Genomic DNA, 63,460 nt, shown 5'->3' with positions numbered 1-63,460 from the left:
TGTTGTGTGAGTGCATAGATCCTTCCTTGAGTTTTCGGCCTTTGACCTCCGTCCTTTGCTTGTGTTGATCTATTTTCGTCCATCTGGGGGCAATTTGCAATCTTGTGTCTTTTCTGTCCACATCTAAAATACGAACCAGTATTCCATGGGCAATTAGAAGTCTCATGCTCTCTTCAGCCGCATCTCGAACATCTAGCTGCCTCATTCTCACGATTCTTATCAATTGCTGGCTTCTTTGCTAAAATCTTATTGTTCTGATTTCGTCCTTGAGTTCCATTAAACTTATTTATTTTTTTCTGATTCCGTTCTCGCTCCGCATGAGCTTCATTAGCTTCTCTCTCAATTATTAGAGCTTTATTTACAACTGAGGCATAGGTAGTTAGCTCATAGGGTACAACTTGTTTTCTGATTTCTATCTTCAATCCCATTTCAAATTTGTGTACTTTGTCTTGCTCAATCTCAACTAATCTTGGAACAAACTTGGCTAATTCCGTGAATTTAGCTTCATATTCTGCAACGGATCTGTTTTCCTGTTTCAGATGAATGAACTCCTGCTCTTTCTGTATTCTAACATTTCGGGAAAAATATTTGTCAAAGAATTCATCTCGAAATCTCTCCCAAGTGAGTGGTATCCTATCGTGCTCATATTTTTGTTCCAGTATACGCCACCAGTTGTATGCCTCGTCTTGTAACAGATATGCTGTATAGCGGATCTTCTCTTCATCGTGGCATTCTTGCATGGCGAAGGCCTTCTCCATTTTCATAATCCAGTTATCTGCTTCCAGTGGTTCGATGGTCCCTTTAAAGGCTGGAGGAGCTAGCTTCTTAAATTCGACGATATTGTTTCTCTACATCGGATGTTCTCCATGTCCAGGTATCGGTGAAAAATGCTGACGTGGCTGTGCATGTTGTTGTTGAAGTAACTGTTGCTGTGTTTGAACTACTCCGATCAGAGTTTGCATTAGTTGAGTCATGTTCGGCTCCTCCTGTACTGTCGGAGTATTTCTGGTAGGATCATGGATTCCCTCCTGCTGAGTTGTGCCACTGCTTAATTGGGGAGTATTATCGCCAAGTAGATTTGATGTCCCTCCTATCGCTCCTTGAGTATTCTTCGCTCGTCGTGGAGGCATATTGACCTATGATAGATTTGAGATAATAACTTATCCTTAATAAGGTTATAAACTTTACTTGAGACAGGTCAGCTCATAATCATCATAACTAACCTTTCATTTTCCTAATGTCTACCCCTCACTCGCTCACTCTATTCTACATGTCTCTATCTATCTACTTATGCTCTGATACCATATTAATTGTCACGCCCCCGACTCGAGATTTGAATCGAGGGTCATGGCAACCGCCGCATACTTATAGAATACTTTTTTCATAAGCATGCAAGGCATCTCATCATGATATCTTCACAAACAGTTAATTAAATTTTTTAATATTTAATAATCAAACTTTAGTTCAAATAACAAATCAAAACTTAGTGTTCAAAAGAAAATAACTGTCTGACAAAGTCAATACTAAAAACAAAACTAAAAAGTCTTAAATAAATTCTGAGAAAATCTTAAATCAATGAGCTAACTCCATCTCTAATCGCTCTCCCAACCGAAATCCCGCATCATGCTAATTTTCTGGATCTGTAAGAAAAACATAAAGCTCATCATGAGCTAAATAGCCCAGTAAGCAGTATATACCTTTAATTGAATAAATCAGGCAATTATTTCTATACACATCGATTTACTGATATAACAAAATCAATATGTAATTTCATGAAATCATAATCATACTATCAATCATATATAAAAGTCAATTCATCGTAATTTTCAATTATGCTTTTCATCTTAAATTCATCAATTTCTTAAGTTCTTCTTACCAACCATGACTATGACCACATTATCCCTGTGGCAGGGTCATAATACCGCGTATCTACTTGCGGTGGGCTGCGAATCATCTGGCAGCCAAGTCCTTTGGAACCACTGGTCTCGCTGGCGGTTTTGTCGCTGGTCTATCTGGCGACATGTCGCTGGTCTCACTGACGACATAAATCCTTAGGACAGTCAATTGCCAACGTATATGCCCCCATTGGCGGGGTCCTCAACACAGTCAGGTTGTCAATTTCATATTGTCTTCCAATTCATATATTATTTTTAAAATAATATAAATAAATGATATTCGAGTCAAATCAACCATGTCATTCTTTGTGATCATACATCATCATAATAATTATTCAACAAATAACTTCAATCATAAATAATTTCTATAATTAACTTTAATCATAAATAATTTCAACAATTATTTCAATAAATAATTTCAATCACAAGCATGCATAAATTTATTTAATTCAAAACTTTATAATTTACCAGATAAATTCAATAAAAGTAAACACTACTTACCTCAAAAGAAAATCCAAACTAGAAATTCTAGGAATCTCGAAAATCTTTCTCTAAACCTGATACGTCAAATATCATATTTTTAATCAAAATTTAATCAAATTAAAACTAATTAAAATTATTAAAATCTAATATCCCCATAAGGATCAACTTGACGACAGCATCCAGGATTTTTTGAACTAATCCATGAATACCCTAATTATATTTATTTATTTATTATTTTTTTAATTATTTTCATAAATCTTAAAAATCTAAAAGAGAGAGAGAGAGCAGAGCAGAGAGTTTCTCTCTCCCCTTTTTTTTTCTTTTCTTTTTTTCTTCTTTTTCTTCTTTTTCTTTTTTTCTTCTTTTTCTTCTTTTTCTTTTCTTCTTTTTCTTCTTTTTCTTTTCCTTTTCTTCTTTTTCTTCTTTTTCTTTTCCTTTTCTTCTTTTTTTTCTTCTTTTTCTTCTTCTTCTCCTCGGCCCTCCCCACGTCGGAACAGGGGACCGACGTGGTCCTTCATTGGCCGGCCGTTCAGGCCGCGGCCGCCACGGCGGAAACCGGCGGCAGAGGGAGGCTACTCCCCCGGTTACGGAGGAGCATGGCCGGCGATCGATTACGATCGCCGGCGTCGGAAAAATTAAGGAAAAAGAGGCTAAAAAATAGGATCTCTTTCCCGACCGAAAATCGGCAACACTCGTCGCCGGCAGCCTCAAGCAACAGTACGGGAAGAAAGGGAAGGAAGAGAGGAAGGAGAGGGAGACTCACCCCGGCCTCCGGTGACCTCACCGGCGAGAAATCACGATAAGAAATCGAACGGTGTCCGCGGCTCCGATCGAGAAAAATGGAGAGAAAGAGAGAGAGAGGAGGCCGATGGTCGATTCTAAGGAGAGGAGGGATTTTCTTATAGAGGGTCCTAGGACTTCGAGAGGTCCTAGGACTCCCAAATCGCTTGGATTTCGTCAGAGAAGAAGACTCCTATCGGGAGTCTTCTTCCCAGTTTTTACTCTGTTTTTTTTTTTTTTTTTTTGTTGGGCTTGGATCCTGATGTCATGGGCTTGGGCTTGGGCTATAACACATATATCCTTACCTCTATTAATTTATTGCTCTGATAAGATTACCATTCACCAAACTTGATGTGGACCATGCTGATCAGGATAAGGACTGGACAGGATCCAAGACATGAGATATCTAAGACACAAGATCTAATAGTTGGGAAGCTAAATTATGTGCTAAATTTTTAGAGATTCTATCTTGCTAGTGTAATGCCTATAGATTGACATGCTTGACGTGTTCTTTTTTATTCTTCAAAATTAGATAATTTTTCATACTATATGACATGACAATTTTTTGAAAAGATATATTATATTTAGTGATCAAGGTTAAGATCTATATTCTATAGTTTTGACTTCAAATGGATTGACCATAGTAAAATTTTCTTTTCCAGAAAGATTTTCAACAAATATCTCCTAATCTAGACAGATTTAAGTAAAGCAGTTGAAGCCAAAGTTAATAAAAAAGTCAAAATATACTTCCTACAAGATTTTAGCTTTTTTATGATAATTTTAAGAGTATACAAAAATTTTAAGCTCATCCCATAGGATTTTCATATAAAAAGTTGGACCTCATTAATACTAGCTTGGTAAATTCATATTCAACCAGTATTCATACGTGTCATCAATTATTACAAGATATACCAACTTTTTATGCCATATGGCAGAGAAGTTCATTCTTTGTCAAGAAAAATATAAGTAGCATTACCCTAAATAAAATTGGAATTTAAATCTAACCATTATTAATAGAGCCCCTTTTAAGATAAGGGCTATTTGATGCCTAAGTTTTCCATATATCATGTATCAAGGTAATCCAAATAAGATAATATGAGTGTTATTCATATCCCTCCACTTACAAACAAAGAGTCTAGGTTTCAAGTCTTCAAGTGATGTTCTCTTATATTATGAAGAGAACTATTCTCTCATATAGTTATATATTGTTAGGACTTCCAGTTACGTATAGGAATATGTAGGTGGGACTCTTGGATGGGCCTCTCTCTTATTTTCAGAAAAAAGGACTCCCCCTTATTCCAAAAAAACAACGAGGCAAATAGGCTAGGCCACAGATCACCATTTCTATTTTTTCAGCCAAGTCATTGGTTTGCTTTATTAAGTATTTTGACTAACTCATTTCATATCTAGCCATTCGTAACCATAGTTATGCAATGTCTGAGATATTCCAGGATTAATATAAATGATTAGGTTGTGGAGGTATTCTCCCCGAGAAGGAAAAATAAAAAAAAAAATGTAATGACACGAAAAATTAATGCCATGGAATGTAAGATGGGCATAACACAAATAATCTAATCAAGATGATTAATATCCGGTCATAAATTTAAATATTATCATATATGCTATTGCTTATGCAAGGCCATAAAGTCTGGAGCCTATAGGCTCAACTTATATAAAAACCAAGTAATAGAAAAAGTATTATGTGGACATTATTAAAAGTATTTGGAATTACTACCCACTAAATTCTAGACGATGAAGTCGATGCAGTTTATTAGCAATCAAAACATGAGTTTTATTTGTGAGACTATATTTATAATTACAAATGAAATAGATTACTTTTTCTCAAAAAATAAAACTACCTTACCTGTGACCATCTAAGTTCTCTTTCCGGTGAGAAGAAGTTTCTAGATAATAAATATATAAGAGAGAGTAGATCTTCCCCAAGTAAACCTGATCTGGTGGATCTACTATTTCTTTATTATAACTATAAAAAAGTTTTTTTTTTTTTTGAGTACAAATGGGTGCTTATATTGATCTAGTATAAGTATATCCCAAAAGATCAAAAAATAAAATATTTTATAAAGTTCGGGGGCAGGTCTGATCCAATCACCAGTGTCTCAGTCACATAGGAGACGATCCAATCAGCGACGCTATTCACCTCCCAAAAAACGTGCTGAGTAGAAACAATAATGAAGTCATGAAGGTAGGTCTGAATGTCATGAAGGAGTTGATGGACTTCCAACCGCATCGTGTCATTTCGAATCCATCCTATTATGATGGTAAAATCTTTCTTAATGTTGATCCTTTCTGCCCATAGTTCATATCGGATATAAACAATGCCAGTTCAAGCAGTGCGAAGCTCAGCTCTTGGAATGAAAGGCTCAAAGAGATGTGATCCCACCACCATCAATAATCTAGCATCCGATTTTCGGATGATAAAGCACCACCCCTGCTATCTTTATGCTAATATCAAAATTTGTTTTGACATATCCTAAAAATGGAGATCCTCAAAAAATGAAAATAACTCTTCGGATCGCTGCAGGAACAACTTTTGATTAGTTGGTGCCTTTCTAAAATGCTTTTGTTCATCCAGTACCCATCAAACCATGTTGCATGGCTTTTAAATTATCAATTACATAAAGATTATTTTTCTTTTATCAGTTATAATTCACATAAATAGTGTTAATTGCAATGAGCTTGCAAGGCTGACGAGTAAACTTGTACTATAAGAAACAGTATTATAGAAGTCTCGTTAAGTTGATCCGCTAGACCACCGGATCCCAACTTGCCCTGTTGCTTGTTCCTCAAGTCCCAAGGTCCCAATCCTCCTCATTTTTTTTCTACAAATTTCTCCACAATATATATATATATATATATATATATATATTTATATATATATATATATATATATATTGTGTTTGTAAATGATAGGGTATAAGAAGTCTCGTTAAGTTGATCCGCTAGACCACCGGATCCCAACTTGCCCTGTTGCTTGTTCCTCAAGTCCCAAGGTCCCAATCCTCCTCATTTTTTCTCTACAAATTTCTCCACACGCACGGTTCGGCTCGGTGTTTTCTTCTTCTCTCTTTTTTCCTTCTGTTCTTCATTTCATTTCGAGAGAAATCCTCCGGCGACGGCGATGGAGTGCGTGTTCGGGCTTGTTGGCGACGGCTTTGCCTTGATCGCGGCGGACACATCCGCCGTCCACTCGATCCTGGTCCACAAATCCAACGAGGACAAGGTCATGATCCTTGACTCCCACAAGCTTCTCGGCGCCTCCGGCGAGGGTGGCGATCGGTTCGTTCTAGTTTCCTCCTTTCTTTCTTAAGTGAACACCCCTCCTTGATTCTCGACCTTGTTCGTTGATTCCTCATTTGATGGCTCTGATGGTGGATGACAGGGTGCAGTTCACGGAATACATCCAGAAGAACGTGCACCTGTACCAGTTCCGGAACGGCATCCCCCTCACCACGCCGCTGCCGCCAACTTTACCCGCGGCGAGCTCGCTGTCGCCCTCCGGAAGGTAGGCGAATATCTCTCCTGCTCCACCCTTTTTTTTCTAGGGTTTCTTTGTTAGTGGTCTGTCGAAAAGTTGGGGTTTTGGTACTTTCTTGTTATAGGAATCAGTTATATGTGGTTGATCTTAAATTATAGGGTTTGGTTTTGGTATTAGTACTGGTATTAGTTAATATTGCTATCGTTGTGGAGGGAGAGCTAACAAAGTTATGACTTTTAGCTTACTTCACTATTATGCAGTCAAATTGTTGAAAAATGAATATTTTGGGAAGGAATTATGTGGCTTATTTGAGATTAAAACGGTAAAAGCCCAATGATAATTGAACATTGGCATGCTTAATTTCATGTCTTTTATGATTGAAAAGAAGGTATCCATAATGTTAGATGATCAAATGGTTTTTCCCCTTTTCTTTTGCTGTAACGTGCATTTAGGATCTCTAGGTTTGAAATACATAATTGGTTTTTAAAAACTAATTGTATGCTAGCTGACTAAAAAGTATTAAAGATAAACTGTGCTGCCTTTTTAATGAGATGAAGCAGAGCCATGAAAATGGAAAGAACGCTTTTCTAGTTCTCCTGTTGATGGATACCAGTAATTGAAAAGAATTTGCTATGAACAAATTGTTTTATTGACTCTGAAACTTATTCTTTTCCTCCCATTTTCGGGCCATAAAGTGGAGATTATTGCCTTTGATTCATTAAGTGTTTCTTAGCTCGGGCGTGTTCTTATTTCTTTGTGACTATGCTCCATATAGAGGTGATCATATTCCTCAACTGAATGGTCTACCTCTTTTTGTCCCTTTCAATTTACATATTTTTTGGTCTGTGCAGCATGTGTACATTTATGTTTATCTACACATTTTCCTATGGTTTTAAATTTATTATAAGATTCCTCATGAACTTATATAATAGTTATTCAGCTTGAACTAGAATTGATTGCTGAGTGCTTTTATATCTTGGAGTCAAATGAAACATTTGCCCTCCCACTTATAATCATCCTTGTAGTGGTAGTTCTCTAGTCTCTTAAACTTTAAGTCGATAATTCCATTTCAATTTTATATCAGCAAAATAAGGGTAAGCACTAACAGTCGACCCAATTTATTTTTGGAGCTGAAACATCAGTATCTTGAATGGCCTTGTCGACTATTTGCGTTATTTTATATGTTTTCACAATATTTGTTAATTTTCAAGCTTGAATTGCCAATGAACTCTATTTTCCTTTTCCTCAGGTCTGCTATAAGATCTGAATGTTTTGATTAAAGGATCAAGCGTAACAAACACCATAGTTCATTTTTTGCTGCTTATCAATTGGATTAGGAAGTATTTTTTATGTTCAAGCCAACATTTTTATGGTTAAATAAAAAACTTCGATCATTTTTGATTCTATGGCATGACGTTATGGGATGTAACAAAGGGTAATCATTTTGATATATAATTATTAGGTCCAATATGTGACAAGTGATAAGATTTTGCAATAATCTATAGATTGAAGATTTTGGACTGCCTCACTACTCACGCCCTAAATTTCTTAGGTATCCTTTTTGATCCTTATGTGGTGTCATTGAATTGTTGAATAGATGGTTTGGATCAAGGTTTTAGATCCCATGGGATGAGGGTGTTCTGATTTCTCCATGGAACGGAATGCACCACTATCCCGTCTTGTTCCGACATTAGTCCTGATCATGCATCTGATATATATCCTCGGTCTATCTCTTTTTTTTTTCTTTCCTTTCTTTCTTTTTTTTCTTCTTTCCTTTATTTTTTCTTTTTCTTTCCTTTTTTTCTGTCTTATCTTCTTCTTTTCTTTCCTTTCACTTTTTTCTTTTCTTCACCTTTCCTTCCTTTTTTCTTTCCTCTTTCTTCTTCTCTCCCTGCAGGGATGGGTTTTGGAGTCCCGACCCTATCCTGATCCATTTTTTTATAGGAACGGGATGGGATGGCTGGGACGCTCTCGTTCCACTGGGACTTAAAACCTTGGTTTGGATTGGAGTTTAGGCTCCTTAGTTCTAGAGAGTTTTGATGTATGTGACAATAATTCTGTGCTTGTGATGACGAAGCTCTTTGGTCCTTGTTTTTCTTTTTGGGGATAGAATTTTAAAATCGTGTTGTAGTGAATTTTCAGAAGTAGTGGTATATGTAAGGGTGTGGACAAGCCAAATACAAGAAAGCTAAAGCTAGTTTGGGCTTAGATCTAAAATAAACATGTTCAGCTCAAGCTTGGCATGAGCTTGAGTAAAGAAGTCAAGGCTCTAGCTAGGCTCTTTTAATAATTAGCTGACTCTTGCTTTTCTTGCTTAGGCTCAATTATAAGCTTTGTTCAGAATGGTTTCATCATGAGATTCCAATGCCTTGGGGTTTTAGATAGGATGAAGGAGAATTGAATGGAGGAAAATAGATTGAGGGGGTTCTGGATGTGGTAAGTTCTGAGGAGAGGAAGATAAGGAGAGAGGGGAGAATGAAAAAGGGATCTCTACAATTTTCATCTTTGAGAGAGCCAAGCTGGTAACTGTAAACGCTTTTAAGGGAGGCTACTGAGCATGATTGTTGCTGGTTATCGAATATGAGAGACCATACACATAGAGGGGGATTGGGATGACTACTGGAGAGGCCATTCTTATATCTAATAAAAAGATAATGGGAAACATGAGAGTTGCAGGTATTGTGGCTACAGCTTTCTTACCTTTCTTCCATCCCATTCCACCTCCTCCTGTTGGTCCTGTCTTGAAGTGCATAATGTTAACTAGTGAATGAACCTTCAAACAATTGGATCACAGATCTAATGGGTGAGTTGCATTTATTTTAAGAGAGAACTTGCAAGTGTTCTTATGTTCTCCAAGTGCTTTGACAGTTTTGCGCCCAAACTATTTTCTTTAGGTCTGCCTTATGAAATTTACACGGCATCTAATTTTTTGATTGCTTTCCTGTTAGTGTTAACGTTATTGTACACTTGCTTATGGAAATGTTCAGACTTGTATGTTTGGGAACACTGTACTCTTATCACCTTTCTCTCCTTTGTGCTTGTCTTGTACCATACTAGAGACTGCTTCTTCTGCCATCACTACTACATGTTATGTCTCCAACACTTATAGTATATGCACATCTCTGATCTATGAATGTAATATGTGTGCCTATGGTTCAAGTATGTTGTAAGTATGTAAGTTGCTTGAACTTGTTTTCCATCAAACAGCTACCACACTAATTACATTCGCTCCAATACTTTTTCATCAAGTCTCAGTTGTACCATTAATGGAAAACAACTATTGCAATGCTCAGTAAAGAAGGTAATATCAATTGCTTGTCTATTGACTTTCTAAGCAAGAAAGCAAAGTCTGCGGAATCAGAATCGGGATCCGTGCCGGACAACTGACGGTATGAGTCGGTATGGATCCATATCAGACTGGACCGACATAAATCGACACAGAAGAGAAGAAGAGAACCGGGGAGGAGAAAAAGAGAGAAAGAGGGAAGGGGGAGGGAAAGGGTGGCCGAAGGAGATGTTGGCGGTGGCTAGAGGTGGGCCATGGATGCACTCGGAGGGCCGCCAAGGCCTTCACTTCATTCATCAGATCTTAGCCGAGAGAGAGAGAGAGAGAGAGAGAGAGAGAAAGCAGGGAGGGAAAGAAAAGGAGGAAGGGGAAGTTGGTGGAGAGGCCGTCGGGCCAATTATCGACTTCACTATTCATCATCATTTTTTACAAAAATACGATGAACTAAACAAGAACGGTCGCCCCTGTTCTGTGGCTGTGGTTGTGGCTTCGTCCATATATTTTCTACCATCCGGTGGCTACGACGGCCACCCAGTGTCCTCCGGCGGCCTCTTCGCTGGCTATCTTCCTCCGGTATCATCGCTCCCTTCTCTCTCTCTATCTCTCTCGATTAAACGTTCTATCGGACGACAGCGAGTCACGGAGGCTTGTGGCCCTCTAGCGGCCTCGGCGGGGCACCGCCGTTCATCCGGCATTGTCATCTTCTCTTTTCCTCCCCTCTCTCTCTCTCTTTCTCTCTTTTCCTCACTTTCCTTCTTCCTCGTCCGATATTTCGATTTGCTCGGTTGAACCATCCCGATTTGCCATCAGTACGGCTCGGAATTTTCTGAATCGTCTGGTTCAAAATGGTTTGACAAACGCTGCAAGGAAGTGTTTTAGGTTGCAATACATTGCAATTGCAATAACTGCTTCCTCCTCACATGAAGGGACACTTGTCCAGCTTTCTGATTGGGAAGAAAATTCGTTTCTAAAATGGATAGGTTTGGTCCATTCTAAATGGGATTCTATACCATCAAAGGACTTCTGAAACCCTTACTTCCTGGAGTTGTTCTTTTCATCTTCTCTTCATTATTCTCTGTTTTCCTCGACCTTTAAACTAAAAGAAGCAAAAAAAAACAAGTCATACAAAGTCTATACTTCACCTACTAGAAAGCTAAAGGGAGCTAAACACATGATCTATGAAGTTCCAAGCACACCTCAAACATAGACAAAGAACAGACCTATAAAAAAAATCCTTACAGCCCAAGTTTGTGGCTACGTTGGGAGATCATAACTAGAAAAGCAGTCTTTCTGAATTCAAAGATGTATTCCTTGTCTATTCAAGTGCCTTACATTAGTGAATTCAGATTCAAAATATCTGATTGGGGTTAACTTCAAAGATGAAGTCCTTGACAAATAGGTTAGGAGTTTAGACTTGAAGTTGATGCGACCACAAATCTCAGAAGGAACAACCACGTTGTGGTGCTGCTTCGCTTTTTCTTTCTCTCAAGCACCTCCTTTTCCCAGGAATAAGCTGAGGTGGTGCTGATATGGAATAAGAGGATGAAGCAAGTGGGTTCTAGGTGGGGGTAGGTAAAGAAAATATTGAAGGGGCAACATTGGAGATGCAAAGAGGGCGTGATAGAGTGGGTGGTGTCAAGGCGGTCATGCCAGTGGTGCTGAAGAGAGGCTGAGGAAGAGGAGGATTGGGAAGGGGAGATGGAAAGGACAAATAAACAGGGGAAGAAGAGTTTAGAATGGATCCTTCAGGTTGATTCAAAAAGACCATTCTTTGAAATAGGCAGAACCTGATTCCAGTTTGACTAGACCAATTGGTTTGAGACCCTCAACTTTTCTGTCCTCCTTGTGTGGAAGTAGGATGGCCAATAGGGGGAAGCAATTATTGTGATTGCAATAAGTTGTGACGGAAACTGCTTTGAGTGCTTTCCTTAGGCTAAGAGAGAGAATAAATATTTATTGGATGAAATGGAAATAAAATTCTGTTGACAAGAAAGTTGAGGAGTTATTGTGTGGTTTTGCTGGATGTTGGTGTTCAATGGCAGGCAATGGAATATGGCATTTAAGAAGATGATAATTCTAGAGTTTCTTGTTTACTACCAGATAATGCAGATTTCCCCATGTCTGTATCATTGGACTAAAACTGAGATCTTTTGCAAAAATTGCCAAAGGGAAATTAAATTTTGTCTCTGAACTTAAAATTAAGACTTATATGAAGGATGCTATTTTAGCTGGATGGCCTGGGGGAGTCCAATATGGAGGATATGAAGCAAATTCTTGTTGTGGTGGTTCTTTAGCTAATTAAACTTATTCTGAGAGCATATTTCAATCTTCAATGTTCATATCAAAAAAAAAAAAGAAGAATAAGCATGCATGATGCACTTACAGTTTAATTTGGAACACCAACATGTTGAATGGAGTATTGGGTTATTTTTATTTATTGTGTCAAACATATTCATAGTAAAATTGTGGCTTTTAAAGTTGGAATTGCTGATAAACTCTTTATGTTTTTTTCTCATAAGACCCACCATTGATGCAACAACAATCCGAAATGTTTGATCAAAGGATCACTTGTGGATACTGCTTGTTCAAATGTTGCAACTTAACAATTGAATTGAAAAGTAATTTCAAGTTCATCATGAAACCGTTGCACCTAAGGTGAAACTGGTTCGGCTTTAGTCTTGTGATAGTATTGTAACTTTGATACAGATACTAGGTTCGAAGTTAGTGGAACATGATAAGTTCTTGGAAGGCTCTATAGATTGAAGGTTTTGGGCTTTTAGTTTTCTTGTCTTGTAACATCCACGCGGTGGATAGGACGATGCTGGAGTATCGTGGAAGGGGCTTAACTTAGCATTATAGAGTAAGTGGCCGACCATTAGTTCAGAGATCTTCCTTTCCTCCCATGCCAAGCTACCTGGGCTTCTGGTCCTTTTGTTCTTGATGCAGTTGTACTGACATACTGACTCAGTGGGTTATAGATCCTTTGCATATGTTTTGGGGGACCCCTTGCCTATTAATCAAGTTATCTGAAAATCAGAACATTAAATTGTGCCATTAGAACAATAAAATTGGGCAACTTGATGCATGACTGAGGAGCCTTGTGACATATGATACTCTGTTATAGGCACACTTAGTTCTTGTAGATCATATCCAGTAGTTTAAATTTTTGTATCATGAAGTCAACCATTGAATTTTGGCCACGGTGTAAAGTCATCTCTTTCACTCCATGTGCATTATCACCATACCTCATATATAAATGGTGCCATTCTAGGTATTACAGATGATAAACTAGATGAAGGTTCACTGTGTTAGTTGCATCACCTTCTTTGTGAATTTTCTGCTCTTCTATGGAATGGAAAATCCATGTAGCTTAACCCACACAGATCAAGGCTTGCATCTTGCCTCATTAAGAGGAAGTGCTTTCAAAGTGTGTATGAAGTATTATGTTTCTACCACATTTTTATAAACCCTTTCTCTTTCTCATTCATATTTTTTGTGGTTGAACTCGTGTAAACTTAAATTATTTGTGGCTGTCTAAAATAATATTTACCACATAGACAATTATTTATCATCCTCATCATGTAATATAGTTAACAAACAGGAATGTTTCTCTCCTTAGTATCTCAAGATCATGAAAAGCAAAAAAAAAAAAAAAAAGTTTTTGTGGTCAGATGCTGCTGTTTAAGCACAAAAAATACTCACAATCAACAAAAATTTATTCCATCAGTTTTTGTTGGCTTCTGTAATCAGTCTTCAATATCTATTTCCTTGGTTATCTGCTACCCATGTGAGCCTAAGCTTTTATAGGTTCTTTCTTAAACTGCATCCAATTCATTTAAGTCTTTCATTTCCTTTCCTTTTTGGTGCAGAGCATACTTCTTTTCTAATTATACTTGTACCATTTTTGTTGGAATCGACAAAAAAGATGCATGACAATATCTTTGCATATTGACTAATTTCAGCATATGCATCGTATGATTTTGTAGGGAAAAGTGCCTGATCAGGGTTTTATTCTTTAGTCATGCTTAAGTTTTCAATTTCTTTCCCCAGTGGCATGAACCGCAAGCATCTTGGTTATTGGACCATTAAGCAATTTAAATGGAGCAAGTTTGATCAGCGTGATTCTTTTGCTTCATTAAATTCATAATCCGCATTAAGCAGTGCAGTCTCCATATTGGTTGTATCGGTTTATACAGATGGAATGAGATCTGCGTTGACATAAAAAATTGTTCTAACCTCCCTCCCTCCCTCCCTCTCTCTCTCTCTCTCTCAACTCATACGCTCACATGCACACTGTATGAAAGGCTTGAAATACTTTGCACATGTAGGTCTATATTTATGACATCAGCAGAGTATTGGTAGTAGGAATGAAGTTTTCCAGGGTTTTTATGATATGCCTGTCACATACATAATGATGTGTGCCAAGGAATATCCCCTAAAACAGGAGAGTACTGTGATAGATGGTAGGATGCATCTGTCATCGTTCATCTCTCGTGGTGGAATGCCATGAAGCTTTGCTGTGTTTGAGCCCAAATTCAAAGTATAGCATGAAAACTAGAATATAATTTTGGAGAAGGGCCCAAAATCTCTCTGAGTTCAATGCTCGATTTGGCATCTCGTTACAATTTTCAGTTCTATTGAACTTGTATGCATTCTCGTTCCAGATTTCCTGGTTGGGAAAACCTGTTTCTTGTGAGATATTCTTCTAAAGCTGAATATTTGCGCTAGGGTTTGATATAAGGATCTGCTCTGACCATGATGCCTGGGTTATACATCTGTAATTGAGTGAAGAGCAGAGAAATAACCTAATCTTTCTTTTGATGAAAATATGATAACAGAAGGCTGCTTGGTACTATTATTGATTTGAGCATCATGTCATGCTGTAAAAAAAATTGCTGAAAGGAAGAGGCCTGATAGTTTATCAAAAAAAAAAAAAAAAAAAATAGAGGTCTGATATATTTGTTGGTGTTAAGGAATCAGCCTTCATATCCTAAGTAGTTTTAGTGCTGGGTTTTATTTGTCTTGAGAATTAGATATAGTTTAAAAAGTTAAATGCACGTTTTTATTTTTGCATTATGAATTCTAAAGATATGAATACAAACCATAACCATCAAGCCTTGTCTGAGCTATCTGGGTCAAGGAGTAAAAGCATAAGCAAGAAAAAAAGTGTAAAATTCAATGGTATCTTGTCAATCAAGGATACATATGAAAACTCAAAATGGTATTGGACACAAAAGAATTTGAAAGTTCCTATAAGATGGAAACTGCTATCTGAGATATAAGCAAAGAAATTTCTGTGTGGGTTCTGAATCTCTTTCTTACGTAGCTTATGCGAGTATCCTATCCATTCATTTATGACATTGTGTTATTTGAGTGAAACAAAAGAAGGGTTTCATATGCATAACTTGGCCAGCATAAAGATAATAACATACTTTGTCTAATCTCTGCATTTGGACCACATATTTTACCCTGCAATCACAGTCAAGCTAGGGCAATGAATTGTGACGGTTATTTAATTTTTAATTCTTGGGCTATCATATGAGCATGCTAATGTGGTAAACCTTTGGGATTTTTGGTTTCCCAGAATCCATATTTTGTGAATATTCTACTGGCTGGTTACGACAAGGGTATTGGTCCATCGCTCTACTACATTGACTACATTGCAACTCTGCACAAAATTGAAAAGGGTGCATTTGGTTACGGATCCTACTTCACCTTATCAATGATGGACCGGCACTATCACAGTGGGATGTCGGTAGAAGAAGCAATTGATTTGGTGGACAAGTGCATAATGGAAATCCGATCTAGACTGGTTGTTGCCCCACCAAACTTCGTGATCAAGATTGTTGACAAGGATGGAGCAAGGGAGTATGCCTGGCGTGAATCAGTTAAAGATGCTGGAGTTGCTACAGCTTAAGATGATTATTTCTTTTTCCTCTTGAACGAGCCTTATGGATTAATTCTGTGTGATGAACCAAAAAATGTTGTTTAGATGCAATTTATTGCAACAGTATGTAACTTCGCTAATGATTTTTCACTTTGCTTTACCGAATTTCATTTGTCAAACAATTTCCTCATTTTCGATTATGTTTGTTTTGAAAGAAGCAACCAGTGACTCATATACAATCAAACATATCTAACCTGAAACATATTTAAGGTTCTGTTGCCAGAGTTACCCTGATATCAAACCAGTAAACCTGTTTTTGCTTCAGTGAAGCTTAGCTAGGTATGAATTCCCTAAAATCTTGTCCAAAAAATTCTCTAATGTGAAACCCGGAACACGTGGTGGTTCCTAGTATCATAGATTCAATTTAATGGGTATGGTTGATACGCATCATCCAATATTAACCATTACGACAGTTAGAGATGAATGTTATTAGATCATAAATTATTTCTGTAAACCTTTCTATTAAATTTGAAAAAGGAACTGTTCTATTGAAAATTCTGACGACTGCCAGTCTGCTATGTTACAGGTCAATCTGTCGTTAGTGCCTGCACCAAGCTCCAATTTGGCCTTGCACACTTTCTATTTATGTTGGTTTTATCGGTCATGCTAAAGTCTATTCTTTTCTATCTAAAGGTGAAATTATCTGAGTGGTTTTAAAATATCCTTGCTTGTTAATTGATGCCATGCCGTGGATCTTGGATTATCATCTTGTATGGGTTTACATTTCAAGTCTTATTTTCATGCAAGAGTTGTAACTGATTGGAAGGCACAAAGTAAATCTTCTTGCCAGATAATTGAAAGATAGTTATTTCGTTGCACTTCAGCCATGTGTGGCAGCCATGGGCAATATGTATTTGTTTGATTAGCCTGGTAATACAAGTTTTCTGAACATGCTTCGCTTAACTAAGTAGAAGAGATGATAACCTAGTTTACATGTCACATTTTCATCCTCAATTGAAAATGTGCTGGTCGATGAATTTAGGTAAATAATATGCGCCAAGTGGATGGTGAAAGATGGACTTGAGGTGTTATGCAAGCTGTGCATACAATTTAGATGTAGTTATATGTCAATAACAAGACCTGCATGCTGTAAGGTTCGTTATGATGGATGATACAGACCAAGCACAGAGAATTTGTGCATGATAATATTAAGAAATGGAATGTATTCATACCAACAGAACAAAGTGATGGAGAATTTCAGCGATATTTTGAGCAGGTGTATCGGAGATCCAAAGAAGCATCTTGAGAAAAGGAATTTACATATGCATTTTAGAAAAAAATGGCAGGGGCCTATATCAATATGGTTCCAAGGCAAATGTTTAAAAATCATCAGTTGTAATAGCTGTAGCCTATTTTAATAAGGTGGGCATATCGGCTAAGACTATTGTCATAGGCTATAGCAGGTAAAACTTCGGACACAAACATTAATATATGCTAGTTATCAAAAATCTCATTTGACAATTTTTTTTTCCTTGGCTCGTTGGCAGAGTCATCTTCTTATTTATGGAGGTTAGGCCATTAGAAGTTAAAGCTATTCATTTGTTTGTGTTATATGATGCGGCTTCTGTCAAAATGCTCCAACTGTACACTTTCCATTCTGCAATGGCAGAAGCTGTATGTACGTTCATTTACCTTAATCCCCTTCTGTGATGTTTTTAACAAGCGACAGTGATGCATATAAAAGAGACAGTGGACATAGAAATCTCTCTGTATTACGTAGTACATACTCAAATGGCCTCAAAAGGGGCACATATCAATCACAAAAACAGAACCAAAGAATAGTGTCAACCATATATGGTACACAACTGATGCTTAAATTCTGTGGGACAAGAGCTTCCCAGTTCGGAGGGTAACAGAACATACTTAGAAGGTGACTTGAGTTGTGGAAAAGTAGGCCACAACACACACAAGGGAGAAAATGATCCAAATTGGGATCTTGACAGTAGTCCCATCTGAAAAATTTGTGCCTGTTGTTGGAACATCCTTTGATCCACCACCTGCATCCATTTAGAACTCTCAAATCAGAATCTAAACTGCACAATAGCTTGGTGATGGAAGTACTTCAGTACAAACCACCACTCACTGTTACCAGTAATATAGAGGATGTTCGATATATTTCTATTTAGCTTGATTATGGAATGTCTGCATGCTTGATATGAATTTTGGACATTCTTCAGTTCATACCTGAAGGAACGCTCGGCGCTGACGGCGTAGTCGGGGAGCCAACTGGCCTGCCATTAGCTGCCATCACAATGTTTCAACATAAAAATAGATAGCAGCTCGCTTGAAGAATTGCAAATATTGAGTAGATGCATTCATGTAAATGACATGGAGTACCAAGTTTTGCAATGCTTACCGTTGCACCGGCTAACAGGTGGGGTTCGAACATTGCAAGCACCAGGAAGGGCTAGAGCTTGGGTCTGGTTGATGGTGATCCCGAGCGATGAAGCCCCACCGTTGAGGACCATGCACAGGCACTGTGGTTCCGACTGGACTACGGCGGCGAGCTGTGAGCAACAAGAGCTTGATGGGTTTGACTCATTGCCTGTGATGTAGTTCAGGCAGGGAGAAAGGTTAACAAGGGCTGTTGTGCAGCTGCTTGATTGGGCTGATGCACCCAGCCATTGCGTGGTCATAAGGACCGCTGCTAGAGCAATGCAGAACCCTCTTGTTGCCATTTGATCCTAGAGATGAGGGGTTGATGAGGCTTTTTCCCAGGGAGAGAGTTGCTGTGTTCTGAGTTGAAGGGAGAAGCATGGATGGGTTTATATATAGGAAATGTAGAGGAAGTAACAACAGTGGGTGAACGGTTTCTCCTACTTTCTAACGAACTACCTCAAGACTACTGCAGTGAAGTCCAACTTGGGTCCAAACATAAAGAAAAGGTGGCCAACCATGAAAAAAATATGTTTAGTTGCATTACCTACCTCTATGACATGCCATAACTATATCCTAATATTAGACACTTGAGTAGCTGGATGTTACATTTCAACATGGCATCCACCATTTCCTCCTTTGAACAACTTGCAGGTCTCCTTCCTGACTATTGGATGGTCCACAAGGAGCCCTTAGCAGGACCGAGTTAGGCCACCCAATTGGACAACACAACTGCACCTTGGCTCTTCTTCTGAAGCCACATTACAAGACCCAGCACCTCCCCCTCCTTCAGGCCAACACACTCCCAATTCCTTGTTCTTACCTTTTGAGACATTGCTGGTGATCGCCAAACACCACCGTCGACATTTTGGTTTGTGTTTTCATCCTCTTCCATCCTCTTCCTTGCTGCATACGTCCCACTTACCAGCTTCTATATGTACTACATGGTGTGGATTGTGTTTTCATCTCTACCGGATTCTGTCACAACCTTGTCTGCTCTTCTATTCTTCTACCTGACGCTTGTTCTGTATAGAAATTTGGGATACTTTTTGCAAACTTCTTGAATGTTTTAAACGACTGCATTTTGGTTTTGATTCCAAACGTGCATTCATTTGTGGTTGGTCGATCCGATGGCTATGCAATACTCTCTGATGGTTGAAAAGTGCACTAATGATGAAAATAAACACCAACAGTGAGCCCAGAGCCATGCAGACATGCAATTAGATAAGGTTAGAGGTCAAACTAGACATCAACAGTGAAAAAAAGAATAGAGAATATTCGCATGCACGAATAGACATCCATAACCATTTCCACGAACATTTTTGCAAGTTACAACAGCCAAGGTTGTGCTTATCTATTCTATAGGATTAAATAAGGATTAAGGAAATCTACAAAGAATACTCACTTTGCTAATTCTTTTTGCTTTTCGCCAAGGACTGCCATTCGTTATGCAGGGCCTGTCATTTTTTATGTAGTCTGCTAGAAGTAACATGGGGCTAAAAGTAGGAATTAACCAAAGCAGAAAAATAGATTCTCATTCTGTTGAACATTAAGCATCAAGGAAATGGATAAATACTTCAAAATCCACCAAGTTCCATTTTCCAGGCAAGCAGTCAGATGCAACAAACATACATCTGTAAGCAGGTATATAGTGCACTACAAAATCCACGACATTACCATCCAATTTTTCTCAACTCAAACGAGATGCCTGATAACAGTGCAGATGCCTGGCCAGGGTCTCTCTCATAGCCTTGCCATCGGGATCCACTTGCTGACAGTTTTGCTCTTTGTAACCAGCATCATGATGATCCGATAGGGCAACATTGGCATGCAGTTCATCCCCATTATCAATAATTATGTTGTGCAGTAGACAGCAGACAAGGATGATGCTTGGCAGCTTGTGTTTATCTGGTCTCCACATGACTTTGTGTAGGATCCTCCAGACACCCTTCAGTTGTGACAAGGCCCTCCCTGCTAGCAACCTTGCATCATTGTGTTTTGCATTGAAGGCAGCCATTGAAGCTGACATGCCTTTACCTTCATATGGAGTCATGAGCCATGAAAGAAGAGGATAGGCTGAATCCCCTACTATGAATTCTCTGATCTCTGCTTTTTCTGAAGACATTCTAGCTGGCCCATTCAAACGCTTCCCACTCTCACAGAGTTTGAAAAAGCCTGAAAACTTGAGGAGGCGGGAAACAGTCATGCCTCCAGGCCAACCAGTCACTATGTCAATGAACCTCATTTCATTGTCTACTATACCTTGTAAGAACATGCTATAGTTTCTTTCATGGTCACACCAATCATCCGATGATTCCACCGCTGGCAGTGTCATGATGATATGGGTTGCATCGATGGCTCCACAGCAATTAGGTAAACCATAGGTTGTCTCAAACTTGGTTTTGATTTGCTCCATTCTGTCTGGGTCAGGCCATTTGATATGGTGCCGTGCTCGCTCTTCCATTGACTCGATAAATCTCCAGGTCACCTGAGAAACTGTTGATTGCCCAACACCAAATGCAGCCCCAACAGATACTTGGGACTCACCAGATGCTAACCTTCTCAGGGCAATGGCAACTTGTTTCTCAACACTGAGAAGCCTGCCTTCAATATTTATGAGACCTGAAGGAGGCCTTGACACTAGGTCCTGCCTCACTAGTGAACATATGTACTCAAAGGTCTTTTTTGATACCCTGAAAAAATATTTGAATGCTTCATCTTCATCAGATGGAACAGCTGGCCCTGCATGTCAGATGATCAGTTTCTTCTGGATCCATCACATCAAAACAAAGGAAGCTATTCATAGCAAATAACCTAAGTATTCTCATAAGATATTCAACTTCAACTTTCTATTAAAGAATCAAATTCAAGAAAAGCAGTAAATATCTACATTACATATAAAACAGCAAATTAAAAGAATGGCCCTTTCTGTTATCATAGACAAGACTTGTAGTCATCAAAAACAATATTTGCTTAAAAACAACACTGTGAAGTTTGGTTTCAACAAAATTGTTCCTTTTTTTTTTTTTTTTGATCTTCAGTTTCTATTTTCTTTATATATATGAGATTAAAAAAGTTACATATTCGATAGAGCAGTTTCAAAGTGTAAGGAGCCATTTTCAATATGTCCTCCATCCTTTTGCAACATCTGGGCTAGCAAGTTGTATGTAGCACAAGGCTCGATCTGCCTTTTTAACTAACACAGCAATCTGGACAATGAACACTGTCTATCTTCTAATGACACAAGTAGTTTAGTAGAAACTCCTGCAGTTATTCTAATTCCTCGAGCATATTTAGTATTTCTGCCAACTGCTTCACTTGGACATTTTTTCGAAGATATAAACTCCTTCATTGCCTGGTTTTCATAGGCGGAACAACGATGCTTGAGTTGAATTGGTTGGGAATATTTCAGCAACCATTTATTTAACATGATCATTGTGGAAGATCCAAGGTAACCTACTTGATAATTTTGCATAGGTGCTAAAGGAGATTTCCTGGAGACGACTATGTTTAGTTGCCCTGACTCCAGCTTGTGAATTTAGATTGGTCTTCATCTTGTTATGAGAGTTTTCATTTGCCGTTGACTTTAGTATGGGTTACTTTCTCTCTACCAGTTATTTTGGATTGATTGATATATCATTTCCTTTTCTATCTGCTTCCTTTCCCTCTCAGTTAGATCTTTGCAGGTTTTTAAACCTTGTCATTCCTTTTTCATATTTCATATACCTGCATTTTGTTCTCTTACAGAAGTTTTTTCAACCAAGTAAAAGATCAAAAGCAAGCAAGTGGTGATGTAATGATCTGGAAAAATGTATAGTAACTTGTTAACTAACCAATGCATAAAGAAACTACCCCTATCTACAGCATATTTTGTCCATCTCTGATGAAATTTGAATTTTTCAATCCAAAAGCAGCTTGTAGAAACATCGATCCAAGAACATATGGAATAATCTACAACATGGATAAAAATAGGATCACCCAATTTGATTTGATACACCATATATAAAACATAAATACAGAGAAAAAAAATTCAAACGATGCTCCTTACATCCTCTTTGCACCTGTCAAATTAAGTAACATAAGATTTCTATTAGTCCATAAATTTATCTAAGTCTCCATAAGGGTTCGTTATTCATACACCATGATGAGATAATGTTAAAGAGTACCAAAGAGAAAGCTACAAGAAATTCTCCATAATGTTTTATATTGTCATCAAGATTGTCAAAAGAAACTACTGAGTAGCGTTGGTAGCTTCCAGGTCCAGACTGGTACTCTGATCAAGTAGAATGTCACAACGCATTCGCTATCAGAAATCTTGGTGCAGAAAAAATCCATTGGAAATGGAGATCAAGAAAGCAATATCAAGAAAATTAAGAGCATTTTAGGTTATTTGATCGGGAAGCAAATCTTTTACTTAAGACAAAAGAAAAGGGGGAAAAAAGAAAAATAAAAATGCTTCTGGTTCACAATAACTCTACTGAGATAACTACCTATCATATTAAGCCATCAAAAATTGCTTTTTGAGTTTCTTGCAAAAAAAAAAAAATCATACTAAAATCCAATAAAAAGCACAGATTTAGCACGAATTAGGCGAAACCACAAACAACACTAGCTGAAATCGAATTCCAATTGGCATTTTTAAGCTTAAAATAAATAAAACAAGGAATGATGGATTAGATCAACTACCAGAATTGCAGTTTTTCTGCCAGAAGCTGTACCACCAATCGATTTCCAACGCCTTGGGTTCCGCCGGTTTGGGATCGGTGTTGCTTTTGTCGCCAAATTTTGGTTTCCGTTTGGTTTTCTTCGATTTCTTCGGCGGAGCCATCGAGCAGACGGACCCCCCCCTTACTCCCAGTCTTCGCTCTCTGGCGGACGATTTTTTGGGCCTTTCTCTCTTTTTCCCCTTTACTAATGATTCGTTGCCTGGTTTGGAAAGTCTCTTCGGCAGAGCGATAGAAGGGTGGCAAAGGCTCCTCCAGCCCGGTGCGAATCCGACTGGGTTCATAGATCGGATTCGGGTCTGATTGCGGAAGAGATAAATTTCTGAAAAGTAAAAAAATAATTTATTATTTGATTGGAGTTTCGAGGAGGAAGAAGATGGCTTAAATTTTTTTTATAAAAAAATATTTTTTATATTTCATAAAAAATAAAAATATATTGAGGAGATAGATTTTAAATTTTTTATGAAAAAATTGATGATATTTTTTTTAAACATATTTTTTTGAGATCTCTAATTAAAATTTTATAAAATATCAATGATTAAAATAAAATATTGAATAGTGACATATGTCAAATTTTTTTATTAATATTATCTTAATATTTATATAAATATAATAAAATATTTATATTAATATTAATATTATAATATTTATTAGATTTAATATTATATTTATTTATATTAATAAATTTATTATATTAAAATATTAATATTATATTAATATAATAAATTATTATGATTTAATGTTATATTATAATATATTAATAATATATTGATATTAATATAAATATAATATTATTATTTATATAAAATTTAGAAACAAAAAGATATGGATATAATAGATATTTTATATAATTTTTTTAAAAAATAAATATCTGATCAAATATTAATAAATTTATAATAAATTATTTTATTATAATTAATTAAATAAATTAAAATTTTATTTTCAAAAAATTACTTCATGAAAAAAATATCCTTCTCACGAATCAAACGCTTCTTGAGCCGCTATGGGCAGCACAAGCTCGGCTCAACAATAGGTTGGTTCGCGCTTGGCTTAGTTAAGAAAAGAGCCGAGCTGGAACAAATTTTAAAGCTTGGCTTATAGATGAGTGGAGCCTGAAACACTTTGTCAGATATAGTAAGCAAACTTTGCTCGGCTTGACTAAAGCTCGGCGTAAAGCTTAGCCATGTTGAGCTGGAGTTACGTTCTTGAGTAGCGTGACTAGGTAATGAGCTGAGCCCAAGTAACACGGTACGGGGCTCGGGTCGGCTCATCTACTCCATGGTGGGAGGCTAAGAGTGTAAGCTAGGTTTCGGTAATGAAATCAATTTATGGTTGAAAGATATGGGAATCTCCCCCGCATGAACATGGAGAGAATCCTATGCTCATTAATAATAAAACAAGTAGGGCCTAAATTTTAATGATGAATTAATGCAATATATTACAGTAGTTTGATTTACTAATTGGTAGAGTAATTGCTACCAATCCCATACACTACTGACACTTTCTAATCTAAAATCACAATCATTTATGGAGATGTATCTTGATATATAAAAATCAAAATGGGCATTCTTAATTTAAAACTTATGCTAGTCGACAAATTTGGATTTTGATGGTGCTTTTTTATTGCCATGAAACTTGTGATATAAACATGAGCAAAATCAACCTAGCTTGTCCAACTTAGCTGGACATAGCCTGATTTTTGCGGCGCATAGGTTGAAGTTTCTAACATCACATATTGTACGAAGAATATTAGTCTGGATAAATTTTTTGTGCACTGTGAGTGGTGCACGTCGAGTGTGAGCGGTGCAGCTTGACGTGCACCGTCCATGGTGATTAACAGCGTGAAAAAAAAAAATATTTATCTGATTTCGTGCTCAAGCCAATCACTGCGAACGGTGTGGCTGCACAAAGAATTTCTCGTAAGCCCGAATTAAGGTGAAGATGAGCTCAGGTTTTAAAGGAGAAATGCTTAGAAAATTCTTATTTAGCTTTAGATGTGTTGGTAGGGTCAGGCATGATGTTCCAACTTGACCAAATCCCATCAATAGCTTGACACTCGACGGTTTTGGAGGTATCATGTAGATCAGCATGAACTTTTTGGTAGCCTAAACCTGATTAACAATCTCAATAAGCTTGGGGAGACCAAGCATGATTTTTTGGCAAGTTCAAACCCAATCGATCGTGTATTTAGAGAGATCAGACATGATGTTCCTAACGGATGGAACTCAATAAGCAATCTTTGGAATCACATTTATGTCCCAGCATCCATTGATCAAAGAGGACTCATTTTATCAATCTATTCAGCCTAAAGTCAAAGATATGTTGATGATAAATACCTAAAGTATTAATATCACAACAATCTCTGATTTTTTTTTCTCATTATTGTTGATGTTGCCGTTCTTGTTACTAAAAACTAGATACTATCATCATCATCATTGTTGTTGATGTTGCTATTGTTGTTGGTATTATTATTATTTGGTTTATAACTTTGGAGTCGGGAAGAAACATGAACCTACCTTATTCACTATGACCCTTTTGGTCCACTATTTTTTAATATGTTATTTGAGGGGGCCTCGGAGCAAATGATGTTAGTAATCAATATTAGTGAAAAGAGGAAATTATCCAACGATGAGAGCCAATATTGGACTAGGTTTGGTAGCATAATAATTTGTGTCGAATAATAATAGTACAGAGGTTGGATAGTTGTTATGTAATTGGTTCAACTACTTTAGCCAATAAAATTTAATTATATTCTCTAATCTCAAAATTGCTCAGGTCTTATTTTTGGATCTTGTTGTGTCTGACTAGGCCCCAACCTGCCACATGTCTTGACTAATGTACGATTAATTATGTTGTATCCACAGTTGAAAATCATGGACTCTCTAATAAGTCTATAATCCATTTTATAATCCACAGTTAATTAATCATAAGTTCTGAGCTAGGTCATATTGGATCTTATCAGAGGTTGGGCTGGGTTTTGGGAAGATCCAATTTAGTTGTTGCTAAAACATAATTCTACCTTGTTTGGCTGATTTGAGGCTATCCGTAGCATTCTAGTCCAACATTTTTATTGCGGATAAATTATCAAAATGTTGCGAATTCAAACATGATATGATGCTGAAAATATGATAAAATTTACGTGAATCAAATGGTGTAATGGTAGATAGTGTAACTTTGCCACCAAAGTAGGTATGTTTAAAAGTTTAATTTAGGATCTAGCAAGAAATATACTGTTTGTAAACCTATGAACAGTTCTTTCATCTATATAGAAAGATAGATAAAAATTATTTGATGATTATTGATACCCGGATGCTATATAGATGCAAGGATGGTAGAATTAGTTATAGGTCGTAGTATGGACCATATATTGCAGTCTCGGTACATAAATGAAGTGTGGACCAAAATATAATTGAAGGAACATGGATGGGCTTGTTGTTAGTTCTTCATTTTTAATATAATTTGAATAGTTACGCTGTCATTATATGAAAATATAAGCTATAAATTTGTCTATCTCCGATGATTGGTTAGTTCTACTCAAAGTGCTTGGACCAGTTTGCTTGGACAGCTCTGCTTTGCGTTGTAAGGGTTGGTAAAAAGTAGGTTGAATCGCAAACTTAATTCATATCAATTTTTTTGGATTGGTTTATATTATTATTATTTTTTTAAATTTAGTTTGCTTACGATTTGAAAAAAAAATCTTGAATAAAAAAACTTTGATTTTTTTAGTTTTTTTTAAAAAATCGATTGAAACCAACCCGACCCGCATCAATCCAGCTCATGTGTATAAGTACAAATGTATATTCAAACCGATCCAACCCAACCTATATATGTCTATATATAAATTTTATTTTTTTAATATAAAATTTAGTATCAATCTGATAAACCCAATTAAATTGAACTGAATTTTTTCGAATCAATTTCAAGTGGTTTTTGTAGATGCTCGATTCAATTTTAATTTTGGTTTGAGGAATCGGTTTAAATTGGTTCGCTTTGAGGTTTAGTTGCAAAAATGACTCAACCTGACTTGTCCACATCTTTTGTTGTGAGTCCGATGTGAAAGTAGAAAAGAAAATATCAAAGATCACCGCACTTTGTTCACCGAAGGCTCCTTTAATATTTAAGTCAGGCAAAGATTTTAGGGAACAGTAAAGGCTTGAGAAAAAGTAAAAGAGCATAAGGGTGCATATACTTGAAGGTCTCCTAGGTGTTGTTTAAATAGGATAAGGGTCGGTGTATGTTAATAAGAAAACAAACGTGTGCTTTAATTGCTCAGTAACCACTGACATGTTATGTGTATTATTGGGTTTAACTATGTGAGACATGTTTATAGCTGAGCTATAATGGCTGTCCATTAGATGAGATTTAACAATCATTATGGCATTTTTAATGAAGGCTATATGATAAGCTTTCATTAGTAGATTCCACCGACAAAGGATAATCTCGTTATTTTTTTCTTTCCATATATACATACCATAAATACTCCAACTATAGAAAGGAAATCGCAATGTAAACTCACATTGAATTCCTTAAGACATCTTTCTCTGGATTGAAATTTTCAGATCAAGCTTACATCAAAAAAAAAAAAAAAAATTCAGATCAAGAAAAAGCAAAAGCTAGTCCAGCTTATAGTATATAAATCCTTCTCATATTTGGCCTAATGGTTCCACTCACCCTGAGCTAGCCCTCTTTTGATTTTGGTATTTTACTTAAAACTTTTCCATATGTTTTTCCTTATTTTTTTCTTCCTTGCCCCTCTATCTCTAGCCCTTTTTTTTTTTTATGGTAGCATATTAAATTCTAGCAAAACTTGACATAAACCATGATTAGTTTTAGGTCTAATGATCTATTCACATCCTATGCTTCAATAAAGAAGAGAAATCTCTGGGCAACAAAAGGTCTAAAAACAAAGACAAACCTCATTGTTAAATGGATTGGCTACATGAGCAAATTATGATATATTTAGCCATACTATCTGTTGCTGCTTATTTCATTGAAGTTGGAAAGCAAGCAACTGGGCTTTGCATAGTGGTACTGAAGTGACCTGCAAAATAATATAAAGTCTGAAAATTTTCACTCCGGCAAAAATCCTTTGACGCTCAAATCAGGATCAAAGAACAGAAAAAACAGCAATTGATTCTCTAAGAGGGTTCCTTATCTGGATCCTCAGGACTTTAGTTATTTATAAAGGATGTGACTGAACAACCATGGAAACATACGGTTCTAAGGTTGTCGGACTGTTGGATATGCTGCTAGTGGCGAGATATTCTAGTCCTTATCTACTCCTACGAGATATGGAGAGTTAGTTATATCTGAACTTATCCACTCAAATGAACAACTGCTACACGTGCTAGAAAATTGACTATTCGAGATAACGGAGAAAATGCACTTACTAGATGGGTCACACATCAGACTAGATATACATAGCTCAGCTCTACATACCTTAGCTCGATGGTTGGATCGACAACCACGAAGATAGCTCGCTGGTCTGAGATATTCATGATAACACACTGATCTGAGGTATCTACGATACCACCATAATACTATCTTTTATTTGCAGTATAATTTTGTCAAACTTTTTAAGAAAGTGAAGGAGGTGCATATGCATGTAATCACATATATATACATTTTTAGAAATGCACCATTTAGGATTTGAACTTACAATCTTAGTTGTAAAACAATGGAATATAATAAAAAATACAAGCACTATTTCACAATATAATTTTTTCTAACTTAGAAAAGATTACCCTTGCTTGCTTGTATTGCGGCTCGCTATTATCTTGTTAGGGAAGGAATTATCATCTTTTTTGCTGAATAATTTTTTACACACTTCAAACCTTTGCTTGGATGAACATGTCAAGATATACAGTTACTCCAAGTACGCTAACAATTATTTTAATACCCAGAAAAGGAAAACTAATCAAATTATACCAAACGTAAGCAATCTACTTATCAATTGGATAAATGAGTGCACTAAACAACTTTAGGCCTCAATTCTGTCTAATCTAGTAATCATGTGATGGATCCTGCTGAACATATAGTTAATAATTTAGACACAATAAATTCCATAAATTTTTGTTCCTGTGGTTGACTCACACAACCGATGGCAAGTCCCTTTCCCAATCTTTCTATCATCAAATGTGCGAAAACCACCATCCTTTGAAAAAAAGAAACGAAAAGGGGAAGCTCTCAAAACCGGCTTAGCTAAAGAACCTTCTTGTCTCCTGATATTTTTACTCATATTATTCTACATCATGTCTCTAACATAATCTCAACCGTTCATCATCGCAGATTTATACTCATGCAACGGTCAGAGATCATCAACGGCGTAAACATAACAATATCCGGGAAGAAGATTATCCATAACACGCTGATAACCGGAGAGGCCCAGGGCGAAGTGGAGTCCGGCTAGGCTACGCGCTCTTTTTTTTTTTTTTCCTTCTTTCGTTCCTTTTTTTGCGCTCTCTTTCATCGGCGATAAATCCAAAGGGGGTTTAAGGGGTTTCGATTCGAGAAAATCTTTGGATTTTATCCACCTCGATTGCGCTTATCTACGGGTATTCTTCGATTCCTCGCCGTTTCCTACTCGTCGAGGTACCTTTCTTCTCTTTCTTGCTTCTGTGACTCGGGGATCGGAAGAGATGAAGTGGGTTTTGGGTATGAGGCTCTGCGTCAAAGTTTCTGATTTGCTTGCGAGTTTTGGAAGGGATTTTTGATTATTTTGTTGGGGATTTATGTTTGAAAGATTTTTTTTTTTTTTTTTTTTTTTGTGGAAAAATAGAGTCTGGCCTACTGGCTTTTGGCCGATAGGAAGCATAGCAAGAGATGACTAGGAGGAAAGAACTAATTTTATTTAGATTTTGATTTGTTTTCCCATCAATTTTCGACTTTTTTTTTTTTTGATTGGGTTGTTGATGAATTGCCATCATCGAAGCTCTCTTTGTGCTGTTTTTTGAAGTTTGTGGGAGACTTTTTTTTTTTAAAAATAAGCACTTTAATACTTGTATTGTTATTATTTATGGTCTCAAAGATGACTTATTTATTTTTTTAGTTAATTTTGGGTAGTCTTCAAGTAATTGGTAGCCTGGTTGTAGGATTATGTCCGTTTTAGAGAAATTTTTGGTGCGTTCGTTCATTCGGGCCTTAAAGAATGTGGTCTTTTGCCATGGTTTGCTTTTATTTTTGAATTTATGTAAACCCTCTTCTTTGTTGGGTATTGATGAATGACGTGATTTCTTGTCTTGCAGAAAGTGAGTGAAAGGAGGGGGGTTCAGGCTCAAATCTGTGAGCGGAGCTCCTCTCTCGTAACAAGTTTGAGTCTGCTTTACTACTACGGGAACAAGTAGCTTTCTTTTGGGATTGCAAGTTGTGTCTTTTAGTTTTTACTCCAGAGAACTACTACCAGAGGTTAATCGGAAACAAGAAAGGGAACTGTGGTTATGGGTTCTGTTTTTTGCTGTTTGCGCGCTGATGATTATGAAGAAAATGAAAATCCCAATACTCCTGTCTGCAGCAGCTGCTTTGCTCAGCAGATTATAAACGTGGTATGTTCCAAATTTTAGTTTGTGATATACTTTAGTTTTGTTCTAATAACCACTATGTTGGGATTATGAATTTCTGTCATCCAAGTTACTATTTTTGTCTTGCCCATGCGCCATGAAGAACCTACACCTTTTAGCTTCATTCAAGATTCTTCCTATTTTCTCATAATTATGATATATAAGATGATTAATCAGGATGACTTGATGCAACTTTAAGATATTTAATGAAGGTAGAATACATCATCTCCACAAGATGACAGCTCCATCATTTAATTCAAGTTATATTACAGTCACACTATACTATTTATTTAGTTTTGATGTTGTATTGCCATCTAAAAATCTGGGAGCACATTAAGTAGCAAAAGCCAAAGAGAGAGGAATGCTAAAGTATTTTGATATTGCATTGCACCTCAACAGATCAAGTCTGAGACTTGCATAGTAGTTAACCTTTTTGACATTTCATTATCGTAACATTTAATACAAATTCTAGCATGCTTGACAAACAGGGAAGAGAACCACATTCTATGTAGCATATCCTGAAAAAATGAAGGTTTCCCAACAGTTCTAGGGTTTAAAGTTTGCAATATTCACATCCTTTTCTTTCCTTTTAATTTTGGTTAAATAGATGAGTGTTTACTGCAAACAAGAGGCACTAGCATGTGGTCCATAATTTCCTACGTGCATGATAAATATGACACTATGGAGTCGGCATCTATGTGATCCAGTCATTGAAGCTAATATCTTTGTTTATACTCAATTGAGATATATATAGGGACATAATGTCTCATTTGAGACCAGTGTCAGGAAATTGTTTGAGATTGTCGGGTCATATGCAGCAAAGACAATGAAGCTGTTGAGGGTTGATGTCCTGAATACTTGTTGAATGATTGGAGAGGATCAAGAAATACTAGATAATACTTCAATGGAGGTCATGAGAAAAAATTGTAAACATTTCCAATAAACCTTGCTCTGCACTTATGCAATGTATGACTTGTCTAGCTGACACCCCAGTTGATGAAATGTGTCTGACTGGTTAAATTTATGTAAGTTAAAATGTGAAAAAGCTCGTATATGTTCATTTCAAAGAGGCTTTAGCTACTTGTATTGTCACCACTGCAATTTCACATGACCAAGATGCTAGCATGATGATTTTCCACCAAATCTATTCTAGATCAAGAAAATATCTGAAGCTTCGACCTGATAAAGCTCTCTCTCTCTCTCTCTCTCTCTCTCTCTCTCTCTCTCTATATATATATATATATATATATATATATATATATATATATATCTGTTGGCATAGTAACTTTTGGCGAGTTTGATGTTGTTGAAAATAATAATCTTATGGATTTTAAACAAAAAAAATGAACTCATTGGAGATGCAGGTGGATTTGGCCAAACCAGAATAATTTAATGCATCATGAATCTGACATGAACCCCAAAAATAAATTGGCAAGTCCAAGTCATTGAGTTTTAAATCTAGATTCTGTGTGACAATAAGGGATTGTTAGCTTGTCTTTGAGTTTTTTCCAAAACAGACAATCTGAAAACATGATTTTTTTTTGTAAAGGATGTTCTGGGAAAAATAAGGAAGAACCGGTTTTTTTTCATAAAATTCATTTTTCAGATTTTATGACCTGCCAAATTTGGTAAAGAAGATTTTATGGAAAACAACCAATCAACCATTTTTGTAAGACTCCTTCACTTTGACTATTTTGTCTACCTATTTTAGTAGAACTTATCAACTAACCAGCCCTCAAGTCTTGCAGAGTTAGATTCAATCCATTATAATTAAATAGATCTGAATCAGAATTGCCGAACTGTAAATTAGACCATCAAACTTGGCTTGAGTTGGACTCAACCCCTATGGGTTGATTCCAGCTCTAAATCCTAGATCCTTATCCAATTCATACTAGGTTTTTTCCATGGAGTCGAACTACATTAGGCTTGTATGCATCTATATTTCTACCTTCACTTATTATTATTATTATTTTTCTGCATGACCCACTTTCTTTCATGTTGCTTTTTTAAAAATCAGTTTTGTGCTATGCATTTACCAAACATCAAACATGTGAACAGTTGTTGCCCTATAAAAAATTCAAAGAAAATGCTCTTGTTAAGCCATTTTGGGAAACCAAAAACAATGCTATGCCCTAGTTGCCAGAATTTGGTGTGGGTGCAGGGAAGTGGATTTTTAAGATATGCTTGTAGTAAGGAGGCGCTTAGGGAGTGGGTACGAGTTGGAGATTCCAGGAAGATTCCAAAATTGGTGTATTACCCTAGGTAGAAGCTTCCAAAGGCTAACTGCTAAACAAGCTATATGCTTTTGCCACTGTTAGTTGGTATTGCAAGCTTACTTTTAAAATAACTTATTTAGGCTGTTCACATTTAACTGTTAGTAAAGCATTCTAATTAAATGCACGCCTATAACCCTTCAGAAGGCTTGTTAAAGGCTGAAGTAGAGTGAAACTAACACCTTGTGAGTCAAGTAGTTGAGGTTTTGGCCAGCAGGACATTCCGCAGGACACTGGGATGGGATACCATCCTATGTGTCGGGATAGGACTCTTCCGCTAGCGTTTCAGCATCCCAATCGAGACGTCTTGGGATTTTATCTCTTTCAAGTGTCGGGATGGAGCGGGACGTCCATGCATCCAATCCCACGAGAAAATCGGGATAGTCCTGTCCCACGGGATTTAAAATCATGGTTCTGGCCATAACTAATATTTTATCTGTCTTTGAAATTTGCATGCTTGTCATAGGTATATCAGTGCGACACATGAAGGTTTAACATTTCTGTACACAGCTTGCTAACTACTGCTTGTTTGCCATGGTGTTGTAGATCCAGTGACCCGGAGGTACTTTGTTGTTTTTCCTTGGTAGAACCTGGATATATTTCAGGTTATATCATTCAGTTCCTTCAGGTTTTAAACCTTGCATGGTTGCTAGCGGTCTTAATTTGTTCTATCTTAATTTATTTTGTCAAGATTTTCAACCATACATCTCATAAGGATTCAGGTTGAAGCAATACTTCACTTTTTGTCTAAACTATACTGTTGTAATACAAGAGTCCATGCTTCTATATGTCATGGAAGTATGTTTTAGCATATTGTTTGCACTTATTTCATGTGAAATTGTGAATAATTGTGATCTTCTAGATTTTCATGTTACTATTTACTCGTACAAACCCATGATTCTTCTGTTTCATCTCTCTTGACTTCTTTATTCTTGAAATCTAGGTAATTAGAAATCATTTCTTTAGTATGTAGAAGCAGTATATGCTTGAATCAGTTTTTGACTGATAATATTGCAATGTTGTCATTGTCATGTTTTGGAGGTAATATACAAGGGCCTCAGTATTTGGCTAAATTTTGATTCCAAGAAGCAAATAGTTTTGAATCTTTTGATGCATTGTGGCTACTACTGAAGTGAGAGAATATTTAGAGAATCAGTTTTATTTGAGCATTATGTGTGAATAATGAGCCTTATTTCTGTTTTTTCTTTGTATTATCTGCAGTACATTGCATTATTTCAAAGAGAACAAGTGCGTGTTTCCCCTTCATCTGAGCAGGGAGCAGCTTCTTTAGCCTCTCCATCTCTCATTGAAGGAAATTCCATAGTTGATACTTACCATCCTCCTCCAAGGCCTTTACCTTTTGACGATCCTAGATGTTCCCAGTTACAGCATCGTCATGGGCTTGTGTCAAGGGGCAATAAAGGATCGGCTCATTTCCATGAGGTTTCTCAACCAATCAGATGCAACAATGATACTGACAAAGAATCAACAGGCACAGCAAAATCGTGGGGTAGATCTGACTATGAAGGGGGACCCAAGATATGCTGCCCTGAGTCTTCACTGGATCACCTGTCAACAGAAGTGGCAAGTGCAGTTCCATATGTTTATTCTTCATCTGAAGATGAAGATGTGTGTCCAACTTGCCTTGAAGGTGCATTTCAAGAAGCCAGTTCTATACACTCTTCATTCTAGATACCACGCATGACTAGTTTATTCCATTGAATGAGATGAACTTGTTGATTTCTTAATGTACAAGAACTTTAGAGTGTAAGGTAAGGTATAGCAAAACATGCCAAATTGTTAAGAAGAAAAGAATATGTAAAAGCTAACTGCTTGGAGTTCATAATGCTCAGGTAAGATCTTGCCACACATCTTTAATCCTTAGGAATAATCTTAACTTCCAAAACAAAAACAGTTCCAATTCTGGCAGGATTATTGTCTTGCATATATCTTCATTTTCATTATCTCTGGCTACACTAAATATTCCCATTATTGCTTGAAAATGGATATGAGAATAAGATACAGACATATATCCAAGTGTTTGGCTTAATGAGAGGTAAAAAGAGAGATACAGTAATCTATAAGTTCACATATAAATTTAACTAAAATACATATATTTATACCTTTAAGTATTATATTTCAAACATTAAAAAGAAAATGCTACAAAGATTTTTTTTTTTTGACAAATCTTGAAGAAGAACAATTACTCACTCCTAATATCCAATTAGAGGAACCAACTCATTGTTGGGAGAGTTCAACTCTTTCAATCTTTGAAAGTCACTACCAAAGAATTTTGTGGACTTGTTTGGTTCATGGAAAAAATTTTCTTCTTTGGAATGTTATTTCTGGGAAGTTGATTTTTAGAAATAAGATGTCTAGAAAATAGTTTTGGCATGTTTGGTTGATCATAGGAAAGTGACTTATTTTTGAATGGTTTATGTTTGGTTAAGCATTTATTTTCTAAAGAAAATTGTATAAAATACCTATTATATCTTTAATAAATATAAGATCATATCTTTTTGCTCTTAAACTTTATATAAATATTAATATAAATATAATATTAATATAATTTAAAAATTTTAATACAATATTTATTAATATAGATATTAATATATTATCAATATAGATGTTATATTAATATTTATATATTAATATATCAATATTTATATTAATATAATATAAGAGGATGGTATTAAAAAGATATTTCGAGAAAAAAGGGCCTTCAATTCCCATTCCATGGGAATTCCAAGACCCACCTCTCCCATGGGTTTTTCTTTCCCATGAAACATGGGAATTTTATTCCTATGGGAGGGTTTTTTTTTTTTTCCCTAATCTCTTTCCTTTGGAAACTCTAGCCAAACAAGCGGAATATTTTCTACTTCCCAGGAATCACACTTCCCCCTCTCTAATTTCCACGAACCAAATGAGTCTTATAAGTACCCAAGTATCTGATATATATCTAATATGGGTTTTGGGAGCTAGATGCGAGTATCCAGGTAACACCGAATATTCCACTTATGGAATGAGCAAATTGCTTTATTTAGCATATATCGAGTTAGCCATGAAGCAGGTTATGTGTGATACTGGTTATGCTACCTGCATGTGCCTTCTCTGATTAGGAGCGGCATTGATAGTTGAGAATTAAGAAGCCTTTTCCAAAGAAATTCAAAGTTATTTATACTGTGATGGTAAAATTTGCTACATGCAGTGAGACAATGTTTGCTGGTGCTTCTGATATATTCTGATATCATGCACATTGCCATGGCTAATTTCTGGATGAAACAAATCTTGATAAAGGACTGTCTAAATGTGTTTTTACGTTATGCTGAAATTTCCTATCTGTCTTGTGCTGAATTTTCTTGGAAGTAGATATGGTAAGCAAATATCTCTTATACACAATATGCTGATCTAATGCAGACTTCAGTAAGCTTGTAGCATTCAATCTAAGCGTTTCTTTTCTCTCCTGATTTTGTGTGCAGAGTACACATCTGAGAACCCAAGGATCATACTGCAGTGCACTCATCATTTCCACCTCAGCTGTATATACGAGTGGATGGAGAGAAGTGAAGCCTGTCCTGTTTGTGGGAAGGTGACTGGCTTCCCCATTTGGTGCTTCAATTCGTTTAGTCTTCTCAGCTGTATTTCTATTCAATTACTGCTTTTGGATTACCTATATCAATTTTAAATCAATTTTCAGGTTCAAAATGCAGCCATGAGAAGTTTTATATAGGGCACTGGTAGTGCAAATCTAATTTAGTGAGAAATAGATAAAATTTGACCTTCAATTGTGGGTTCCATCATTATTTTTTCATTCCTAACATTTTTTGTCAACCAATTATTGGTCCTATCCTGATAGTGTTTTTGGTCAACTTTTAAGTGTGGAATATTCTTCAGCATAGCAAGAAGATTTATTACATGGCTAATCTTTGGAAAACTAATTATTTACGTTGGGTGATGTACATGCTATAGTTTTTTTTTTTTAAAAAAAAAAAATTTAGGTCCTTCTAAAGGATATACAAGCTTGTGAAGGTTAATATTACCTTTTGCCCCTTTAATATTAACTTACATGGCATCATTAAATAGCTTGTAAATTAATCCTGGAATATGCCAAGTTGTCTGTGACTTGGGTCTTTCCCCGTTTGCATGGATTGTAGAGATTCACTTATATAAGCCTATCCTGAAGCTTGAAAATATCATTTATGAATAGTGCAAAGTAATCATTGGTAGTTAGGATAGAGATAATGAAGCATATTAAGACATTTGCAGGGTATATTTTCAGAAGAATGAGGTTCTGGGGAAAAAAAAAAAAAAACATAGCTTGATTTTAGTCTGAAATATAGAATTGATGTTGAAGGTTTTTTTGTACAAAGAAAGAAAAAAAAAGGTTTTGGTAAATCTTTTCACAACAAAATTGGGATGATTTTGCATGTGCTGTACCAGTAAAAACTGGACAAAACACTGAGTAGGTGGAGATATAAGAGGGGGATTGCCAAAATTTTCTATCTTGTACCGTGTGTCTCTGCCAAGATCGTTACTTATTACCCCTAGCATTTTTCTCCTGTCATTTTCTGGTTCTCCTTCCTTAAAAATCACACTTGCCAGAGATGGAGTATGCATATATACCCATGTTTTCCATGCCACAATACACACACCATATCATTGTGCTGCCACTAAAAAATACATGACCAGGTTGGTAAGGCACGTTTCCCCTTTTTATCTTCGGCAAATGTTGTTAATTGCTTTCTACTGGCAAATAGACTTGCTTTCAACTTTTCATATATGTTACTTGACAAACTAGACCAATCTGCTATCATTAAACATACTGTGGAGGCGATAGTTGTTACAAATGAGTATTAAACATGCACCATACTTACTAAAAGAAGCCCAAATATTGTAACATAGATTAATATCGTATCATATCAAACAGATGGTTACAGTGAAAAGCTAAAGAAAAAGATTTGAAGAGATTTTGGACATTGAAAAAAAAAATTGATGGTAATGAATTATTCAACTTTGGATATTGCTAGTCTGGCCATATATAGACATGTATCAGCCTATAATTTGGTGATTTCTGTGGCACAAAATCGTCAGTGATCGAGATTGTTGGCATACCAATACAAACTGAAAATGATACGCACTTCCTGTATCATGTTGGGGAGTGTTTGACCTTAGCACGAAGCTGTATCCGGTGCTGTGATATGAATTCATCATTGTATGATGCAATCTGAGGTTTTTATAGCATCATAAAGCTCTTCTTGGAGTACTTGCTGTGCATCTTATCATTCTGTCAAGACATGTTGCTTTGCAATCCTTTTGAGGAAGTGGTCGAATCACTACCTCTTTCATTGAGAGAATGAAAAAAGGGTGTACAGGAGAGGGGGCACCCTGAAGAGAGGTGTTGTCATGCAATCTCTCTTGTGCTTTTCATCATATATTGCTATGCCTCTAATCTGTTTTTCTCCTTTAATGACTGTAACTTTGTTGTTTTTGACAGGTGATGATTTTCAATGAAACGGCATGATCTCTTGTGGATCTTACTTTTGTGTGATGGCTTGGTGGTTAACTTTGTGAAGTGTAAATTTCTTGTGAATATGGAGGTGAAGCCATCAAAAAGTATAGGTCAAAGGTTGTCTAAGTTCATGCTATACGTTTATTTTCACATTACATTTGTTATTGGTATGATTTTTTTTTTTTTTTTTTGGGAAGTTGATTTATTTAAGAAAAGCCTGACCTGCTGGTAGAACAGTCACATTGGTAAGTTGACATTTGGACTTGGGTTTTCTTTTCTTGTTCTTCCTTTTCTTTTCTTTCTTTTTTTTTTTTTTTTGGATAAACGGGATGGATCATACATATCTAATATGACCACTTCCCACGAAATCAAGAAAATGAAAAACGGATCTGTAAAGATAAATTAGAAGAATCCATCCAAACTGCAAAGTATGCTGCCGGAGTGTCTGCAATGTTCTTTCCTTTTCTTTTCATCAGGTATGTAGCAGACTTGAGCAGAGGTTGCATTTTAGAATGATATCAAGTTTCCTGCTTATTGTAGCTCTTCGGGGCAGCTCTTCAGGGATATTTTTGATTTGGCATGATGAGCTACAGTTCCAGTCTCTTTCTCTCTCTCTCTCTCTCTTTTTGAAGTACAAACAGACTATTATATCATGAAATTCTTTCCAATCAAATAATTAAAATAAAAATTATTATTTTTATTTTTATTTCAAAATTAAATTTTTATTTATTTTTATTTTGTTTTTGGAATGTAACTCTCCCGGCCATCAATTTTCGGCGGTAGTGTTTCAGTTACAACTGTGATAATCTAATTTGTCACATGAATCTTAAAGTGGTCAAAAAAAAAAAAAAAAAAAAAAAGAAAAGAAAGATATAGCGAAACGAAGGCTCTCAATGGGTTCTTATTCCTCATCGAGTCTAGCTAGGATTCGGATTCCTAGGATTAGCAAACTTCTAGAAAATCCTTTATCTGCTTTCTCCCACCAAAGCCGTCCATGATGAGTCCAGTTATCTTCTCTTCTTTCTTCTTTTTTTTCTTCCATTAAAATTGTGGACTATCTTCGTTATGCCAACCAAAAATCATTGTTGGAGACATCACCAGAGCTTGGGGTAAGCACAACTTTTCTTCCTCTCTTTCTTTTTCTTCTTTCCATGCCTTCATGCATGGTCGCTGGTTGTCGATCTTGCCAAAAAATTCATCAAAAGAATATTTTATTTTTCCTCTATTTTTGATTAAATTTTTTTTTTCCAACCATCGCCGCTGTCACTCATGATGCCACACCCTTGAGTCGTGACATCTTATCTATTTGCTGTCTTCTTCAAAGATTTTGGTCATCGATGATCGGTTAATAATTGAAAAACTAAAAAAAAAAGATGAATTTTTTATTTTTTTAATTTTATTTTTTTGTTTTTGATTACCGACCATCTCTTGCTCTGCGATTGCTGGTCGCCTGCGTCGTCACCTACTCTTAGACTTTCGGCGATGAACCACCAGCCACCAACCCACTTCCTCTTTTGTTCAGCTAAAGAAAGAAAGAAGAAAAAAGAAGAGGAGAAGAGAAGAGAAAAAAAAAAAAGAAAATAAGAAGAGAAAGAAGTTCTCTCTTCTCTCTTTTGTGCCTCTCTACGATTTTCTTTCTCTTATATCTCTTTCCTTCTACTTACTCTCTCTAAATGATGATGGGATTCTAGATATTATTTAATCTCTCTATTTTCTCTCTTTAAAAAGATATAGGGACTCCAATATCGGGCCATCTCTTCTTTTTTTAAGATTTTATATTGATCCTGACAAGGTGACCCCAAATCGATTTGGTGTTCAGACAGTTTGTCGGACCGACCATTCGATCAATGATCGTTTTTTCTTATGATTTAATCCTATTGAATTCATGGAATAGAAGTTGGTTATGTTTCAGATATTTTAAATAGGATTACTTGATTCTTTACGCTTCTTATTTATTTTTAAATTATTATATTTTCTATATAAATAATCTGTTATTAATAAAATTATATTGTTATAAAACAAAGATCAGTATATGCGATATGAAAAAATATATTTTATTATGATCATTGATTTCATAAATATATTTTATGAAAATAGTATGTTTATAAAGCATGAATTTTGTTGTTTTTTCATCTATGCACATGTATATTTTAAGAAAAGATATAAAGATTTCAAAGGCTCTTAAATAGCTATGAATGAATTTCTATGAAAAGATTAACATCCAAAGCTGGCATCCATAAGAACACAAGCTTTGCCGGTAGGTAAAAATTTGATATGTGAGATAAGAATTCTATCGATTAAGAACACTGATCTTGTCATAGGTATAAAGTGACCATAGCATGAATATCTAAGAGTAATATTTTAAAACATGACATGAACGCACGATAAGAATGACGTACGAATTATGTCTATGAAATTTTATGATTTATGCATACATGATTATCTTTATGATTTATTTTATTATACGCTCTATAAAATATCTTATCGTTATAATATTTGTTATTTTTTAAATATTACATTATCATAAAAAAATTTATATTTGATCTGATAAGGAAGCATAGGTTTTACTTACTGAGTTGATGTAGCTCATACTTCTTTTTTTTTTTTATAGAGGAATAAAGTTAAGAACAATGGAGGATTCAAGCTTGAGAGTCTGTATAGCAAACTTGAGAATTTTGTAGCTAAACTTAGTTTATTGAATGATCATAGATTTGTAATTGATTATTTATGAATTTTGAGATATAGATTTTGATTTTTGTATTGGGTTTAGATGCTCTGAAAAAAATTTAATTTATTTGCTTGATGAATAATAGAATCAAATCTTTTATTATATTTTATTTATAATAAATTTTAGCTGATTATGATTAATTAACTTTGTGTTATTGAGGGCAGCATCTCTCGATAGCATGATCATGTTATGTTCTGAATTTGGGGAGCTAGTTTGATGGCAGGCTGTTCAATCGGCATATTGTTTTCCATACAATGGAAAGCCTTATAATATAAGAGTAATTCTTTGTGCATCGCAAGTGGTACAATAAAATTGATGTGGAGCACATCGTCCAATTATATTAGACCATATAGTATAATTAATAATGAAATATACATTTAATGCCACTCAATTTTTTTTTGTCATATTTTTTCTAATAAAAATATTTTTTTCCGTTGTAGATCAAAGAAAGAATACTATTATTACTTCTTGATGCCTTATATAACTTCCTACGAGTATAACAGGATGCTTGATTTGATTGCTTCTCTCTTTTTTGATGAAAGGATGAAAACACCTCGACTTTATTATTTTATTATTACTATTTTTATATATTTTATTTTTTTAAAAAATAATATTTTATTATTATATTTTTTTCTTTCTTCTTTCTCTTTGTCCGTGGCTTCTCCATGCCCACCACCCCCCTCGGGCGGTGCCACTCGTGGCTCCTCTGCACTCCATCTCGGGCCCCTCCATCTCCCTATGCATCCCCCCTTCCAGCCACCCACAGTTCCTCTGCACTGCCTTCCCAACCCCACTGCCTGTGGCTCCCAATCCCCCACCCCCCCCCCACCTGGCACTATGGCTCCTTTACATGCCCCCATCCCCCTGCACGTTGTGCCCCCCTAGGCACTGCGGCTCTGCTGCACACCACCCTCCCACCCCTGACAGCCTGCGGCTTCTCTATGGTTTCCCACACCACCGCCTGTGCCCCCTCCTCCGACAGCCTACGGTTTCGTAGTAGTTCCCCACCTCCCCTCCGGCAGCTTGCAGCTTCTCCACGATTTTCCAGACCACCGTGCATCCCCCCCTTCGGTGGCAGTCCGTGGCTTCTCCATGGTCCACCCCAGCCCCCCAATCAAACCCCGTATGCCTCCTTCGCTTTTGGAGTGTCGCAACAAAACCTAGATTTTATTTGATTTCTTTTGATGAGGATAATTCCGTCTAAAAAAATTATTATGAATCAAAGATATAGTAATCTAGATAGCCACCTCTCCCAAAGGCAATCTGGATTGCCACTTAAAAAGTATAGTAAACGCAGTATGCAATGGGTCTACTTTAAATTGCCGGCAATCTGGATGGATTGCCAGCTACCAAATACAACTTAACGATATTAAACAGCCATGGCGGGATTCCGAAATCTTCATGTGAACACCCTATGATTTGGGGAGGGTGGGGCACTCCAAATTGCTAGTATACCAAATGCAGTGATCCAGTGGATCCACTTTAAATTATCGATAATCTGAATACATTGCCAGCTACCAAACGTAACATAATGATATTAAATGGTCGTGGCTAGATTTCGGAATCTTCATGCAAACACCCTATGATTTGGGAAGGATGGAAGGGAGATCCCTGAAGGAAAAATCGTCTTTTTCCTTTGTAGGATCTTCCAGATTTCATCAAATCTGAGATGGAATAATTTAAAAATTTTTATCCTACGCTATTTCAGATCAAATGTATGTTAGATCTAATTTTATTATCTGATATTTAAAATCTAAAATTAAATCTAAAAGTATGAGAAGTATAGACATACCTCAAGGGTAATCTGATTATTTTGTAGATGATCTTTGTACAGCCTGAGGTTCTGATGTAGCCACGCAAGCGCCTGACCTCTACTGGTATCTACTCGGGCAGGACCTGGAATGTCTTCTCACAAATCTACGCTCCAAAAATTAGATCTTTATCTGATTTGGAAGTGCTTCAGAACTCCTTCTGAAGTTGGAGCAGCAGTCTGTCGAAGATGTCCTACAGCCTTCCTGTTCCAGGCGTCACCACGCCTTTTCCTTGCACTAGATGAACGTCCAACTCCTTGGACGTGAAGAGGGGAGATAGGAGAGCAAGGAGGATGTGGAAAAGAAGGGAGGGGGCGGCAGCTATTGGGTTTGGTGCATAAAACAACTTCTTCCTTTAACTCTAGGCGCAGAAGGATTTATATAGACCCTGTATGCTGCGCAGTGCCACATCATTCAATCCATCAAAAAATTTCAATAAATTTTGAAAAAATTTTGATTGGTTGCTTGATGTCATCTGATCACATCAGATAAGAACCCAAGCCTCTATCTCAAAGTTGGCGCTAACACTGGATAAGGACAAAGAGAGGTTGGCGCCAAAGAGTCCAATCTTATCAAGACTCTCCAACCTTATCCACTTGGGGCGCCCACTTAATCCAATTGGGCTCGTGCCATAATTTGATTATGGCATCCAATTTGATGTGGTTTGGCTCTACAAAAATTTTTCAATAAGCTCTTGCCAAGTGGCCTTCAATTTAAGACCGATATATCAACTTTTGACAAATGTCCTAAAATAAAATTGGCAGGTGATAGGAATTAGCAGGTGCTTATCTTAAATTCATCTCATGAATTAAGACAAGCTTATTCTGAGCTAGACAAGCTTCATTTAGACTGAGAGAAACCTTTTCAAGGTTCTCTGGATGAGTCAAATCATATTTGGCTCAGTAGAGACAGAAAAGATTACACGAGGAGAAAGTTAGGTTCAATCGTGTGCTAGCATGATTTCCTTGAACCTAATTGGATCTTATCCAAATCAATTAGGTTAGCCTAATTGATGACATCCAGACCCTAACCCTTATTTGTGTGATCCAGTTAGGTTCAATTCTGTATGGTAATAAGATATGTCGTGATCTCATCATCGATATCATCGAAACTCTTTTCAATGGACCAGAACTCTTTTGATTCAGACAATTAGAATGATCGATCATCAATATCATTCTAATTGCATCCAAAATCCACCAGTGACACCTAGCAGTATGTGGTGGCAACCCATCAGAACTGAAGACGAACCTCTCGGTGCAGCTACCTGTGTGATTGAGTTCCTCTATCATGAGTCCCGACTGAATTAGGGTTAAGGTGAACTCGTCAAACCCAACATCAGTCATATGAATCAATCGATCGATGCGAGTCTGATGTGAAAATCCAATAAAAAACTTTTTTTCTATTATTTCACTCTGCCATGGCCTGATCATCATAGGACTACTCCTCTCATCTATCGAGATTGATAGATCCCATCTTGGTGCGACCTAGTTCCTACAATGAATATGTTACAGCCAATATACACCTCAGGGTTCCGAATGGCTAGAAGATCGAGTTATGGTGTAGTCAAACTATAACACACTCAAGGTGAACTGTTGATGCACCTCAGATCAAAGAACTAGATACACAACTGCAGCATTGAGCTAGTCATCGACGAGAAGGTAGACTTTCTTATGACTGCTTGAGATGGTCACGCTCAGTACTCTTGTTCTCAACAAATACCTATACTTTCGCTCCGGTGTCTCCACACCATAGACTCAAGACACATCTATCCTAAGGAAGCGATCGTACACCAACCTTCTGGATCTATCACCATCCTCGTGATGATCCTATGGTCAGGAGCTCTTTATGAGTTAGTTATGTAAATTCATGCCTTAAATTTTCAACTCTTGAAAATATGAATTGACATTCCTACTAACTCAAAGGATGTATCACAGACACAATGTACACAATGTGATAGAAAAATAATCCATTTATTGATTTATAGTTAAAATTATAAATTTATCCTTAGATTTGTACAGGAATATGTCAGCCAATCTGGCATCTAAGGCATACATCTAACAAACTCCCACTTGACCTAATGCCAATTGGCTACATATCTAAGTCCCATCTTCTCAAGGTGGGCTTCGATCTTTTGCTGGCCCAATGGCTTAGTCAGCGGGTCTGCCACATTGTCTGTGAAGTCGACTCTCTTGACCTCGACATAACCCTTTTCGAGGTAATCACGGATCAAATGGAATCGCCGCTCGATGTGCTTGGACTTCTGGTGAGACCTTGGCTCCTTAGTTAGGGCTATGGCGTCATTATTATCGTAGTAAAGAGGTATGGCATCCGATGACATCACTCCAAACTCTGCGGTAAACTTTTTATACCAGAATGCTTCCTTCGCAGCTTCCGATGCAGCAATGTACTCTGCCTCCATGGTGGAATCAGCAATCACCGTCTGCTTGGAACTCTTCCAGCTGACTGTACCCTCATTGCAAATGAACAGACTCCCAGATGTTGACTTTTGATCATCTATATCAGACATAAAGTCTGAGTCTGTATATCCCTGAATCTGAAGTTCTCCATTCCCAAAGACTAGAAACATATCCTTAGTCCTTCTCAAGTACTTAAGGATACATTTCACAGAAGTCCAGTACTCTTCGTTTGGATTCGACTGATATCTGCTTGTAACACTCACAGCATGGGCTATATTAGGTCGTGTACATAGCATGGCATACATGAGGCTCCTTATTGCCGAAGCATAAGGGATCTTGCTCATGCGTTCAATCTCCTCAGGTGTGTTAGGGCACATCTTCTTGGAGAGATGAATGCCATGTCTAAAAGGTACTAAACTCTTTTAAAGTTTTTCATGCTAAATATTTTTAGCACCTCCTCTATGTACATCTTCTGTGAAAGTCGAGCATCCTATTTGGTTTATCTCTATAGACCTTAATACTCAGTATAAAGGATGCCTCTCCTAGATCTTTCATAGAGAACTCCTTAGACAACCATACTTTGACTGAGGTCAACATGAGAATGTCATTCCCAATTAAGAGGATGTCATCTACGTACAATACGAGGAAAACAACCGCGCTTCCACTGACCTTTTTGAACACACATGATTCTTCCTCGTTCTTGATGAAACCAAATATTTTGATCACATCATTGAAACGAGTATTCCAGCTCCGAGATGCTTGCTTAAGTCCATAAATGGACCTTTGTAGCTTGCAGACCTTGTGATCATCATCACTGGATGTGAAATCAAATGGCTGTTCCATATAGATATCTTCCTCAAGATGTCCATTTAAGAAAGCCGTTTTCACGTCCATCTGCCATATTTTATAATTAAAATAGGCTGCAACAGCAAGCAATGTGCAGATGGATTTTAGCATGGCTACAGACGAGAAGGTATCCTGATAGTCAATGCCTTCGTGCTGACTATAACCTTTCGCTATGAGCCTAGCCTTGAATGTCTTCACATTCCCATCTGCACCTATCTTTCTCTTGAAGATCCATTTACACCCAATAGGTACAATACCTTTAGGTGGATCTACCAAGGTCCAGACTTGGTTTGAGTGCATCGAGTCAATCTCTGATCTCATTGCCTCTAACCATTTCTCGGAGTCGATATCTGATATCGCCTCATCATAGGTCTTGGGATCATCACCATGAACCCCATTTCCCGTGAGAAATATTTTCTCTACATCCTCTTGTATGGTACTTAAGTACCTTTTAGGAGAACGAGAAATCCTAGTCGATCTACGAGGTGGAAGAGATTGTGTTAGGACTGGTTCTGATTGATTTGGTTCCTCAAGTTCTTTAGCTCATTGCTCTTGGGAGACATTCTCCTTGAGCTTAATTATTCTTCCGATGCCACCATCTTGAATAAACTATTTTTCAAGAAAAATAGCATTTCGACTCACAATCACATTGTGGTCTTCCGGAATATAAAAATAGTATCCTAATGACTCTTTAAGATATCCTATGAACCGAGCTCTAAAAGATCTGAACTCTAACTTATCCGCCTACTGTCTTTTGACATGAGCCGGACAACCCCAAATTCTGAGATGATTCAGACTTGGCTTCTTACCATGTCATATCTCATACGGTATGGTAGAAACGATTTTAGATGGAACCCTATTCAATACATAAATTGCTGTCATAAGATAATGTCTCCAAAAAAATTCAGGGAGGTTCGTGAAGCTCATCATGGAATGGACTATATCTAATAGGGTCTGATTTCTCCGTTCTGAAATCCCGTTGAGTTCAGGCGTTCCAGGTGGAGTCCATTGAGAGACTATACCATTGTCCTTAAGATAGTCTAGGAACTCCTGACTAAGGTATTCACCTCCTCGATCTAATTGAAGAACCTTAATGGGCTTTCCTGTTTATTTTTCTATCTCATGTCTGAATTCTTTGAACCTTTCAAAAGCTTCAGACTTGTGTTTCATTAGAAACACATACCCGTACCTAGACATATCATCGGTAAAGGTAATGAAGTAGACGTAGTTGCCTCTAGCCGACACATCAAATGGGCCGCACACATCCGTATGTACTAGGACAAGTAGGTCTGTGGCCCTTTCCCCATGTCCCACAAAAGAGAGCTTGGTTATTTTTGCCTTGAAGGCACAAGTCACAAATGGATATGACTCGAAAGTCAACGGACTCAATATTCCGAATTTCTTCAATTTGTTAACCCTGTCTTCCGCTATATGACCTAGCCTTAGGTGCCACAGATACCTATTATTTAGACTATCTCTAGACCTTTTAATTTCTATGGCATTCACATTTTGCTCGATATTAAATACAGATACATTAATATGTAGCTGATAGAGATCGTTAATAAAAAAATTATTTACAACTTTATTATTTTCATAAAATATGTTACAATGGTCCTTATGAAAGCTAATCGCATAGCTTTCTTGTGCTAAACATGAAACAGAAATCAAATTCCTGCTTGCTGTAGGCACATAATAACAATCTCTAAGAAATAAATCTAATCCTAACGGTAATCACAGAGGGTAGGTTTCCACGGCCACAGCAGCAACTCTTGCTCCGTTTCCGATGCGTAGGATCATCTCCCTATTTTTCAGCCTCCTGCTCTCCTCAAGACCCTGCATAGAAGTGCACAAATGAGCACTAGAACCAAAGTTAAGCACCCAACTAGATGCAGAAGAAACCGTAAGATTAGATTCTAAAATGAGCATACCTCCAGAAGGACCATCCTTCTTGTTCTTCAAGGTGGCCAGGTACTGAGGATAGTTTTGCTTCCAATGGCCGTCTGATTGGCAGTGAAAATATTTTTCCTTATCAGCAGCCTTCTTCTTCGGTTCTGTCTTTTTCTTCTTGCCATCCACCTTCTGCTTCTTCACAGACTTCTTTTTCTTTCCAAAAGACTTTCTCTTGGAGGAAGTCTGCTCCACAGTAAGAACTGAGCCTTTTGAACCCTTCATAGAAAGCTCAGCCGTAACCAGCATATTCATTAACTCGGTCAAGGTACACTGCATCTTATGCATATGAAAGTTCATGATGAACTGACCATATGCATCGGACAAGGACTAAAGGATCACATCAATCTGAAAATCCTTATCTAAGATGATATCGAGTTTTTCAAGCTCCTCAAGGTCCTTGATCATTATCAAACAATGATCTTGGACTGACTGCCCATCACGCATCTTGGCCTTAAAAAGTCTTTAACCGACTTGATACTTGGCTGTGCGACTCTGTTCATCAAACAACTCTTGCAGGTGAGCCAACATTTGGCGGGTAGTCAAAATATTCTCATGCTGGTGCTGTAAGTCATCAGACATTGCACCCAACATGTAGTACCTTGCTTTGTTATCATCATCCGTCCACTTTTTCAGAGACGCTCTCTGTTCAGCAGTCGGACGTGCTGGCATGGCAGGTGGGTCCTGGTCCAAGACACGAGTCAATTTTTCAAAATTCAGAATAATTCTGTAGTTCCTCAATCAGTCTTTGAAATTGGGTCCAGTCAATCTGTGGGTGTCTAGTATTTTGGTCAGGGGATTGGAGGTAGACATGTTTCCTGTAAAGAGTCAAAAGTTTCTAGTTAGATTTTGTAATCAGACTTAACCAATTTGTTTAGGGGTTTTATTTTTAAACAAATTAGGCTCCCACTATTTTTTCAGATCCCTACACTCCCTTGGTAGAGATGTGAAAATCTCTGTGATTAGTGATTTCTAGTGGGTGGTGCGGTCTCACCAACTGGCTCATCACCTCACCTAACAGTTATTGGTGATGGGTCAACCGATGAGTGGACAACTCTTGTCCAATGATTCTTTAATCATGGTGCACTCAAAACTTGATCTCTAATTCATGAAGCTCACCGTATTCGAAATATTGCTCCAATCCTTAGTTAAGTCAGACCCACCATTTGTACGAACTAGATTCCTGATTGGATCCCTCACCGTATCCGAAATATTGAGCCCAATCCATCCTCTAATTCGTAGCATCCAATGCCTAATGGACATGATTGCGTCTTTCCGGTGCAACTGAGCTACTGTACCAGCAGAGAACAATCAACCTCGAAAAGGACCCGCACATCCACAATGGTGGAAGACCTAGACTTAATATTTTCTTAGAAAGATTTGATTTAGGTCTCATTAAACTTGACTTAACATAGTCATAACAATTATGACTAACCTAATGGCATAGGTTAGTTCGAATTGTTAGCCACCTCAAATCAGAACTGAGTCGACACATATGGTCAGGTAAGTGAGACCGGTGGGAGGGATATGCCATTAACTTGATAAGAACGCATTCGAGTTGAGTAGCTCCCAATTAAAAATCAGTCGGTCGTATCTGCCTAACTTACCTTAGACACCAAATTATCGAATCAGAACCAATTGGGTTAGCCTACAATCCAGACTCTAACCACTGAGCCAAATTAGGTCTTAACTTGATCGAGTCACATCTAAATGTGATTCGACCTTGATCCAGACTTAATCCTATTAAGCTGGTCAATTATTAGCTTTCATGATCCTATCTAACCAACTCTTGATTCGGTTTGATCAACCGCTAGACCTAATTGAGCTACCCAAGCCTGAACTCAATTTTATGAAAATGTCTTAGATATGAAATTCTCAATTTTAGACCAAATTGATTTCATAAACTTAATTCATTAATTAAGTTTGGGTTCATAAACAAAACATGTAAAATAAATCCTAAGGTTTCAGGATCTAGAATTTTGCAGAAAAGTAAGTTTTGATTTTTGATTAAGGATGAATGTACGGTACCTCTACACGTCATAAGAACACCCCATTGAATGAAAAGAGAGGGTCTTAAAACCCTACTTCATTCTTATAACCGGACGGCCATGAGGAACACCTTAATCAGAAATATAAATTTAACTACAAAACTAGTTAGATCTAAATTTACATATCTCATATACAATTTAAGATCTAACTAATATATGTTTTGCATACATCTCATGTATCAAAAATTGATCCAATTAACATACTTTCAGATCTGATACATCACATGTAATATCTAAAAAATAAGATTTAAATTAAACTATTCAAAATTAAATCTATTCTAGACAAGTTACTGGAACAATTCTATAACTAGTCTAGGCATGCAACAGATCAATTTTATGAAAAAATTAAAATTTTATTTTTTATTTTCTGATCTGATTATAATACTTATAACATCAGAAAAATAGAAAATAAATTAGATTTAATTTATTTTTTAATTTTATTAAAATATAAAACTTAAGACTGTTCATGGATTCAACTAATCCTAGTCTAGTCATGCATCTCATGCATGTTAAATCTTCTTAGATTTAATTTTAAATATTTTGATTTTAGATCTTATCACATCTGATGTGGCATCTAAAATTTTTTAAATATTAGATAAATAAATATAAAAAATTAGATCTAAATTAGATCTGAAATAAAGCCAAAAACCTGGCTTTGATACCAGTTGAAGGAAAAATCATCTTTTTCCTTTATAGGATCTTCCAGATTTTATCAAATCTGGGGCAGAATAATTTAAAAACTTTTATCCTACCCTATTTCAGATCAAATGTATGTTAGATCTAATTCTATTATTTGATATTTAAAATCTAAAATTAAATCTAAAAGTATGAGAAGTATAGACATACCTCAAGGGTAATTTGATTACCCTGTAGATGATCTCTGAACAGCCCAAGATTCTGATGTAGCCACGCAAGCGCTTGGTCTCTACCAGTATCCACTCGAGTAGGATCTGGAATGTCTTCTCCTCGTGAATCTACGCTCCAAAAATCAGATCTCTATCTGATTCGAAAGTGCTTCAGAACTCCTTCTGAAGTTGGAGCAGCAGCCTGTCGAAGATGTCCTGTAGCCTTCCTGTTCCAGGCGTCACCACACCTTTTTCTTGCACCAGATGAATGTCCAACTCCTTGGACGTGAAGAGGGGAGATAGGAGAGTAGGGAGGATGTAGAGAAGAAGGGAGGGGGCAGCAGCTATTGGGTTTGGTGCATAAAACAACTTCTTCCTTTAACCCTAGGCGCAGAAGGGTTTATATAGACCCTGTATGCAGCACAGTGCCACATCATTCAACCAATCAAAAAATTCCAATAAATTTTGAAAAAATTTTGATTGGTTGCTTGATGTCATCTGATCACATCAGATAAGAACCCAAGCTTCTATCTCAAAGTTGGCGCCAACACTGGATAAGGACAAAGAGAGGTTGGCGCCAAAGAGTCCAATCTTATCAAGACTCTCCAACCTTATCCACTTGGGGCGCCCACTTAATCCAATTGGGCTCACGCCATAATCTAATTATGGCACCCAATTTGATGTGGTTTGGCTCCACAAAAATTCTTCAATAAGCTCTTGCCAAGTGGCCTTCAATTTAAGATCGATATATCAACTTTTGACAAATGTCTTAAAATAAAATTGACAGGTGATAGGAATTAGCAGGTGTTTGTCTTAAATTCATCTCATGAATTAAGACAAGCCTTTTCTGAGCTGGACAAGCTTCATTTAGATTGAGAGAAACCTTTCCAAGGTTCTCTGGATGAGTCAAATCATATTTGGCTCAGTAGAGACAGAAAAGATTACACGAGGAGAAAGTTAGGCTCAATCGTGTGCTAGCATGATTTCTTTGAACCTAATTGGATCTTATCCAAATCAATTAGGTTAGCCCAATTGATGACATCCAGATCCTAACCCTTGTTTGTGTGATCTAGTTAGATTCAATTCTGTATGGTAATGAGACATGTCGTGATATCATCATCGATATCATCAAAACTCCTTTCAATGGATCAGAACTCTTCTGATTCAGACAATTAGAATGATCGATCATCAATATCATTCTAATTGCATCCAAAATCCATCAGTGACACCTAGCAGTATGTGGTGGCAACCCATCAGAACTGAAGACGAACCTCTCAATGCAGCTACCTGTGTGATTGAGTTCTTTTATCATGAGTCCTGACTGAATTAGGGTTAAGGTGAACTCGTCAAACCCAACATCAGTCATATGAATCAATCGATCGATGCGAGTCTGATGTGAAACCTCAATAAATTTTTTTTTTCATTATTTCACTCTGCCATGGCTATGGGCTTAAGGACTCGATCTTTCGATCATCATAGGACTACTCCTCTCATCTATCGAGGTTGATAGATCCCATCTTGGTGCGACTTAGTTTCTACAATGAATATGTTACAGCCAACATACACCTCAGAATTTCGAATGGCTAGGAGATCGAGTTATGGTGTAGTCAAACTATAATACACTCAAGGTGAACTGTCGATGCACCTCAGGTCAAAGAACTAGATACACAACTGCAGCATCGAGCTAGTCATCGATGAGAAGGTAGACTTCCTTATGACTGCTCAAGATGGTCACGCTCAGTACTCTCGTTCTCAATGAATATTTATACTCTTGCTCCGATGTCTTCATACCGTAAACTCAAGACACATCTACCCTAAGAAAGCGATCGTACACCAACCTTCCGGATCGATCACCATCCTCGTGATGATCCTATGGTCAGGAGCTCTTTATGAGTTAGTTATGTAAATTCATGTCTTAAATTTTTAACTCTTGAAAATATGAATTGACATTCCTACTAACTCAAAGGATGTATCACAGACATAATGTACACAATGTGATAGAAGAATAACCTATTTATTGATTTATAGTCAAAATTATAAATTTGTTCTTAGATTTGTACAGGAATGTGTCAGCCAATCTGGCATCTAGGACATACATCTAACAATCTCCTCTCCAACTAGGTCCGCATTCCTCTTTCGATCTGCGGCCGCCTCCCTAGTTAATTGGAACTCATAATATTTTGATCTCATGCTTTAATTTAGCTGGATCTCTTTCTTTTAGCCACCATTCCATTCTCCAGCGTCATTTTCTTAGCTTCTGGTGGATTAGTTGATCCTACTGATGATGCTATTTTTTTCAGATGGTTCCTTGCAAAAGAAATTCTAATTTTTATATGCAACATATCATGTCATAGATCGTAGAGTAGGTTGATTTGATGATTAGATCATATGCATATTAGGTTAATATAATTAATTTAATTATCTTTCGCTATGTTTTATTTCAAAAAAATTTTAAAATACATGCATGAAATCGTCTATATTTTCTAATAGAATGATCACAGATTTATAGTTGATTATTTATGAATTTTGACATATGGATTTTGATTTTTGTATTGGGTTTAGGTGCTCTGGACAAAGCTTGATTTATTTGTTTGATGAATAATAGAATTAAATCTTTTATTATATTTTATTTATAATAGACTTTAGCTGATTGTGATTAATTAACTTTGTGTTATGGAGGACAGTATCTCTCGATAGCATAGCTGTGTTATGTCTCGAATTTGGAGAGCTAGCTTGATGGCAGACTGTTCAATCGACATATTATTTTCTATACCATGAAAAGCCTTACAATATAAGAGTAATTTTTTGCGCATCACAAGCGATATAATAAAATTGACATGGAGCACACCGTCCAATCATATTGGACCATATAGTATAATTAATAATAGGACATACATTTAATACCGCTCAGCTTTTTTTTTATCATATATTTTTTAATAAAAATATTCTTTCCCTCCGTAGATCAAAGAAAGAATACTATTATTACTTCTTGATGCCTTATATAACTTCCTATGAAGATAACAGGATGCTCGATTTGATTGCTTCTCTCTTTCTTGATGAAAAGATGAAAATATCTCGATTTTATTATTTTATTATTACTATTTTTATATATTTTATTATTTTTTAAAAATAATATTTTATTATTATATTTTTTTTCTTTCTTCTTTCTCCTTGTTTGTGGCTTCTTCATGCCCACTATCCCCCTTGGGCGATACCACTCGTGGCTCCTCCACACTCCATCCCAGGCCCCTCTATCTCCCTACGCATCCCTCCTTCCGGCCATGCATAGTTCCTCTGCATCGCCCTCCCAACCCCACCGCCCGTGGCTCCCATCCCCCACCCCCCCCCCACCTGGCACTGTGGCTCCTTTACGTGCCCCCATCCCCCTGCACGTTGTGCCCCGCTGGGCGCTGCGGCTCCATTGCGCACCACCCCCCACCCCTGACAGCCTACGGCTTCTTGTGGTTTCCCACACCACCGCTCATCCCCCCTTCTGCGGCAGCCCACGGTCGTAGTAGTTCCCCACCTCCCCTCCGGCAGCATGCGGCTTCTTCATGGTTTTCCAGACCACCATATGTCCCTCCTTTCGGTGGCAGTCCGCGGCTTCTCCGTGGTCCACCCCAACCCCCCAACCAAACCCCCTATGCTTCCTCTGCTTTTGGAGTGTCGCAGCAAAACCTAGATTTTATTTGATTTCTTTTGATGAGGATAATTTCGTCTAAAAAATTTATTGTGAATCAAAGATGTAGTAATCTGGATAGCCACCTCTCCCAAAGGCAAGCTGGATTGCCACTTAAAAAGTATAGTAAACGCAGTATCCAATAGGTCTACTTTAAATTGCCGGCAATTTGGATGGATTGCCAGTTACCAAATACAACTTAACGATATTAAACGGCCATGGCGGGATTCTGAAATCTTCATGTGAACACCCTATGATTTGGGGAGGGGGGGGCACTCCAAATCGCTAGTATACCAAATGCAGTGATCCAGTGGATCCACTTAAATTATCGATAATCTGAATAGATTGCCAGCAACCAAACGTAACATAATGATATAAAACGGCCATGGCTAGATTTTGGAATCTTCATGCAAACACCCTATAATTTGGAGAGGATGGGAGGGAGATCCTCTCTCCAACTAGGTCCACATTCCTCTTCCGATCTGCGGCCACCTCCCTAGTTAATTGGGGACTCATAATATTTTGATCTCATGCTTTAATTTAGCTGGAACTCTTTCTTTTAGCCACCATTTCGTTCTCCAGCATCATTTTCTTAGCTTCTGATGGATTAGTTGATCCTACTGATGATGCTGTTTTTTTTAGATGGTTCCTTGCAAAAGAAATTCTAATTTTTATATGCAACATATCATGTCATAAATCGTAGAGTAGGTTGATTTGATGATTAGATCATATGCATATTAGGTTAATATGATTAATCTAATTATCTTCCACTGTGTTTTATTTCAAAAAAAATTAAAATACATGCATAAAATCATCTACATTTTCCAATAGAATGATCACAGATTTGTTGTTGATTATTTATGAATTTTGAGATTTGTATTGGGTTTAGGTGCTCGAGATAAAGCTTGGTTTATTTGTTTGATGAATAATAGAATTAAATCTTTTATTATATTTTATTTATAATAGATTTTAGCTGATTGTGATTAATTAACTTTGTGTTATAGAGGACAGTATCTCTTGATAGCATAGTTGTGTTATGTCCCGAATTTGGAGAGCTAGTTTGATGGCAGACTGTTCAATCAGCATATTATTTTCTATACAATGGAAAGCCTTACAATATAAGAGTAATTTTTTGTGCATCGCAAGCGATATAATAAAATTGACGTGGAGCACACCATCCAATCATATTGGACCATATAGTATAATTAATAATAGGACATACATTTAATGCCACTCAGTTTTTTCTTTTTATCATATTTTTTTAATAAAAATATTCTTTTCCTCTGTAGATCAAAGAAAGAATACTATTATTACTTCTTGATACCTTATATAACTTCCTATGAAGATAACAGGATGCTCGATTTGATTGCTTCTCTCTTTCTTGATGAAAAGATGAAAATATCTCGACTTTATTATTTTATTATTATTATTTTTATATATTTTATTATTTTTTAAAAATAATATTTTATTATTATATTTTTTTCTTTCTTCTTTCTCCTTTTTTGTGGCTTCTTCATGCCCACTACCCCCCTCGGGCGATGCCACTCGTGGCTCCTCCACACTCCATCCCAGGCCCCTCTATCTCCCTACGCATCCCTCCTTCCGGCCACCCATAGTTCCTCTGCACCACCCTCCCAACCCCACCGCCCATGGCTCCCATCCCCCACCGCCCCCCCTACCTAGCACTGTGGCTCCTTTACGTGCCCCCATCCCCCTGCATGTTGTGTCCCCCTGGGTGCTGCGGCTCCGTTGCGCATCGCCCCCCCACCCCTGACAGTCTGCGGTTTCTCCGTGGTTTCCCACACCACCGCTCGTCCCCTCTTCTCCGGCAGCCCACGGTCGTAGTAGTTCCCCACCTCCCCTCCGGCAGCATGCGGCTTCTTCATGATTTTCTAGACCACCGTGCGTCCCCCCTTTCGGTGGCAGTCCGCGGCTTCTCCGTGGTCCACCCCAGCCCCCCAACCAAACCCCCTATGCCTCCTCCGCTTTTGAAGTGTGGCAGCAAAACCTAAATTTTATTTGATTTCTTTTGATGAGGATAATTCCGTCTAAAAAATTTATTGTGAATCAAAGGTGTAGTAATCTGGATAGCCACCTCTCCCAAAGGCAATCTGGATTGCCACTTAAAAAGTATAGTAAACTCAGTATCCAATAGGTTTACTTTAAATTGCCGGCAATTTGGATGGATTGCCAGTTACCAAATACAACTTAACGATATTAAACGGCCATGGCGAGATTCTGAAATCTTCATGTGAACACCCTATGATTTGGGGAGGGTGGGGCACTCCAAATTGATATTGAGGAAAAAAAAAAAAAAAAAAAAAAAAAAAAGATGGGTGGATCTCCAAATTGATTGGAGGGTGGGTGGGTCCGCATTCCTCTTCCAATCTGCGGCTACCTCCCTAATTGATTGGGGACTCATAATTTTTTGATCTCATGCTTTAATTTAGCCGAAACTCTTTCTTTTAGCCACCATTCCATTCTCCAGGGTCGTTTTCTTAGCTTCTGGTGGATTAGTTGATCCTACTGATGATGCTGTTTTTTTTCAGATGGTTCCTTGCAAAAGAAACCCTAATTTTATCTTTCCTGCATAACATTTTGTTTTCTTATCCTTTTAATTGAACTCTACCATTATCTCAGTATAAATTCTATGATTTATTTCTTCTTCTCTTAAATTTTAAGCTAGATTGATCGATGGTTAATTAATAATTCACATGTTGCACGTTATTGAGCTATTTTGCCAGTCTACTATTAATGTTATACCTGGCTGTGTTTTTAAGTCTTGAGTTATTTTAATGAACTGCAAAGGTTGGTCTTGAGTTATTTAATGAACTACAAAGGTTGGTATTTTGTGGGGTTTTACGAAATGACTAGTCTTTAATTTCTTTGTCCTCAGATCCCTGTTGTCATATTGTGTTATAGCCCAAAACCAATTCAGCCCACCAAAGCCCACAACAAAAAAAAAAAAAAAACAAACAGGGGATCAAACCGAGAAGAAGACCCGGGCGAGATCCGATAGGAGTCTTCTTCTCCGGCGAGACCCGGGCGAGATCGGACTCCTAGGACCACTCGGAGTCCTAGGGTTCCCTATAAGAAGACCCCCTCTCCCTTGAGACCGAACATCAGCCTCCTCCCTCTCTCTTTCTCTCCGATTTTTTCGAAGTAGAGCCGCGGACACCCTTTTGATTCTCGTCGTGATTGCCCACCGACGAGGTCACCGGAGGCCGAGGTAAGTCTTTCTCTTCTTCCCCTCTTCCTTCCCCTTCCTCCCATGCCCTTGTGCGCGGCGGTCGGCGACGAGCGTCGCTGATTTTCGATCGGGAAAAAGACCTATTTTTGGGCCTCTTTTTCATGAATTTTTTGGCGCCGGCGATCGCAATCGATCACCGGCCACGCTCCTCCGTGACCGGGGGAGTGGCCCCTCTCTGCCGCCGGCCTCCGCCGGGCTGCCGCAGCCCGAACGGCCGATCAAGGCCAGAGAACCACCGTCCCCTGTTCCGACGAGGGAAGAGCCGAGAAGAAGAAGAAGAAAAAAAAAGAAAAGAAAAGAAAAAGAAGAAAAGAAAAAAGAAGAAAAAGAAGAAAAGAAAAGAAAAGAAAAAGAAGAAAAAAGAGAAAAAGAAAAGAAAAGAAAAAAATAAATATAATAATAATAATAATAATAACAAAACATATATATATATACTTATATATATATAAATAAGTAAATAAATAAATAAAAAAATAATAAAAAAAATGAAATGATAAGAGAGAGAGTTTCTCTCTCTCCTCTCTCTTCTTTCAGTCTGAACCCTGACTTTCTCTCTCTAAATTGGACTTTCTCTCTCTAAAATTTTCTCTCTCTAGATTGTTTCTCTCTCTTGATGGATTTCTCTCTTTCTAAAGTTATTCCTCTAGGATTAGCGAAGTGGAAAGCTTCATTGATGATCTTGATCGAGTTTAGGGAAGAGTCTGATTTTAAGTGAGGTTTTGATTTTGGAATTTGTTAGATTTAATTTTTGAATTAAAATTAATGTAAAAATATAATTTTGGATAATAGGCACGGAAGAATCTCCTAGAAGTTAGTTGATCTGTTCATTCAGTGCTCCGTGAAAAGTAAGTAATGAATCATCTTCTCGAGATATTTCATATTTATTCTGAAAATAAATAATTATTCTCTGAAATTATGCATGATTATGAAATTATGTTTTGAAAGAAAAGTGCTTTGAAATATTATGGTACGTCGATTTTGCACACGTTCAGTGAGAAAAATTATGATATATTATGATTCAAAGTGTTTGATACAGATCAATTTTTTTTGCTCTCAGCCTAACTATGTTTCAGTGGGCCCCGCCAATGGGGATTATACGTTGGTTTCAGTGGACCCTGCCAGTGGGGATTGTGCGCTGGTGCTTTGTGGACCCTGCCAGTGGGGGTTGTGCGCTGGTGTTTGTGGACCCTGCCAGTGGAGGTTGTGCGCTGGTATTCTGTGGACCCCGCCAATGGGGGTTAAACGTTGGTCATAGTCAAGGCTGTTGAGTTACGAGTGTTTTGAATTGAATCGGATTTATGATTATATTATATGTGAATATTTGAAAATATTTGATTTGTATTAAATCAGCATGAAATATACTCTTATGTTTATTTGCAGCATTATTCTTGAAAATTATATAATATCTGAATTATCTAGTTGAGATATTTGTTACTTACTGGGCTGTCTAGCTCATTACTTTTCTTTCTATTTTTCAGATTCAGATAATTAATTTTGAGTGTGGGAAGAAATATTGGGACAGAGCTTTTAGAGGCGAGATTTAGCTTTGTCAACTTCATTGAACTTAGATTTATTATTTTAGTAAAATTTTATTGGATGTAAGACATTTGATTTAATTACTTGAATTACAGTTGAATAATAATTATTTAAATTTATTCCACTGTGATGCATTGATATCGTCATGAGATGCCTTGCATGCTTATGGAGAGAGTTCTTCATGAGTATGCGGCGGTTGTCGCGACCCTCGATTCACAATCTCGGGTCGGGGGCGTGACAAATTATATGGTATCAGAGCATAAGTGGATAAATTATGACACATAGAATTTGACATAGTATGAGTGTAGGTGGGTAAACATTAGGAATATTGGGACGTTAGAGTATGAGCATCATAATAAATCTATCCTAACAAATAGATAAATGAATCTAATAAGGTTTTACTACTACAAGGTTACCATGCCTCCCCGTAGAATGACAAGAACTACTCAAGGAATTGCAAGAGAGACATCACAACCACGGGATGGTAGCACTCCCCATCTGACCAGTGGCACCCCTCAGGAGGAGGGAGTCGTAGATCCTAATGGGAGTGCTTCGAGAGTACGTCAAGAACCAGATATGGCTCAGTTAATGCAGACTCTAATCAGGATGGTACAAGCGCAACGATAAATACAGCAGCAAATGTTTGAACAACAGCAGATACAACGAGATACACAACAACATTAGCATCCACCACCACAACATGGAGAGCAACCAGTACAACGGAACAACATTTCAGAATTTAAAAAGCTTGCTCCTCCAGCTTTCAAGGGGACTACTGAACCTTTGGAGGCTGATAACTGGATAATGGAAATGGAGAAGGCCTTCGCTGTCCAAGAGTATCTTGATGAAGAAAAGATTCGATATGCAGCTTATTTACTACAAGGAGAAGCATACAACTGGTGTCAGCGACTACAGCGCAAGCATGAACAAGACGGCGAAATACTTATCTGGGAAAGATTTCGGATTGCATTCTACGATCAATATTTTCCTCGGAGTATAAGGATCCAGAAAGAGCAAGAGTTTATTTATTTGAAGCAATAGGGTATGAGTGTGACTGAATATGAAGCAAAATTTATAGAGTTAGCAAAATTTGCTCCGAGATTAGTGGATGGTGAGCAAGAACGTGTTCACAAGTTTGAGATGGGACTGAGAACTGAGATTCGAAAACAAGTGGTTTCATATGAATTGACAACTTATGCCGACGTGGTAAACAAAGCACTAATAATTGAAAGGGAAGTCAATGAAGAACGCATGGAAAGGGAAAGAAAGCAAAGAAAGAGAGCAAAATTAAATGATACACAAGGACAGAATAATAAAAACATCAAAAGATCAGCTAAGGGAGCAGTAGACAATAAGACTCAACAGATTGATGGTGAGCCATGCTCCAGATGTGGCAAAAATCATGCAGACAAGGATTGCTATTGGATTACAGGTGCTTGTTTCAAATGTGGTCAGATGGATCATAAAATTGCTAGCTGCCCGCTAAATACTGAAAATCAAGTTGGCCAAAGAACTTATGAAGGACAACATAAGGGTGGTTGATAGATTTCTAAAACCCAGGGAAGAGTCTATGCGCTTACTCAACAGAATCCACAGGCTTCCAATACAATGGTGACAGGTATGAAAAATTTCGAGGATGAAATTTCTTTTTAGGGGTGAAGAATGTTATAGCCCAAAATCAATTCAGCCCACCAAAGCCCACAACAAAAAAAAAAAATAAACAGGGGATCAAACCGGAAAGAAGACTCCCGATAGGAGTCTTCTTCTCCGGCGAGACCCGGGCGAGATCGGACTCCTAGGACCCCTCGGAGTCCTAGGGTTCCCTATAAAAAGACCCCCTCTCCCTTGAGACCGAACATCGACCTCCTCCCTCTCTCTTTCTCTCCAATTTTTTCGAAGTAGAGCCGCGGACACCATTTTGATTCTCGTCGTGATTGCCCGCCGACGAGGTCACCGGAGGCCGAGGTAAGTCTTTCTCTTCTTCCCCTCTTCCTTCCCCTTCCTCCCATGCCCTTGTGCGCGGCGGCCGGCGACGAGCGTCGTCGATTTTCGGTCGGGAAAAAGACTCTGTTTTTGGGCCTCTTTTTCGTGAATTTTCCGGCGTCGGTGATCGCAATCGATCGCCGGCCACGCTCCTCCGTGACCGGGGGAGTGGCCCCCCTCTGCCGCCGGCCTCCGTCGCGGCTGCCGTGGCCCGAACGGTCGATCAAGGCCGGAGAACCACCGTCCCCTGTTCCGACGCGGGAAGAGCCGAGAAGAAGAAGAAGAAGAAAAAAAAAAGAAAAGAAAAGAAAAAGAAAAGAAAAAAGAAGAAAAAGAAGAAAAGAAAAGAAAAGAAAAAGAAGAAAAAAGAGAAAAAGAAAAGAAAAGAAAAGAAAAAAATAATAATAATAACAATATATATATATATATATATATATATACTTATATATATATAAATAAGTAAATAAATAAATAAAAAATAATAATAATAAAAAAAATGAAATGATAAGAGAGAGAGTTTCTCTCTCTCCTCTCTCTTCTTTCAGTCTGAACCCTGACTTTCTCTCTCTGAAATTGGACTTTCTCTCTCTACTTTCTCTCTCTAGAATTTTTTCTCTCTAGATTGTTTCTCTTTCTTGATGGATTTCTCTCTCTCTAAAGTTATTCCTCTAGGATTAGCGAAGTGGAAAGCTTCATTGATGATCTTGATCGAGTTTAGGGAAGAGTCTGATTTTAAGTGAGGTTTTGATTTTGGAATTTGTTAGATTTAATTTTTGAATTAAAATTAATGTAAAAATATAATTTTGGATAATAGGCACGGAAGAATCTCCTAGAAGTTAGTTGATCTGTTCATTCAGTGCTCCGTGAAAAGTAAGTAATGAATCATCTTCTCGAGATATTTCATATTTATTCTGAAAATAAATAATTATTCTCTGAAATTATACATGATTATGAAATTATGTTTTGAAAGAAAAGTGCTTTGAAATATTATGGTACGTCGATTTTGCACACGTTCAGTGAGAAAAATTATGATATATTATGATTCAAAGTGTTTGATACAGATCAAATTTTTTTTGCTCTCAGCCTAACTATGTTTCAGTGGGCCCCGCCAATGGGGATTATACGTTGGTTTCAGTGGACCCTGCCAGTGGGGGTTGTGCGCTGGTGCTTTGTGGACCCTGCCAGTGGGGGTTGTGTGCTGGTGTTTGTGGACCCTGCCAGTGGGGGTTGTGCGCTGGTATTCTGTGGACCCCGCCAATGGAGGTTAAACGTTGGTCATAGTCAAGGCTGTTGAGTTACGAGTGTTTTGAATTGAATCGGATTTATGATTATATTATATGTGAATATTTGAAAATATTTGATTTGTATTAAATCAGCATGAAATATACTCTTATGTTTATTTGCAGCATTATTCTTGAAAATTATATAATATCTGAATTATCTAGTTGAGATATTTGTTACTTACTGGGCTGTCTAGCTCATTACCTTTCTTTCTATTTTTCAGATTCAGATAATTAATTTCGAGTGTGGGAAGAAATATTGGGACAGAGCTTTTAGAGGCGAGATTTAGCATTGTCAACTTCATTGAACTTAGATTTATTGTTTTAGTAAAATTTTATTGGATGTAAGACATTTGATTTAATTACTTGAATTACAGTTGAATAATAATTATTTAAATTTATTTCGCTGTGATGCATTGATATCGTCATGAGATGCCTTGCATGCTTATAGAGAGAGTTCTTCATGAGTATGCGGCGGTTGCCGCGACCCTCGATTCACAATCTCGGGTCGGAGGCGTGACATATTGGTTGACTGATATTTGATAGTACCTATTTGAAATTAATTTGGCATGTTCATCTTCTCCTAATCTTTGGTCATTAATGTTCATAAATTTCTAACTTTGATGATACTGTTTTCATTCAAGCTATATGCTGTGATTAGTAAACTTTTGGTTGCTTTTCTATCTTCAGAAATTTAGGTGATTTTCGGAGAAAAAATGGAGATTAATGGAGTATTGTATGATGCTTGGGTCATAAACCTCCCCA

General features: G+C 37.2%; 4 protein-coding genes across 4 annotated transcripts; 2 read left to right on the top strand and 2 right to left on the bottom strand.

Moving 5' to 3' along the window:
- The first annotated feature begins 6,146 nt into the window (after nt 1-6,146).
- On the top strand, nt 6,147-15,992 carry LOC105046681 (proteasome subunit beta type-2-B). Its single transcript, XM_010925341.4, is given in 4 exon segments — nt 6,147-6,455; nt 6,559-6,629; nt 6,632-6,681; nt 15,525-15,992. Coding segments are annotated over 4 exon segments (612 nt in total). The 5' UTR covers nt 6,147-6,297; the 3' UTR covers nt 15,858-15,992.
- A 1,573-nt stretch (nt 15,993-17,565) lies between these two features.
- On the bottom strand, nt 17,566-19,448 carry LOC105046680 (non-specific lipid transfer protein GPI-anchored 15). The gene is made up of 3 exons (XM_010925340.4): nt 18,244-19,448; nt 18,072-18,128; nt 17,566-17,884 (listed from the first exon to the last, which is right to left on the bottom strand). The coding sequence occupies exons 1-3, from the start codon at nt 18,563-18,565 to the stop codon at nt 17,751-17,753; spliced, it is 513 nt and encodes a 170-aa protein (XP_010923642.1). The 5' UTR covers nt 18,566-19,448; the 3' UTR covers nt 17,566-17,750.
- Nucleotides 19,449-19,772: 324 nt separating this feature from the next.
- Nucleotides 19,773-23,198, bottom strand: LOC105046679 (protein ANTAGONIST OF LIKE HETEROCHROMATIN PROTEIN 1). Its single transcript, XM_010925339.4, has 2 exons — nt 22,950-23,198; nt 19,773-21,005 (listed from the first exon to the last, which is right to left on the bottom strand). The coding sequence occupies exons 1-2, from the start codon at nt 23,089-23,091 to the stop codon at nt 19,954-19,956; spliced, it is 1,194 nt and encodes a 397-aa protein (XP_010923641.1). The 5' UTR covers nt 23,092-23,198; the 3' UTR covers nt 19,773-19,953.
- A 6,231-nt stretch (nt 23,199-29,429) lies between these two features.
- Nucleotides 29,430-38,598, top strand: LOC105046678 (E3 ubiquitin-protein ligase At3g02290). Its single transcript, XM_010925337.3, has 5 exons — nt 29,430-29,578; nt 30,232-30,528; nt 34,038-34,467; nt 36,296-36,405; nt 38,311-38,598. Exons 2-5 carry the CDS (start codon nt 30,424-30,426, stop codon nt 38,335-38,337), a joined length of 672 nt encoding a protein of 223 aa, XP_010923639.1. The 5' UTR covers nt 29,430-29,578; nt 30,232-30,423; the 3' UTR covers nt 38,338-38,598.
- The last annotated feature ends 24,862 nt before the right edge of the window (nt 38,599-63,460 follow it).

The sequence above is a fragment of the Elaeis guineensis genome, chromosome 6 (genome assembly GCF_000442705.2).
Source record: "Elaeis guineensis isolate ETL-2024a chromosome 6, EG11, whole genome shotgun sequence".
Classification (NCBI taxonomy): domain Eukaryota; kingdom Viridiplantae; phylum Streptophyta; class Magnoliopsida; order Arecales; family Arecaceae; genus Elaeis; species Elaeis guineensis.
The sequence above is the reverse complement of the archived record's forward strand: the minus strand, read 5'-3'. Positions and strand labels throughout refer to the sequence as shown.

What these genes read in the sequence shown, in the direction of transcription:
- LOC105046678 (XM_010925337.3), top strand. Translation starts at nt 30,424, where the DNA reads ATGGGTTCTGTTTTTTGCTGTTTGCGCGCTGATGATTATGAAGAAAAT. An exon ending in CTCAGCAGATTATAAACGTG is followed by an intron (nt 30,529 to 34,037) that starts GTATGTTCCAAA and finishes TATTATCTGCAG; the next exon opens with TACATTGCATTATTTCAAAG. An exon ending in GTGTCCAACTTGCCTTGAAG is followed by an intron (nt 34,468 to 36,295) that starts GTGCATTTCAAG and finishes TTTTGTGTGCAG; the next exon opens with AGTACACATCTGAGAACCCA.
- LOC105046679 (XM_010925339.4), bottom strand. Translation starts at nt 23,091, where the DNA reads ATGGCTCCGCCGAAGAAATCGAAGAAAACCAAACGGAAACCAAAATTT. An exon ending in GCAGAAAAACTGCAATTCTG is followed by an intron (nt 21,006 to 22,949) that starts GTAGTTGATCTA and finishes TCTGACATGCAG; the next exon opens with GGCCAGCTGTTCCATCTGAT.
- LOC105046680 (XM_010925340.4), bottom strand. Translation starts at nt 18,565, where the DNA reads ATGGCAACAAGAGGGTTCTGCATTGCTCTAGCAGCGGTCCTTATGACC. An exon ending in ACCTGTTAGCCGGTGCAACG is followed by an intron (nt 18,129 to 18,243) that starts GTAAGCATTGCA and finishes TTGTGATGGCAG; the next exon opens with CTAATGGCAGGCCAGTTGGC. An exon ending in AGCGCCGAGCGTTCCTTCAG is followed by an intron (nt 17,885 to 18,071) that starts GTATGAACTGAA and finishes AAATGGATGCAG; the next exon opens with GTGGTGGATCAAAGGATGTT.